This window comes from Spea bombifrons, chromosome 3 (assembly GCF_027358695.1).
Source record: "Spea bombifrons isolate aSpeBom1 chromosome 3, aSpeBom1.2.pri, whole genome shotgun sequence".
In the NCBI taxonomy this organism is placed as follows: domain Eukaryota; kingdom Metazoa; phylum Chordata; class Amphibia; order Anura; family Pelobatidae; genus Spea; species Spea bombifrons.
The window spans coordinates 23584364-23648279 of record NC_071089.1 but is presented as its reverse complement, the minus strand read 5'-3'; the positions used below and the strand labels follow the sequence as shown (position 1 = coordinate 23648279).

The following is a 63916-nucleotide window of genomic DNA, read 5'->3' as shown; positions in this document are numbered from 1 at the left end:
TACTGGATGCACATTAGCTAGAGATACTGGCAAGCAATTCAATTCACTTTCTGTGTTCTTTGCCCCCAATAAAATTTTTCTGACTATCCACAAAAAGCCCTGTTTTTTCCCTATAAAATGTTTTGCATCCCGACTGCAGAGGAGCTATGCTTTACTCTAAGAACTGGAGTGGCTGCCCATCTGTAGCCAGCTCAAAGTGCCAGGGAAGCTGCCTTCATGGCCAATGTCCCTCCACTTTACATGGTTCCTCTTAGAAGCTACTGACTTTTCAGCCTGCTTGTTGGTAATGAAGGGGAACTCCTGCAACTATGTCTATTTAAAAAAAAATAAAGCATTAAGTATGTACGTAGGTTTTCTTAAACCCCCCATATTTACTTAATTTTACTTTAATACTTCAAACCTGTTCATGATTATCTGGTACTCTTCAACTTCTGTCTGGAAGCCTCCTGGAAATCCTACGTTTACAATGATTGAGTTGTATGCCACATACCATGTGACGTAATCAGATATATGAGAATGACACAAATGGTGTCTGACATCCCATTCAGAAGCTATGTAATGTCGAAAGGCTGCAGAATTTTCATTGCATTATTTTTATCAATACACGGGCTCATTAATGGGGATTTGGATGTCAGTGAAGGTCCAGCTGCCAAAAGCAATACAAGAAGCCATGGACAACTTCAAGTAAGCTTTTCAACATACTTCTTCATCTAACACCTACATTAGAAGCATATATAAAGTTAACTTCTTCAGTATAAGAGTGCAAGTTTTCCATGTGTGTCATGGCATAATATAAGCAATGTATCAAATTGACCGGTGGGTGCATGTCACTATGGCTTTACTAATCCCCTGCTCTTAGTTGCTTACTGTCTGATGGGCATGTGACATCAGATGGCTCTTGGTGCCTGAGGTAGGTCAGTAAAGGTGAGCTAAAAAAAGGATGGGGGTAAGAAACAACGGATGATAAAAAAATATGAAACTGATACATGTATGCTTGGGTATAAGTACAAGCTGGTACAATCAGGGCCACCTTTAGAGAGTACAACCATTACAGTTGAACCACTGCACTGGACCACTAATTAGAGGAGGCTGGAGGTGGAGTCCTCAGTAGGGTAAACATGATGTCAGCCAACCAGGAGGGACTTCTCAACTCTCCTGATTAGCTGGGAGTTCAGAAGCCTCTCATGGCTCCCTATAATATTTTTTTTATGTGTATGTGACGGTGTGTGCATTAGTGTATATATCTTTGTCCCCCAAATGGCTTGTCAGTGCCCCCCAAACAGCTTGTGTGCACCAGCTTTGCGCCCAAGTGGCTTGTCTGATCCATCTTTGCACCCAAACGGCTTGTCAGTGACTTCAAATGGCTTGTCTGTTCCATCTTTGCCACCAAAAAAACATGAGTAGAAGAGAAAAGCTTAGTGGTGTGGAGGGAGGTTCATCTGGGGAGGAGGACCCAGACCATTTCTTCTGTATGGGGCCCAAAAACTTCTGATGGCAGCCCTGGGTGCAAACGGTGAATAAAATGGACAAAAAAGGGGGAATACCTTGAATTTGAGGAAGATATACTGAAAAGGGGTATAGGCTGCACCTTAGTGAGGTGGAGTGAAGTAAGAATTAAACAAAATGAATGGGAAAGTGAACTATGGAAGATGATAGCATTGAAAGGTAAAATAGAGGAAGGTATTTCAGGATCTTAAATTTATAGAATGTCTCAAAGATTGTGATATGGGTGTCAGTGCATATGGGTTCCTTCAAGAGTGCAGTTCACTAAAGCGCAAGATTTGTTGGACCTCTACTGAAGAGGACCGGGTTTCAAATCACCCTTTAGGGTTTGCTAAACTCTCTGTTAGGCTTTCTTGGGAGTATCCAGTGTGCAGCCTCCATTTTAATCAATCATTCCTGCAGACCCCCAGATCTGTAAAACCAACCTTGGTGTGCAGCGCTTGTCTAGTGCTTTTCTGCCCTTTCACATGTTTTCATATAACAATAAAAAATATTTACAATTGAATATATGTATGTGCTGTGTAAATGCATTTTTACAATTACCCGGGGTTCAAGAAGACATATATAGCATGCCTAAATAATCATTTAAATTCTTATTTTTCTCTGAGAACTCTTGAAGCAGATGCCTCATCTGTCCTTTCACTAAAGGCATATTTTCTGATTTACCTTTAGAAATCAAGGCAGAATACTTCAAAACAATGAATCGCCGGTGCTGAAAACAAAAAAGAAATGTTCTGGAATGCAATTACAAGAACAATGCATAGAGACCTAATTTCTCATCTGCATTTTGCAAGAAAGAAAAGAAGGTGATAGTGTTATCACATCCATTGTCTGTATAACAACAGATTTCTCAAGTGGCTGGAAACGTATGTGGAGAAACAACAGCAAATCTGTACATCTCTCTATGTCTAGTTTTTTTTTTTTAAAGAAAAATGATTACGTTTGATCTGTGGCACTTCAGTAAAATAGTAGCTAACATTATGCAAATTTGGTCTTAATGTATTAATAGGAATCACTTTGGTATGCACTGCTACCCTTTACTGAACTTCTGACTACAATCCACAGCAGCTGGAAGGCCAGATGTGGTTTGTACATGTAGCTTTACAGACCTGAGTGTTGTGCATATGATCTCTCTCACTATACACTCTACAATCTAAAATTGTGTGGACACCTGCCCATCACACCTATATGTCAGGCATCCCATTCCAAAATCATAACATGGAGTTATTAGCTGCCCATGGTGGCTAAAAGAGCCTCCATTCTTCTCTGAGGGCTTTCTACAGGTTTTGGAGTGTGTCTGGGGACTTTTGTGCCCATTCAGCCAAAAGAGCATTCAGCCAAAAGAGCAAGCTGTGCCATGAAACATTTGGTTGTCTAGATTGTCTGTGTATGCTGTAGCATTACATTACCCTTCAATGGAACTAAGAGGCCCAAACCCCCGATAACAGCTCCAGACCCTTATCCCTCCACCATCAAACTTTGCAGTAGGCACTATTCATCGGGGTAGGTAACATTCTCCTGGCATCCACCAAACCCAGATTTGTCCATCAGACTTCCAGATACTGAAGCATGGTTTATCATTCTAGAGGACAGGTGGTCACTGCTCCAGAGTCTGATGGCAATGTGCTTTACTTCACTCAAACTGAAGCTTGGCATTGTTCATAGTGATCTTCGGCTTGTGTGTAGCTGCTTGACAATGGAAACACATTTTATGAAGCTCCCGATGCACAGTGTTTGTGCTGATGTTGCTTCCAAAGGCATTTTGAAACTTTGCAGTGAACTCTGTTCTGTGAGTGTGAATGGTTTATGGCTTTGTTGTTACTCCTAGATGTTTCTTATTCACAATAAAAGGCCTTAAAGAGGACTATGCCCGATCCACCTGTAAGCAATTGGTGTGGCTGAAACACCTAAGATCAATAATTACGAGGGGTGTCCACATACTGTATTTTGGTCATATAGTGCAAGATGTTATGGAAACATCCATATTTCATTGATTTAGACAAGGGAATTAAAGATATATTATCAGCATGTCTTTGAAGAAGGTATGTATATTGCCATTCAGGAAAAACTAAACTATGCCGAGTCTGGTAATGTAAAGCAAAAGTGTCAGGGCAAGCCAAACCAGGAGACGAAAACATGGTTATTGGAACACGCCGAGTCTGGTACCTCAAAGCATACAAGAAGACTACTGGAAATGCACACAAAGTTACAACAACCAAGTGCAAAGGAAACAAGGTCATCTAGGGTCAAAGGATGCTGGCAGAAGATGAAGGAGATCAGTGTCTTCATTCAGGTACACTGATGGTAAGTACACGCCATGTTGTTTCCATCCATACAGTGAAAGGAGGGAATGGTACCCATAATCAGCAATACCATTTAAAAGTGTGCCTCCAGGTAGACACACGCTCTACTGTAAGTCCCTGATGAAGCTGTCTTGCCGGTGAAACACGCGTCAGACTTTCTCTTTGGAGTTCCTAGCTGACTAGTTAGACATGACTCTCATTTACTCTCCTCCCCCTAGAATGTGATCTTCAAATTGTGAGGTTCTTTATTGCAAACACTAACAGGGAGATAGTTATAGGGAGTGCTATATTATTTATTTATTTACAGTAATGGGGCTGCTGTTATTTGTTTTATGGGCGCTGCAGCCTGTTTATGATGTTCTTTAGTTAGGGTGTTTTTTTTTAGCCCTCTATATTGCTTTGGAGGTTTTTAGAGTATTTTTTTATTAAAGGCTATCTTTTAACCAATTACAATTCCTATAATCATTTTTCTTGAGTATATACTTTTGAAAGGGAACTCCCTCATTTTCCAAGTGGGACTGATAAAGACCCATTTTTTTTCTACTTTTTTGAGAATGTTTACCAACAGTAATCGAGTCCCAGCTTCCAATAGTAGTGATCTGGATGACCAATCTCCCTTCTGTCAGTGACAGCTATCAGAGAAAGAACACACACATTATTAAGAAAAATAAACAGTTTATTCTTATTTTTCATAATTGTTGATTGATTACTACTACTATCACTGATTAATAACACTTTAGGTCACTGATCACTAGTTGATCTCACAACTCTAGGTTAATTTAACGGAATTAAAGTGTCGACACTTTTCTAACTCGTTGTGTGGTACCCGTAATAAAATGCTGTGGACATTTATTTTTTTGTCAGGTATCCTGATACAAATGGGAAAATATTGACCAGGATTTATGTACCACTTTCCAACAGTTCTGTCCAATATCACAACAGGCTGGCTGCACATGTGCATTGTCTACCTTACAGTGAAACATGGTTTGCACACATGCAGTGTCCAGGCCTTACATATGGTGGGACTTAATGTGGTGAACACCTAACATGAACAGAGTGTGATATCAAAAAGGAATGTGGAGGAATCTGCTCTAACTTGTTTTTTTTTTGTTTTATTTTACATTCATTATGTTTTATTTTACATTCATTATGTTTTATGTATGCTGTTTTAAGCCACCTGCTTCTCCATTTTACTGGAAGTTTTTATGTTTTTTTCTATTATTGCAGTGAGAGCGCCCTTTCCATTCTTCCACACTATGTTTTATTTGTGTAGGATAGAAAAATAGTTATTTTATGGCTTTTTGTCAGATTTATTTCAACTTAAAACCACTTTGTGCACTTGATTTGGATTTATGCTAACATACCACACATATGTGGTGTGTATGTGTTCAGTAGACATTGGCAGACAAATCTGTAGGATCTATCCTCAATTGTGCCTGGAACATTGAGAAATCACCCCAAAACCTTCGGTTCTCGAAAGACTCATGGTTGCTGTTGGCCACATAGTAGAATAGGTGCAGTGGCGTACTTGGGGGAGGTCTGCCCCAGGTGCCACTCATCAGAGGTCTGTCACACTGGGACAGACCTCCAGGTAGGGGAGTAACAATTGTGGTCACAGGGGTCACAACCACTCTTGGTGGCCCGGGTGACCCCTGCAACCACTTCTTCACTTGTACTACCCGCAGCTAGCGGTGGGGAGAGTGTAGAGTGACCTTGTCCCTAATGGTTCAGTGAAGGAAGTGAGTCCTCCTTGACAGCCACCTGTTGCACCACCGTGGTCTTCAAGCTGCTAGTTACGTAGAGCAGGGTGTGGTGAACCTTGTGAACTACCCTCAGTGTCCATTCTAGAATGATTATATTCTTTTGGATAGTACATTATTGTTGTATGGATGGAGTAGGTTATGTGCATTGTTAGTTACATGAATTGTAAACATGTTTGGTGAGATTTCAGAGATTGTTTGACAACTGAAATGGATGGAAGAAAGCTGATTTGTGACAGCCTGTTCCAGAATTATAGAGCAGCACAGGAAAAGCCAAAGAACTGGAGTTTTTTTTCCCAGTACCATGTTTTTTTTAGATAAAATAGCCCCTTAACTATTTAATTAAGTATACATAAAGGAAGAAAGGATGATCAATTTCTTGTCAAAACCAGTGGAAAGATGAATAAGCAGAGATAAGTACCTAAACATGAATATCTTCCTGGGTAATATGTTATGCTAGATTGTCTACTCTAATTCAAATATATATGTATAACTCATGTGGATCCCCAGGAAATGGTGTAAATTCCTATTGAAAAACAAATCTTCTTTGGTAAGGATGTCTTGAAGTCATATAAGTCAATAAAGAAGTACTATACAATACCAAATGTACTTTATGAATTATAAATGCTACTGAAAAAATTAAATAGAAGAAAATAATTATTAAGAACTTGTATCTGATATATATAAAATATCATGTGATTTGTGTAGGTACTTTGTAATAATATGCTTTACATATTGCCCATGCATTCATGATCAGTGCATTTATAAAGACTGTGTTTCTATTATAATAAATACTCTATTATGAACTAGTTCATTTACACCATAAAATATGAGTTGTTGGAATTATATCTATATTGACCTCTGATTGACCGTTTCCCACAATAACTCTTTCACATGCCTGAAGTGGGTCCTAGAAAAACAACAAGAACAACAAGTTTCACCTTAACTTTTAAACACCCACAGTCGTTACAATGTAAGTAAATATATGTTCCTTTTTATAACTGTGTGGAAAGTGTAGCAATTAATTGTTGAGGAATAACCGTGAGCTCTATTAGGATTGGCGCGCCCCCTGGCGGATGAAACGTTAATCTCGTCCTCCCTCTATAAACGGCTGGATTTGTTAACCTATTTCTTCTATTGATCATGGGCGAATATAAATCGAAGTCACTCGCATTTCTTATCCTACTGCGACCCCCTGCGACCGGCCGTTTACTCTGCCTCATTTATGCTGCGGTTCTTCAATTCAACGAGCCTTGTTCCTTAGCATAGAAGAAAATGGAAGCCCTTAGATCAAAACAAGGCCAGCTAATCCCAATTCGCAAGCAATCAAGCAAAATTAATGGCGGTATCTGGTAGTCTGGGGGATGAAGGGCGTTAAAGGCTATAGTGTAATAATTATCTACTATAGGAACCTAACAAAAAACAGGGATATACGCAAAAATAATTGGAAAATCATCATTAGCAATTAAATTACCCCATTTCTTAAAAAGGTAGTCGGGCATATAAGAAGTTATGTATGTATGACATTTACCTTTTATAATTAAATTGTACATTTCTGACTTTTTAAATTGCATTCCTCATTGTTAAAATTCACAATATGCTTTTTATATTCACAATATAAAAATAATAATAACTACAACACCAATACAGGATCATAGGAAATAGGATTTTACTAAAATTTGCCCAGGTATTTACATTTAAACGTTTAAATTGTGTGATAGCAATTGTGTATTGTACACATGCACAAGCATTTACACATATACATTGTCATTCTTCACAGTGACATTTTTTTATGACGTGACAAAAATAATTTCCGATCAATATTTACATTCATTTCATAACTCATTACCTTGTGAGACAATAAAACATGTGATGGATCTAAGGATGGCGATAGGAACATAATTTGGGAATAAGTACATGTTGTCCATAGAGCAGTTCGTAGACCTCAAACTGTATTTATTGACGTGTTTTTCTACTTACTATATATATACATATATCTACTTACCATATATGAGCTGATAATCGAGTAATAAATACCATATTGTCAATATCTAGGCAGCATATGGGATAAACTGTTGCCCTCATATGCCAGGAAAATGGCAACATTAAATCGATTTATGCTTAACCACCCCATGATTAACACAATTTAAGGTCGAGTTAGAGGCAGATAATCAATGTACTGACGATTTCACGTTTTTTTGTTTTGTTAGTCCGATGGATAAAATATTTAATTCAAAAAGAGAGGAAAAGTGGTAACTAAAGATTATGTGCAGTGGAAAATTAAACCATTTATCTCAAGGGCATTGCAACTAGAATTTCAACCAAAGAACTCTGCTGACCCCTTGTGGATAAGAAGGGTAATAGCTGTTCCTGTTGAAATAGATTTTTTTTCTTTCCCTTTACTGGTCATCCTGATTCCATCTCGCTATCTTATTAATAATGTTGGCCCAAAACAAAGCTTAAAAAGCAATAAAAGTAGATTGCTTCCTTTCAAAGATAGCGATAGCTGAAGTGCATTCTGGAGATGTGGTTATATTTGGATTTTCACTGGGATACAGAGATGAGTTATAGTCTTACTAAGAGTGTCAGGCTGTGCCTGCTCTTATGAAGCCACAAGTGCATATTTCCTGAAATATTGCATGATACAGTTTCCTATATACATTCACACTCAGCCAGGGGATTCACTACACTTGTCATCATGCAGCTTTTGCACTATACAACTCAATAGCGATCATGTACAATGAGCAATTAAAGTGCAATCACCACAGCAACCAATGGAAAATCCCGGCTAATTTATCTACATTTGTCTCTTTGCGCCAGACATTATACATTTCTTCTAGTGTGTTTTTTTTTAACAAGCATCAAACTGTATTTAATGAAAAAAAAACAAGAAAAAAAATGAAAATTGGCTTGGCTTGAAAAAACTGATATATGAATATGCACACATAATTGCGTTTATCTTTAATTACATGAAAGGCTATATATATATATATATATATATATATATATGTATATATATATCTATATCTATATATATATATATATATATGTCGCTATTTTAACTGCGACGTTTTTATTGCCTGCTTGGAACTCTGGGATCCAAAGAAAAATAAAAAGTAAATAATTTTGAGGCATAGTGAACCAGTCTAATAAAAATTTGTGTTTTAAACTACGTCTAATTTAGTTTTTGGCTCGCTAACCTAAAATTCAACGTCTTAATGTCCTTTTTAATTTTATTTTTCATAAAACCGTTATTAAATGTGTTACTATTTTTAACAATTCTAAATAAATACCTCTATTTTTGGTGCATCAAACAATCACAATTCGCAAGAAGCCTCATAATAACATGAGACATTAATAATAATAATAATAATAATAATAATAGGCATAAAGGTTTATTGTATGCTTTTTTCACACAATATATTTAAGACACCCAACAGTTCAGAATGTTTGGGTGTGCGAAAAATGGTTAATACAATTCTTTATATATATATATATATATATATATATATATATATATATATATATATATATATATATAGTGCAAAAACATAGAAAGAGAACAAAACATGGACATCGAGACAAACTTTGTTCTAACACTCCAAGTAATAATTACACCCCATAAACAAGACTAAGAATATTTATTTTACTTGGTAAATATTGGATTATCTTATTTTGAATGACCCAACCATCTAATAGATCCAAATATCCATCCTAAATTCTGAACTAAGCCTGATCTTCAAAAAAGCCAAGAAGTTGAGTATGAGGCTTAAACAAGCCGTGCTAAGAGTACAGAGTTTCCCTAATCTCCCAGAACAATCTCCTGAAGAAAATAAATTAAAAAAATACAAATACATCAACCTTCTAATGCTCTTCACATATTTCCTTCCCAGTCAAATAAACACAAGGATACAATATATTTTTTTTTCTGGTCAAGTTCACCTCTGGAAAACTGGATATCCAATTTCTCCGACAATGCTTTAAAATAGCATTATTGTCTCAGCATTAAAATGGTAACCTGAAATACCATTTTATTAGGTTAAGCAAGTTACCAATCCACAGATAAGATCTGGCGAATACTTAGCAGACTTGCTTTCTCCGGTTACATACAAGTTGTAATAATAATAAAAATAATAATAATAATAAACACGATAAAAGCACTTCTACTGTCGTTACAATTCGAGATTACACTTCTCACAATCCACTCTGAAAAAAAATTACAAAAATTCTATGCTTTGATATTACTTTGAAGGTTAAAGTAAAACAGAAATGTTGATAACACACCAATATATTGTATCCGACAGGCAGAAGCAGCAGCCTAATAATGTACACATTTTTTCTTTTTTTTATGGTTGTGTTTTTTCATATGTGTAAAACAAGCAGAATCACTTCTTTTCTTGCAGTTTATTGTGGGGTTTTTAACGAATATCCCAACACTGTGTTAATATGTAACAGACTATAGCGATTAGAGGGGCCAGCAGGTGCATCTGCAGTGAGAAAGTAATGGTATAGATGATCCCAAATTTTCATCTTCAGTTCTGCCTTCTCTAAAAAAGGAAGACACGGATAGAATGGGTCAGGTCTTTTTTTTCATTGACTAACATCATTAAAATTCTAGCTGTACAGTTTGCAGCAAAAAAAACCCTCTGCATAACATATCATGTCTGAATAATTCTGTTAGTCTCCAAGGAGCTTTAAAAAAAACCTTAATGAGCGGATCTACAATTATGATGTGACTGCATAAATTGTCATTTTACTATATTTTATGGTTTAGGGTCTATAGAGATGCAGAATCTAATTTCCTGTTGGATGACAGGCAAACTTGTCAGTGGCAGTCACAAAAAGGGGGCCTGTTATCCCATAGTTTTTTTTTTCTTCCACACGAATAAATATAGCACGAATTTTTAATTCGTCTTCCTTTCACAGACAACAATGCTGGTTTTGAATGCTGGACACAATTTGGGTTTTGTGAGGGGGTTTCTATGCCCTCCCTTAGCCCAGCTGTCCATATGGAATCCAGTGTGTACAACTTGGATCACAATGGTGCTAACTGACAGGGAGGACAAAACCCAAGGATACTTCTCCCTGACTCTGGGATGCACTGCCCTGATAAACGAATTCAATAGCAACCAAAAAGAAAAGAAGAAAAAAAATCACTATCTTTCTTTTTGTCCCCCCATGGGTCTCTTTCAGTTCCTCTCTTTAATATGCACGCCTCTTACATCCTCAAATACCACCCTTCCTCATTGTGTTTTTTTGTAATGTCTACTGTATATTGTTCAAAGATAGACTGCACAAACTGCCCCATTAGAGTGTGAAATTTAAGGCCAAGGGGTTAGGGCCACACAAGACTTGACTGGCTTTATTGACTTAGGTACAAGCCCAAAGTGATTATTATTATTGTTACTACACAATTTATTAAAAACAATATATTAAAAAGATTTTGTATTGTATGTAATAATAATAATAATAATAATAATAATAATAATAATAATAATAATAATAATAATAATAATAATATATTTGATGCTGGTTTCAAATTAAAATATTCTTTACGTTTTCTTTTAATTTTATTTTTAAATATTATGAAGTTAAATGAATAAAAGTATTAAGAGGAAAAAAAAGGTTAAGTAGGGAACATGCCCTGGAAGTTTAGATGTATTTTTTATGTTCATGCAATTATTTATTCATTGGCTAAGGGAAGTGTGGTTAATTAGGGCAATTTAAAAAGTACCTACTAATTTTAATGTTATTTGTAACCATAGTTAGGTCAGAATGGCTGTAAGAAATAAAATTAGTAACTGTTTAAAAAATTGTTTAAATATATATTTTATAACAATGTATTTTGCTCCAAATGAATAAGGTAGGGGTGTAGATCATTGTTAAAAAAAATGTTAAAAACTATAAATTTAGACAATAAGTAAAATGATTAGCTATTTTAAGGTTACATCAGGAAATTAAAAGTGAAATTCTTGTAATTAACACCTACTACACGATAATTACTGTCAGACACTATATAACTCGGTGTATTCTAGGTATAAATTCGATTTACTGTTACAATTAAGTTATGAGGGCATTTAACACCGCTGGGGTTGTGGGGCAGATAATCTTGTTAGAATTGTATTCGATTTAGTAGTATGAGCTATAACATGATTTTATATTTGTACTTGGTATATCTATATATTAATATGGCCACAAATAAATAATAAAGGTGAAAACCCTTATATGTATAATATAAATAATATTCCCCATCTGGGAATATGGTCGACCTTAAAAAAACATTTAATAATTTTGACAACAAAAAAAGAAAGGCAACTCGACATCAAGGATGGCACCCAAGCAGTTAAATTATGATAACGGATTCTATAATATGCAGAAAAAATGTTAATGGATTATAGTGCAATATTTTGCATCGACATGAAATATAAGAAAGTGTAATAGATATTACAGTCGGAGACAAAAGTGGTTTAATTATCAAGAAACCAAGCGCTTTATACGTCATTTGGTGAGATATTTATTAATACATAATCAATTTCTCAGGTATATTTCTGGGGGTTGCATCCAATAGGGCTGCAATGACACAAAAACAGCTTCTGTTTGCCTTAGAGAAGAAGTGCTGTTCAGATTGTATGAGACTCAAAAGCTTCCTAGCTGAAGGGGCACTTTACAGTTTAAGTGAGAGGGTTTTATTTCTTATTTTCAGACTCTTTACCTTTTACTGCCTCTCCAGATAGATAAATAAAGTAAGCACATGCAAACAAACATTCAAGGCTAAAATAACATCATTTAAACAGATACACCATAACCCTCTGCTCTTGAGAAAGCAATAATCTGCGCATATGAACCTGTATATATATATATATATATATATATATATATATATATATAAACATTTGGCATTGGGTGCTTTTAAATATGTACATAATCTAGTTTGCCTATCCAAAAAGTCAACCACACGTTATTTTTGAAACACATCATTTTATTAAAATTCTTATAAAAATTGAAAATCTCCCAAGGATGCGCTTTTTTCCCTTTCCTTTCCTTTTTTTAAATTATACATAATAATCAGTTGTATATCTCTATGTAGAATGACTTTTGACAATTGTTTGTGTTCTGCTTTGTGGTTTGGGGAAAATATTTGCATAAAAAACGCCCTGAAGGTTACTGATGCCAACAATAACCACAAATATTTACAAAAAAAATTCTAGTAGCTGTCAGAATTTTTTTTTACATAGCCATAAATAGTTAAAACTTCATTAAAAAAGGAAATAATATTCTCTATTTTAAAGTGTTTACCACTTGCTTTATGTACGACCGACAATATTTCTACAGCACACAAACATAGTTTACAAAACCAAAAATAAGATAAAAATAATAAAAAAAATCCAATAAGCAGAATAGAGTTTTTTTTCTGCTTGGCAAGAAGCAGACAGTGTAAACATTTATCATGAAGTACCAGTAAAATAAAAAGAGTGTCTGAAGATGAATCTGACATCCATTAAAAAGGATGATCAATAATAATATTAATAATAATTATAAGTTTTTTTGTACCCCCACCCACATTTTTTTCCAAGCAGATCAGTCTGTAAATGAAGTTCACCAAGTCCACTGCTGGGTTTGCACCAAATGATGTGCTGTTGGGTACTGGGGGTTACTGGCAGAGCTGTACTGGGCATTGTACTGCATGTGCTGTAAGGACTGGGCACTATAAGCTGAAAATGGGATACCAGCCGGGAATGTAGCAGCTAAGTCCTGAGCTTTGAGCGTGTGGCACGGTTTACCATCCCTGACTAGGACAGGCACTGCCACCCGTCTAGGGGAAGGAAGGGGTGTAACTTCCATACCTTTCTCTGCCCTTGCCCTCTTCATCTTGTACCGGTGGTTCTGGAACCAGATCTTCACCTGGGTGGGTGTGAGTCGGATCAGGCTTGCCAGGTGCTCTCTTTCAGGTGCTGACAGGTACCTCTGCTGCCTAAATCGCCTTTCCAACTCATAAGTCTGAGCCTTGGAAAAAAGCACCCTCCTTTTCCTTTTCTTGCCGGAGTCTGGGTTGCTTGAACTTTCCTTTTCATTGTCCGGAGATTCGTCAGCCGAAGGTTCAGGGGATTTGGGTGATGAGTCCTGCTGGGAATTGCTGGATGCAAACCCATGTACTGCAGAAAGTGTGAGAATGGGAAATCCTTCCATTACACCCTATATAGATGTATATATCCTCTATCTATACATATATTCACATTAAAATAAAGTTACATGCAACTATACATTAACCATCAATCATAATAATTAATTATCATAAATCTATATTTGACCAAGTAAGCCTTATATATATATATATATATATATATATATATATATATATATATTTACATCTATCTATCTATCTGTAAATATATCATTGGTAAATAGATCTCAACCATATCCATTTAAAGGTGTGCAAACTTGTTTATTTTTTAAATGGATTTATTTTCCCCTCCAGATCGTAACACGACATTTTTCTATGACACCGAATGCTTTTCATCATACGAATTGTGTATCGCGACTAGGTTTGTCCAAGATACGTGAATTGATTTTTAAAGAATAATCAACAATTCGTTCATTGATAAACACAGCCTTAGTTTCATGTAGGCATTTTTTTCTTTACTGCCAAAAAGACTGATCTTCAACTGCACACAAAGATCTCTCTGTTTAGAGAATTTGTTAGCCTTTATCTTAGAAAGTGAAGTTAACGCTAATTTTTCAAGGAATCTGTCTCTCTATGGGAACAGTGGTTATATATGGTTAGAAATGGTTATATATGGTCAGGGTGGAATTAATGGTAAATATTGAATTTGGTCTACAGATATAATATTCAAAAATAATTTCAAATCTGTTAATAAATAAAATACCTTAATTATGAAAATCAAGCAACTACCCTGTCTTAAAACCTAAAAAAGGTAGAGTGCAGTAAATAATCACAGGTACTTACACGAGTACTGGATGCTTTCTGTAGTTGCAAGCCAACGAGTGTAAGGGTTGTCACTATTGTCGTAGAAGGGGTTTTTCAAAGGTAGGTTCTTCACTGTTTCTAAGGGGCTTTGCCCTAAAGATTTTTTGGGGGGTTCAGCTCCTTCTGTGTCTTCATCCACACCTTCAGCTATAGACCCCTCTTCATCATTAGTGTCAGGCAGATCTAAAATGTCCTTCACAGAAAACCCAGTCTTTGTATTGGTTAAAGAAGACATGTTATGCTCAGATTACTGCAGCAAACTTGAGATACCAGTATTGTCAATCCTTTTTTTTTTTTGCAACAACAGCAATAAAAAAAAAACCACACAAACAAGAAGAAAATACACAATGAATCGCAGACTGGTTGTGTGCAGCAACTGCTGATGAGTGGAATTGGGAAACCCAAGAGCAGAGAGGATCTTCTCAGATAGTTTGTAAGTCCAGGAAAAATGCCAAAGAGCATTTACTCTGCTTGCTGTCTGCAAAAACTAAGCCATTTCAGGACTGATCAGTCCATATAAGCTTGTTCTCCACACATGAACCTGCAGAGAGGAGGAAAAAGTACATTAAAAGCGAGAAAGCTTTGCCACGTGTGGGCGGGTCTTAGGAGTCAAGTGGATGAAGACAGTGTTTGCAGATGTGAAATTGTGGGTTTTGGGGAGATCCGAGCCTTTACCATTGGTGCTCTAGCGCATGATGAGTGGTATAACGTGTCAATTAATTACAAAGATGGGGGAGGGCCTTTTTACATAGTATTTACATACAAAGCACCTCCAAGTAGCCTGATATCCTCAGCACTTGAAACCACGTTTAAACAAATTGTCCCCTTCTCTTCTCTCTCTCTCTCTCTCTCTCTCTCTTCCTCTGTCTAGTAAAAAAAAAAGAACCAGACTGTTCTCATAACCTTATTCTTTACTGGTTTAAATAATGTTTTGCAGTCAGAATATTAAGTATTTAAACACACAGTTAAAAAAATCCAGAATTCACAGAATGGGATTGCTTTCAAGAAATTGCTCTTTAGCTAAAGAAGATGCTATTCAGATGGCATGAGACCAACTTATGTAAACCTCTTAGGTCAATATTGTGGTTGGGGCTTAAGGATGTGTAGTGTAAATTAAACAAAAAGTAATTGATTCTACTTTGCTTGCAAAATAAATCCCAGTGTGAAAAAATGTATCCATTTCTGTATGGCCTATAAAGCGATTTGTTCTTTCTTTAAGGAAGCAAACACGTTGTTGTTTTAATTTTATTTCCTCTAATAAATTATATCTATTATGCTATCACTCTATTTATAAAAAATAAGTACAAGAATAAGTACAATTTATATCGAAATCCACATTTAATAAGGATAAAGCAAGAAAATTTGGATTTTTCAGCAAATAATATACACCTTTAACTGCTCAGTTTAAAGCATTCTGGTGGTCAGAATGACAATAATTGGAATTGCCAGGACCTTCTAAGCGGTTTAACTGTGGATTAAATCTCATTCTATATATTTGTGTCTTATTGTCTTTTTTTTCAAACCGAATCTTGGTCCTCTCTTTTAGGGGTTCCTGATCATGTTTTCTCAATGTAAATATGTTTTCATGTTGTTTTTTTCTCTCTCTATTATAGGTAAAAGCAGATCCTCATTTTCTGGTATGATCTTTATGGGGTACCCCATGGGGTGAAAAGAAGAGATAGAATTGTTAAAGCATAGATATTTCTAGTTCATGTCAATCAGGTCAGAGAAAGGGTTAGGACCAGATATAGAGGGGTTTATTCTATATCATTCAGTAGGGAGGCTGGATGGGGGGGGGGTGCTGGGGGGTTGTCTATAGGCTTTTACTGACTTTCTCCCACAACTGTACTCCAGAATAAAAAAAAATCCTCTGCGTTATGCAGAAGAAGAAAAGGAAGAAGAAGAAACAATGTATTATTGTAGATCAGTTTATTTGAGCATCGCTCTGTGCCTCCCATCTAGTATGTGATGTGTGTAACAATGCTTCAGGTTTTAGCAGACCCCTAGCTCATCCTGGGTGGTCGGATTCGGGCAAACACAAATACAAACCGATTGCTAAGCTGCGAACAATAGGCGAAATGTAGACAAATGTCCGGGTCCTGTTGGATGCCTTTGTCCAGGCTCAGTTTTTGCATTTATTTCAGTGGTGAAATAATACGTGATTGACGCCCTCTTACAATGTGCTCTAACTGTTTGGGATAAATTCGAGGTTGTTCCTAGTTGTCATGGCATTCATCCTCTTTCAATGGGGCTATCTCTTCATTCGCCCCTCAATCCTGCCACTGCATTAACCTCTTTCCCTATCGGGGGGAAAAAAAACAGGGAAAGGGGGACACTCCAATGCAGGAAAAGAGTTAAACGAATTAACCCTTTTAATCATCTACTTAAAATTAAATGGATGCATTCTTATAAAATAATCAATAAACATGAACGACAAACAGCCATGCAGATCAGAATGGCTCTAGAGAACTAGTTTATATGATCTTAGGTAAGTAGCCTAAAGATATATAAATAAAATAAATAAAATATGATTGTGAATGTCTAATTAATTTCATTTTAGGTATGTTAACGTCTTAGATCTGATTTGTGGTTTACAATAACCGACTGTACCAATAGAGCTATACGTTGGAACACTATTGACAAGGTGATCAAATAACTTGCTGTAAGATCTCATTAGCAGAAGAGGGAAAAGTGTGGAGTTTTTCTTTCCTGCTCTCTCCACTGGTTTTGGCTACCTGATAGGTAAATATTTTCCTGAGACAAGACAAGGTCTTAGGGACCATTAGTCACACTGCACTTAGATGACAAAGCATTATTGAAAAACACACACAGGGACTTCATTCATTTAGACTGTGAGCAACTAACAACATGTAATAGGTAATGTATTTGCCAGTGTGCCAGAATTTAGCAAAGCACTCATGCAGGGTTACAGCATCTAATATAACCTGTGTCCATGAGGCCTTCATAGACATACCTCCTTATGATGTTGTTAATTATTTATTATTATTATTATTAATATTATTATTACTATTTTCACGACTAAGAGGTAAAACAAGTTTGATAAATACACGTGTAAATACAGTACAGGCTGTATATCATATCATGCAGCTTAATGAGCAAATAAATTGGAAAATTAATCCCATTGAATCTCAATTTAACATATTAGGTTTTGTGCAGAGAATACAATAACTAGATGTGAATCCATATGACCTAACCTCCACAGAAAGAGAAGAGTTGTATGAAAGCATACACAAAAGATGCATTTTGGGTAAAGCATTATTAACAAATTATGTCCTTGGCAATACCTGACCTGTCAAATAAGAATGTATGGGGGATGGGATAGTGTATTTTATAAATGGTATCCCTATGGCTCTAAATACTTTTACATTGATCTTGGTGTGATTTGATACCAACAGACTGTTCCTGCTTTATTCAGGTAATTTACCAAAGTAATAGTTTTTGGTCATGGACATATTTGAGCTTTATACGTCATAATATTATAGACAGTTATATGTTTCCTACAGATGCAATCATACCATAAATCTACTGGTATAGTACTGCAGTACATTGACCCCATATTTTATGAGTGATGGGAGTTGCATTTAATTTAATTTGCAAGATCTAATACCCAGATTTCAATCCATATTTTGGTTACATACGTTTCCTAAACTGATTCCCATTGTGTGTCTGTGTAAGGATCTAGTCTAAAACTTGAGTTTAAACCTCTGATGATTTTGAGTTAATTAATTCATTGGTTACATACATATTAGAAAATGTTTACAGCCCTGTGCATCTAATAAGAGAATCGATGGGCATGTGATGCCTCTTGCCTAGCCTATCTCAATGTCAATTGGAATCGAGGGTTAATAATGACACATTACATTAATTATTTATTTGTTTAACCCATGAGTGCCACACCAACTGGAAGTATAAATTGTTTGTGTTATCGACTTCTGTAATTATATATATATATATATACATATATACATACATACTCAACAGCCAAATACAACATAATTGGTAGCACGAGGATAAGGGGTTATTCAAACAACTAAACAAGGAGAAGTAGCTTCAGACGTGATCACGACAAGTGTTTGTACTTTAGGTCAATTGTCTTTGAGTGTTTACCTGTTTACTTTTACAGGTAGCTTAAACTACAGTCGTTAGCCTCTTAGTGTGGACTGAAAAGCTTTTAAAAAGCTCCCACCCATCCAAAACAACCCTACCCCCCTTACACACACAGACAGGGCAGATTTTAAGGATATCCTTACTTAACACAAGTAAATCAATAAATTCGTTTTCCTCCTCATTGTAATTGCCTTATTATGTTGACCCAAATAATTCCTTAATACCTAGTAGCCATTTAGTGACACAGGTTAATATGTTTGTGAGATCTTAAACTAGCTTTTAGCTGCATTTGTAATTGATTTCACTTTGTACTTCTTTACATTCAATATTTTTTTTGTAGAAGTGATAACAGAATTTGCTGTAAGGAATAAGGAAATATATATAATCATCCCAATAGCCCATTTCTCTAATACCCTTTTTTCAAGCACCCCAACACATACAGATACATGTCTCTACCTTAATATGTTTGCACACATGATCTCTATCACTCAGTATTATTTTTACCTGCATTAAATATTTCCAGATAATGACCTGTTGTTTTTACAATTGGATTATATCACTGCTAGGGTATTTCAGGCTATGCTGGATTTTGCCTCCTCCCCTATAAACAGATTATCTCATCCAAAATTCATGACTGCCCTGCATGAAGCTCTCATGCTGAATTTTATTCCCTCTCTCTCTCTTAATGAAAATTATTTGTAACTTTCATTTTGAAAGGATGACACGATCACAAAGCAGCTTCTGGTCTTCATTCCAGAAATAGGAAATTCAGGAATAAATAACATTTTATTTTAAATAAAATGACATTACTGATCAAAAGTTGCAGTTCACAATCTGATTTGTTCAGAAAAAAATAAAAATAAAATTTAATAAGAGAAAAAAAAATATTTTTTTCTATGTTCTGGGGTTTAACATATAGAAGACTGACCTGTAGCCCAACACCGTTCAGATAAAATGCTTCAAGTGGATTAGTGTGCTGTTTGAATAGTTCCAAGGTGCAAGCAATTGTTTTCCATTCACTTCAGATAAACAAAACATATTACACCTTAACGCTCTGTTGAGGATTAGTGAGGCTGACACAAAGGCTTTGTTAGATTCGGTATTCTTTATCTATGATTTGATACTCAGTGGATGGATACACTTGAAATCAATGGGAAAGGAAAATATAGCCCAATTTAGTGGTTTTGTTGTTATATGCTCAGTGTCAGGTATCTGTCTTCTCAGTCCCTTTATTATAATATAACCCGAAACGACAAAAAAATAATATTTTAGCAAAATTGGCATGTCTTGCTGATGGTATGATGGTAGATCCACGAAATCATCTTGAAAAAATAAAATGAAAAATAAAACAATAAAAATCTATCTATCTATCTATCTATCTATCTATCTATCTATCTATCCATCCATCCATCCATCTATCTATCTATCTATCATCTATCTATCTATCTATCTATCTATCTATCTATCTATCTATCTATCTAGAGAGAGAGCATCTCAAATATAAAGCAATTTAACATAAATCCAGTATTTTAACCCATCAATTAAATGTGATTAAAAAATACTACTAAAGTTTAACAAAGTCAAAGTGCCCGAATAAGAGTATATTTTTTAATCGAAAGAGAATGGGGAGCTTAAGAGCCCTCTGAAATGTGGATCAAGCCAACAGCCACACATGTTACATTTTTACCCCTAAGGCTTTGTATTAGACAAGCTATTAATTATTTGTTCCAAAGACTAGAGTCTAAATTGGGTTTGATTCGATTTCACAGCACAGAGTGATAAGAGGTTCTGAAATGGTTGTGGGACACCCCGAGGAAATATCGCCTTATAGAAGAGAAGATTTGTCCTTGTATCAAACAGTTACATTCCTTGATCTAACTGCCTTGAGGCACAGATTAACCCACTCTGCACCATGGATTTGGATTTAAAAGAATAGGTCTATAGATATTTCATGGATAGGGGTAATTGCATGGCAGAACCCTGAACATAACCTCTGTAGATTTATAAAAATATGGTGGTATTTAGCATGTATATATATATATATATATATATATATATATATATATACCGTATATACGAGAGAGAAAATTGGGGCATCTATCTATCTATCTACCTATCTATCTATCCATCTATCTATCTATCTATCTATCTATCTATCTATCTATCTATCTATCTATTATATACAATGGACAATGACCATACGTATGTTACATATAAATACATATATATGTGTGTGTTCAGGGCTACAGCACAGCTTCTGCACACCCTGTGTCTATTATGAGTGTATAATATGGAAATTATGGTATCCCCCAGGCCAATGTTGCAGCTTTATTCTTTCCTGCTTTGAAATGATTAAATATGTCACAATGAGATTAAGCAGCGCTATTTTGCCTGCAGAAATACCATTTTCACAGTAAAACAACCAGTCCATGATAACGCAACAGCTTTTATGGAAATGATTAATTTTTAACATTTTTCTTTTTTTTTTCTTTTATTGCATTCATTGCTGTAAGCAGAATTCTTATCTAAATTTGGTTGACACCAAATATGCCTCTGTGCCAGACAGCTATTGTGAGTGCTAAATGTGAAAGGAGGATTTAAGGATTGACATTAAGCAGTGCATTAATTTGTACAGCGCCATGGCATCTGTCGGTGCTTTATAAATATAAACTGATCTGATAATAAAACAGATATCGTTATAGTTGATTATTCAACTGTCATAGCAATCAGGTCCTTTATGATATAAAGAATCAGCAACTAAGCATACTGTGACAGAAAGCATATAATACAGAGATGGAGCTAGTTTAACATAAGTGATCTTACAGCGATCTCTACTGTTTGAAAAGAGTATTGCCTTGACAATCTATATCAGACTTGATTTTACAGCCTTTGAGTATACCTTAACCCCTTCACTGCCAGAGAGTTGCGCCACCCATTGCAGTGGAAGTTGGCATTGACAGTAGCAACTTTTCCAAAGGATGGATACCTATCTTGTTAAACTACTTCTGTTGGGTTGTTGCAAATTCTACTGTGTATGTTTAAATAGGTAAGCGCTACCAAATTATTACCCCAGACAGAGATAAAAGAACATGCATTGTAGTGAGCTAATCCACAAACTTTCATTCGGGGTAGTGCTACCATAAAAAGATTAAACAGATGCTTAGGGCCCTTTAGAGCATAGTGGGAGACCTGTACAAGAAATGTGTTCCACAGTGCATGTATAATTATTCTTCTTTATTACATGTGTTAAATATGGGGCCCCAATAAATATATATTTTTTTGCTTTGCTTTGAGCTCTTCAATACCCAGAGCTATCCCTGCCATTAACGCTATAAAGAGTTTTGGTTTAGCTTAGCAAGATTATAACCTGTTTTTAGGATTCAAGAAACTGCCTTGTATTGAAAAAGCTTCACCTGCCCTTCCCACCCCTCCAGTGGCAAGAAGGCATTAGAGATGTGTTAGCAAATTGCAGTTGGTGTATACCACCTGTCACCTGTCAAACAGATATAAGATTTCAGTGTAAATCTAAGAAGTTCCAGGACAAATCTATGGCTGATAAAATCTTTTCATTCTATTTTATTTAGTTTATTTTAATTTTCCATGCCAACGAAAGTGCACACTTATGCAAAAAAAAACCCATTCTCAGTTAACCAGTTAATGGTGAAGTAATATAATCCAACACATTTCCTATCCACAGATTTATTCTTTTCCTTCTATTTCTTGGTTTTTTTTTGTCTACAACTGGAATCAAACATTTTGCTGCCTCTTACAAGCCACTCGCAAATAGATGCACCCATTTAATCCTGGCTTTTTTGAGAGACACAACTACTCAAGATGTAAGAGCTCTTTCTTGAAGGAAAAAAGTGCAAAGCAGAGTGTGAAAAACAGCTCACCTGGTGGCAGATGAAAAGTGGAGACCAGGAGACAGCTGGGTATAGGGAGGTATTCCAGCTCCCAAGGGGGAAGAGAAGTGTATGTAAAGATGAAACTTGCTGATATCAGGAGCTGTACACATTCCCTGCTGCACTTTCCTTGACTGATCTCACTGTGTAAATACATTTACACTTCTCTTCAATGGTCCTAGATCGCCCATTCTTTCCCCAACATCCAATCCTTCTTTATGCCCCTATCTGTATAATTGCAATCTCCTCCCTGGGTTCCTCAGAAAGACTTACTATCTTTGCCACCAACCCCCACTCTCTTAAATTGCAGGATCTGTTTGTTTTCCTTCCCTGTGACGTTAGGTAAAATATTGGCCATATGTTCATCTGTAATAAATTGGTTATAAGGGCAAATACCATTTTACTTGCCTTTATCCGGTATCTACCTGTTTTGTACTGCATGCATATGTGTGTATACCTTTTAATGCCTCTGATACACACACACACACACACACACACACACACACATATATATATATATATATATATATAATACATATCTCTACATTACAGAGAGAGGTATATATATATATATATTGGGAAGCTCTTGCTGCTGGTTTTATGCTGATTACTTTGTACATGCTTTTGTACATTTCATCTGTTCTTTGAAAAAATTTAAATATTATATTTTTATGAGCTCATTTATGTCCTTGGAAATGTGAGTGCATAACTTACCTGCAATACTGCTAAGCACCTATTTGCATACGGAGTTATACTATTTTTTGTCAAATATCTCTTTTTCCCTCAATGGACGTGCGCCCCATTTGGATATGTTTTTTAGAATAAGCTCTTTTTTTTGGAAGTGCTAAATATTTATGTAGCCAGGATTTGATAGAGCACATTGTTTTTTTTCTAAGTGACATGGTTTACATTAGATATGACCATAAACCCCCCTGCCTGCCAATTCTTTGGGAGGAAAAGATTGCACTTCATTTTCCAATGACCAGCAGGTATGAAGAGAATTTTAAGCTGGGTAACTTGGGAGCCCAGGAATGGAAAGCCACAAGTGCTTCATGCAACCAAGTTATGTGAAGTCAAGTGCATTGCAAAAGAAGCAGGCACAAAGTCCTCCATATCTGTATTTGTTTGTATGGTGATTGCCATTTACCCAGTAACTATCATGATTCAAGTATTTTACAGTTCATAGCTGACTAATGCAGCCAAATGATAAAGGTGCTGTTTCACATACTCAAGTGGATTAAACACTCTTGTAAGCTTAATGCAGCATTAGGAGCACAATTCCCAGTAGCACTGACTGCCCAAACCTTTCCTATTCAGTATTCATTATTTATGTAAAATGTTGCCTGGGTGTACTTGTCATATGACAGAAAAGCAGACACTACATAGGGTATTGCCATAGACAGCGAAAATGCTTCTTAAAAATGATTTTATGTCATCAAAACTTCACAAAAAATAATGCACTAACATATCTACTAATGTTTAACATAAATGTACTTTATGCTTTGTCCAATGGAACAGCACCTTTAATGTCAGATACACTTACAACATATTATTGAGATACCTCTACAATTATTTCCATGCCAATGAATTGTTATAAACTAATGATGTAGTGCAAAATGTCATTTTGTTTACCCTGAATCATCAGGTGTCTCATTCAAGCTATGATTGTAATATATTGGTAAAATAAAACTCAATAACTTAATTAAACTTATTTGTAAAACAGACTTCTACCAGGCATCACAAAATTATTAAATTGAAATAATTGTACTGTTTATACTGAAATAACTGATTTCAGTGTTTTTAGGACAATTATAGATGGAAAAATCTTCCAAATGCCAGGGCAAGGTGAAATTAAGAAATATTACTTGGGCTTATATATATATATATATATATATATATATATATATATATATATATACATACATACATATATATTGCTAGTCATTTGGTTGTGCTAAACTTTGACAACTTTGAATTGTGAAAGAGCAAACAGGAATCAGAATGCACCATCATAGACAAATAGAGCATGGCAGATATCTCTTGGCAAAGGCCAGCGTACACACCTGTGACTAACAGATGGCTACTTCATGCCATTGTTTGATGCAAACAGAGCAGAAAGTGCTTTACCCTAGAGTAAAAAGATTGATATCTTCAAGTAGAAGCTTACATATTAGATATATTCTGCCATCTATTGTATCTTGTATGTCAGACCATTGTAACAAACGAGGGAGGCAATTAAAAACAGAATATAGAGTGTATACTAGTAAAGAACCTGCCAGTAAGGCAAGTTCTTCACTAGTGACCTTTTAAGATTATTTGGAACACCAACAGTTCTATCAACAATATTAAGTTTTCATCCCAGTGCAAGTACTTAAAATATGACATGTTCAAGGATGCCTCTGTCTTGGTCAAGTAGGTTAATAATTGTTTAAACCAGTCTAGCAAATTTGTTTTTGTTCTGTGTACAGGTAACTTTATCATTTCATTTGCTGTGGTTATATGAGGAAAGTGTAAAATAACAATCTTTTTAGAAAGGCACAAGATGGTGGCCATATGTCCACTATCTAAATACTTGTTCTAAGCAGGTGTTCTAGAGTAGTTTAATTTGGAGACATGAAATTGTGAAGATAACTTACCAAACAGATTTGAGGGAAGAATGATTAGTTGGGTAAGATTTAACCATGGTAAAGTCCCAGTTTTTTGACTGAAGGTGTCTGAGACAATTATGAGTAACACATTAACCCTTATCTGTTTGTTGCAGTCCTTGGCTACTACACGCAGTTGTGGAACATTGAATGGGGAAAACTGATATTTCATGATGCACTTTAACAAATACCAGGTTATCTTACAAATACACCATCAGTAATATGGTTTATTCACTACAGGGAGCATTGTCAGGAGATATGTGTTTTTAACTTCCTCACTTCACTAGGATTCATTATGAAGGGACACTGGCAAATTTCTCCAGCAAGAAGGACTGGGCTGGTCCTGTATAGACATGTGCAAATGGGTCAAAATTATTTTAATTTTTCAGTTTTTTTTTTGGGCCAATTGGTTTTCGGCGACAAATTTTGTTCCCTGCACATTTGCTTCAGCTGAAAATTTGGGGGCATTTTAAATTCAGGAACAAAATGTGTTGTCCGGTGCCCACATTCACTCTTACCCTCTCACACTATCATTCTCCTTCTCTCTTACGCTCTCCAAATGTTTCCCTACCTTCTCTGCCGACCACTAACATCTTTGTCCACATCTCCGCGGACATAACCCCGCAGGAACTTCTGCTAAAGTGGTGGCACTTGTGGTGACATCCCCTCCCAATCCTCCAATCGGGGGAAGAGGACATCACTGAAAGTCATGTCATTTTGCTCATGGAAATATGGCGGTGCTTGTAGTGACGTCCTATCCCTGATCCTCCTTGTCATTGAAAATGAAATATCTGCACCACATAAAATAGTCATTAGGGATAAAATAGAAACATTGAAGAATATACATGTTTTCAGTAGACTAAGGCGCCGGCCAAGTCTTCGTGTTTGTCTTCCAGAATAAAACCCCTTTGTATTCCACAAATATTTGCCCGTTCCCGTGTTCTTTTCGGGCAAACATTCGTGTACATTCTTCGTGTTCATTTTTTTTTTTTGCTGTTTTTTTTTTTTTTATCAGGGGTTAATATGGGGTTAAGCTGCTCTTCATTGGTTGATGCCAGACCAGCCAATAGAGTCACTCTTATGGACCTTTAACTCATGATGTCAAAGCCAATAATTTTCCAAGGCCAATTTGCTGTGAAGTATACCTGGCCTGCGCTTTGCCAGGGGGGACTAAAATCTCCATTCATTTGAGGCCAAGTTGCTCAGGGCAGTTGTCCAAGACTCAGACAACCGCTCTGAGCAACTTGACTTGGAAGGAAAGGGGGATTTCAATCTCTGTGGCAAAAGACAGGGCAATGTACTCCACGGAACAACTTGGCCTGGGAAGATCATTGGTCTCCAGGCTCCAGAAGTTAAAGGTCTGTACGAGCGACTCTACTAGTCGCCAGCAGGGGCCTCCTCTGACATCAACAAATCAAGGGCTGCCCTCCGACTTGTGGTAGTTCAACACATTAAAAAATGGTAATTGGCCAAAGTAAAAAAGTAAGGAAAAACTCGCACAGGTTTCTGGACCCATAAATCACAGCCATAAGCATCAATGTGACCATCTCTTGTTTTTTGGCTACGTCTACCTATGAGTCATTGATATGTACCCTGCTACACACAGTCCCTCCCACTTTAACTCATCAACAAGCTCCAAAATATTCTGTTATGGTGCCAAAATGGCAGCTACACGTAGCAATGAATGGATGAATTCTATAGTTCGGCACTATTGCACTTTGTTTTTGTCAGTTTTATTGAGGATTGCTCTCATTATCGGAAAATCATATGAATGGATTATTATGGATATATATATCCCTGTATTCTGAGGAGTCATGGTTACCTTTACAACACTAGCTTACAAAGTGTTTTACACAGTGGATTTATTATCCTTTCCAGCTAAAGAGATACTTATATATGTAACAATGGACAACTTTGGTAAGTAGGCTTTTAATACCCATTATATCCCTGCACACTCACATTTCTCTATTTCTTTACATTTTTACACTTTACATATTGACCATCAAAGTACAATAGGCAGTGGAAGTTCACCTGTGAAAGAGGTACTCCCAGATACTTGGATAATCACAACTTAGCCGAAGAAGTGCCACTTAACTAAGAACCAACACATACTGTAAGTGTCTGTGAGTGTGATCATCTGTAGTGAGGAAACACATTAACATGCTATTGAAAAACGTTGTTTCTTTGCTTTGTTATTCCACTTGATGTTTGCAAAATAATCTCATTTATTCTTAGAATAATCCATTAACTACAAACTAGTGCCTCATATATTTAAAGGGGACCTGCCACTCATAAATTTGTCAACATCCTAATCCTCTTCAGGTAGACTCCCAATGCTCTGCTGTGATAGTAGCCCTACTGGCGAAGGCAAGACTACCGTTATTATTGTACTGTATCTTGAGTAGTTTATTGATCAGAATACAAGTGTGTACAGGAAGAGTTAAGCATCAGCTCTGGTGTACTTTGAAGCAGGACGTTCTCACATCTAGTAGAATAAAGTAATCATAATCGGAACTGAGCAAAAATGTTTATTGCAAAAGGTAACAAAAGGTAACTATTGAATGCCCAAAATTATTTTACTTTAACCCCCATCCCATAGGTTCATTTTAACCTGGTGGTGTGGATGGGTGACATACATGGGCAATATTCTCCCCAGGTTAATTCAATTACCTCTCACACCACTGCACATGGGGGTAGCAATCATTAGCACTCCATCAGCTAAAAGTGTTATTATACTTACTACTATAAATATATTTTGCTTTTATTGCATATTAGAAGGGCAATGCATTTGCGAATTTGCGAGTAGGCCTTGAATATTGGACAACATTTATCTCTTAGTGATACTTTGATGAAGCTTGTTGCATGATTCCAAAGCAGAAGGCCCAGCTAGAATCTGAAAAGTAATCACATCATCATTATAGTTAACTAAAAGAAGACAGCGCTCAAACAATATATGAATGTAGAAATATATATATTTTATTACAGAAAACATATAGACAAACAAGGATAACAAATGTACAGAGATGTAAATACTGAGATATATATCTCCCAAAAAAGACAGAATAAACAATAAATAAGGAGTTTAAAACTCACTGTTGAGTAAGTTATGCCAGGCATAATATTTCTACATTCATATATTGTTTGAGCGCTGTCTTCTTTTAGTTAACTCTTTGTCATTATAGGTTTTCCCTAACCAAGTGGAACTCCATAACCCTTCAGGACTACCTGCTTTGTTAAAAACATCTACATATTGAGTACTATCTACTATTTTTTCTTCTCACTTATCCCACCGATAGAGATAAGTCTGGTAATTATCACTTGATTTCACATATTTAATTATGTACTACTAGTAGTCCTATTTTTGGAATAGTAGTGGAACAGGAGCACTGTATTTCTAGTTTATTTTTTTTCTACATAATCATTCTAGTTTATTGTTAATCTTTTTCTTTATATGCATCCATTTCCTTACTAACACACTGTAAAGTATATTAATCTTTAATGTGATGTTCGATATGCATTAAGTGGATACAGTCTCTATATATATAATTGCATACATGTAAAAGATTTATATTGCAGATCAAAAAGGTGTAAGCAAAAACACATTTCAAGGTAAAGCAGCTACAGAATTCCGTTCATTGAGCGTAATTATCCAAGAATCAGAAACATAATTCTTTGTGCTTGTACAATGCTTGGAATAAGACACTATAATTAAAAAGTGAAAAGTTAGAAATACTTTACATATAAAACAGTGAGTGACATAGTAAAAGTTCATGGCTTCTTTTTTTAGTGCACTTAGATATTGAATTGGCAACTAGAACATATGTATTATCTTTTTATTTGGCTATTTGTGGATTATATATACAAACAGATCAGTTTCCCATCACCATTAGAGAGTCACTTGGGCAATTACACTTTTCGTCAATAAACCCATTTGTGATGGTCTATTAAATTAATATTTGAAGCATATTTCGATTTGCTGATTTTTACATTTCATGGATATATTTTATCCTAAACCTGATTAGACTAGTTCTGTCCCCATACTTGTAAACCAAAACTGTACCACTGGCTGCAAAACATTGGATACAAACATATCTCCTTTCACTAAAAATTAATCTCCTTTGTTAAGAAATACCAATTTTATAGAGAAAGAAGACCTATCACATTCATACGCATATATTTCGTCTTAATAGTAAATATTAGGCAAGTAGTAGCATTTTTTTTAAAACATTGCAGATATTTCTAACAAGGTCTATAAGACGAGACCCCAGTGAGTGGTTCCAGTTTTATTACAGAGAGGAACTGGTAAGCAAACGGATGTATTATCTTTTGTTGTGATAAACCTGATTGCTGCATTATTGATAAAAAAAATATTGTCTCTTAGAAAAGCGGCACAATTAACAGGAGACAGTGAATGCATAAAAAGAAGGTTTCAATGAACTTACATCCCCTGGAATGCTTTCCTTGAACTGCTAAAGTCTATCAAAAGCCCCACATTCATCTCTGAAGGACGTTGCAATTGTTGTAATAATCTTAAAGAATAAATTCTGTAAAAGTGTGAAAGAGAATAAATCAAGATGTTTTACATGCGACTGCATACGCCACGTATCGTAATTCCTGCCTTTTATTTCATACACAACATCTGTTCTCTCCTGTTCTGAATACATATTGTGAGGCTTGAGATATAATCACTGCTACAAGTAAATTAGTTGAACCAGTTTATTTTGTGGATATCAGTTATATCGGCGTGAGGTTACCCATGTCAAGTGAGTAAGTAATTTCACAATTTCATTCTGATTGTGTTTATAAAAATACACTAAATATGAGTTTTAATGAAATTTGCTGCATTCCTGTATCCCGAGTCCAGGGTTCAAAGAATATTAAATTACATGATGTATAACAAAAAATAAGGACCCTTACCATTTAATTGGATGTCAATGAAATGATAATGATTATCAAAGAGAGACAGTAAATGAGTTATGTCAGTGCCCAATACACACATAATGCATTGTGTTCATTCATACACAAATTAGATTATACTTCATTTACAGCACCAGAATGGTAAGGCAATCTTGTTTTATCTCATAAATAGGTGGTCTAATGGGTTAAAGCATATGAGAGGGATGCTGCATCACATCTCAAACTCCAGAATATGATCTAAAAGTTATAGACTTTTGTTTTAATTAGACTATATAACAATATTATTTGGCTGATCTAGAACCCATAGAACTAACCTAGACAAAAAAACCCTGAAAGAATAACAATATGAGTGAACTATATTTCATTTAGAGTCTAGTTTGCAAACAAAACATTGAAAAATCGTTTTGCATCGTTCATGCTAAAATCATTTTCCACTACCATTCCATTAACCTGAAATGCATGTGGGCCATGAAAATATGACAATCCTTTTGATCAATCAAATTGAAATGTCATTCTGCTCAAATGTTTAAAATTATCCTATAAGGGATATGGACCCCGATCTGTGCTACCCCCATCTCTAGGAGATAGAGGGAGTAATGTAAAACAACATAGACCCATAGACTTGAATGATGTCCACAGACTTTGATCTATCACAGTAGTATATATAAATGCTTGTGTACATCCCACCCAAAGGTTGCTTGAATGGACCTCACCCACCTATCTGGGGGATATATAGGTAGCTGGATAGATAGGCCTATTTAATGATTTATGTATTGCTTTCAATGGGATGGATGGAGGAGATGGGATGCCTCTCCACGGGGTTCCTTTCCGAAGGTTTTTTTGCTGCCCTGCCTTAACCCAGTAGATATGTAGTTTCTTCTCATCACACTGGGAACCAAATGGGAGAGGGCAGATCATGCAGTCTCCTACTTCCATAGGGTAGTTTTGTGCATTTGAACCCTATTCCCCATTCAAGTCTGTGGGGCCCATTGAAGTGAACAGTTGTTGCAATGAATCCTATAAACAATGGGGTATTTATGTATACAGTATCTCACAAAAGTGAGTACATGCCTCATATTTTTGTAAATATTTTATTATATCTTTTCATCAACACTGAAGAAATGACACTCTGCTACAATGTAAAGTAGTGAGTGTACAGCCTGTATAACAGTGTAAATTTGCTGTCCCCTCAAATATAGCTCAACACACAGCCTTTAATGTCTAAACCTTGGCAACAAAATCGGGCCCAAAGTGTCAATATTTTGTGTGCATTCTTTCCAGCACTGCCTTAACCCTCTTGGGCATGGAGTTTAACAGAGCTTCACAGGTTGCCACTGGAGTCTTTTTCCACTCCTCTATGATGACATCATGGAGCTGGTGGATGTTAGAGACCTTGCGCCCCCCCACCTTCCGTTTGAGGATGCCCCACAGATGCTCAATAGAGTTATGATCAATGGCTTAATTAATAATTGTTGAATGGGCACTGAAAAGGTGATGAACTTTTTTTCCTACAGGCTACACCCTTGGAGTGGCAAGGGGTTGCACATACATTTTTACAATCCTCCCTTGTGGCACCTAAAAGGTGCTTGGATTGACCTCATCTCACCTATCTGGAACATCTCATAGAAGGGAACACAATGTATGTTCCTGTTTATGTTCTGGGGACGGTAGGAGGCAAGGTAGGAGGTTAGCCTAAAATTGTATACCATGTGACTGCCTGGAACCCCATTAGGTCTAGGACCAGACCAAGTTTTAGCACATTTGGAGACAAGTAAAAACCATTCGTCCCATCCATCCTGATGTAAAGACGTAGACCTTAATCAGTCCTTGATGTCATCTTGGACACAGGATAGCTTTATGCATTTGCTTTAATTTACTTACTATGTTAGCCTCTACCACTTCTGCTGGGAGGTTGTAACACTTATCTGCCAAAGAAAAGGAAACTTTGCAAATTTAATCATACCAATATTTTTGGCTGCTGTGTTAACCTTGTCTAGCAGAGATATTTGCAGAATATTAAAATTGTATGTTATTAATAATATCAGTATTTTACCGCTAGTCATCTAACATCCATGGTCAGTTGTCAAGACAAAGGCCAGTTATGCTCTAGAAATACTCCTCCACACTACGAATACTGGACCACATATATGCAGACATGGGGAACCCATGGACATCAAACTTTTGTCAAAGTACATTAAAGGAACATAAGCTTACATTTCTGACCTATGTCTGCCAACAAACCATACAGTCAAGACACAAGTAAGCAATTTCCTTTTTAGTACTAAGCCATACACTAGATTTCTGGAGGTATTGTGATATCATTGCCAACTATGCTAGATATAATATTGGTGTTGGCTAGGCACAAGCAAAATCGACTATGATGTAATGGGGGGGGGGCAAAATTCATCCTTGGGGCAGGCTAGCAAAGTGGCCTAGTAATAAAGAAACCAAAAAACTTTTGACAGACAACATACAATATCTAATCTTGCCCCAAACACATTTACAGAAAGAGAATGCAGACAGGATCCAGCCATCATATAAATGCCACCTTTGTTGCTCTAGACACCTTGGTTGCTACATGTGGAGCTGCAAGTATAACACACAAAACACACAAACCAGAGCAGCCCCACCATAAACGTAGTGTTATAAATATCCATTGTATGTTTATAACTGTTCTCTGGTATCACTTATGATGGTGATCTCTGTGAGTTAACCACATTTTGATTTTTGTCCTTTCTACAGTAATATCTACATAAACAAAGACATTTTATGTTATACTTGAAATTATTATAGAAAAAAGCCCACTATGTTTCTGTCAAATATAACCCCGAAACAAATCATTCATTCAAGGTAAATAAGACATCGACAAATGGCAACCTTGCCTGTCCATTGTGAGTTCATGTTTAACTTTCGCTCCAATCAGTATATTGCAAGAGCTCACAATCAGGGCTTCCAGAATCCTTTTTTTGGCATCCAATACCTTATATACGCAATAGCACAATAATAGCATTCCCACGGCACTAAATGTGTAAACAAAATGATCTTCTTGCATACCCAGTTGACTTTAAAGAAATCCAGATCATGGAACATGCCTAATGCAAGCCCCAAGGACCTTGAGTGATATGCTCTTGTCCTTAAGCGGCTATTACTGTTTATCTGCACTTTCTTCAGCTCCATGTGTCACTGTCATCTTTTCTGTCTCATCTAGATTTTAAACTGCAGATGACAGATGGTAGAATGCACCATCTCTATCATTGTAATCCGGAGATACATTTTAATTCGCACTTCTACAAGAAATATAGCTTTTCTGTTAAGGTAATTAAGGGCAGATTTCTATCGCATTTTTTATTCCAGCAAAGCTGTGCATTTTACAACATCCAAAAGAGAATAGAACCCCCCCCCCAAAAACAAAAGCAAAACAAATAAACATCATTCATGCTAAGTAAATTTCATATAGGATTACTAGATTATATCCACTAAAACTTCACAAGATTTGAAAACAGGTAAGATTGTTACCATTGTGTATTTTATGATGGAAGATGCTAGGTTAAATGTATCAATATTTTATTAAAATGAGGGAGAACCAGTATGTATTGTTTTTACATTAAAGGCAATACTTGAAAAAGAAATGTGGCCATTATGGTTCTGAAGACTTCTAGTATGCTATCTAAGGAAAACAAGTCCAACTCTGAAGACCCCCTTTTCTTTTTGCTGGATCAACTATTGCCTTAATTCATTTCCACACCCCCTTTTTTGAAGGGACTGGCAGTTTTGGGGACTAAAACCCGTCTCTTTAGTTACACGTCTGTCTCTGAATTTTAGCATTTTAGCTTGTTTTTCTTTACTTTTACTCAGCGTGACAACAAAATCTGAAACCTTTTTTTGAATTAGCTATTCAACGGTTATTATTTATACAGTTCCAAATGGGATGAGTTTCATGCTTGATCTTAGTATAAAACACTTTCTCTTGCTACAGTTAATATACCTTTTCCATTTGAATGCACTTTAAAAGGTAATAACAATGTATGAGTTAAGAAAGTTTGGATAATTGTTATAGGTAGAAGCACATTGTAGAAGCACATTGTAACATGGACACAAAATAAATTAGGGTTTTTACAAGGCTATCCAGGAGGTTTAGGTCTTGATATTGTGGTCACTATATGCAGATCCTGAAGCAAACATGTCTATCTTCAGCTGAAGCTAGCCCAACAATAATTATAAAGGGATCCTTTTATAATTCCTTTTTTGTGGTGTTTTATTGGGAGGCTGGTAGGAAGTGAAGTTGGACCAATAATAGGTCAATATACCCCATGGGAGGCATTAAGCTCATGCTACTTGTAGGAAGAAGGGGTAAAAAAACTTGCCCCTATTCCCTGTGTTTGTAATGTGGGGGTTTAAAGTTGCAGTAACCATTTTGGAGAGGCATGCCCCACCTGTGTCTTTCAACTTCCCTCCATTCCTGTGCTGTGAGATGGAGGGAATAGTGTTAAAAAAGCAAACATTAAAAATGCATAGGAAAGTCCCACTTTACCCACTATACTTGGGGCCACATTTAGAATCTGTTTTCATTCTTTAGGGTGGTCCCTTTCTCTTGACTGTTTAGGCCTGTAGACCCTGAATAAAAGACACAACACAGTTGGTGTGGGTAGGGCATAGGCCACAGCTTTGTTCATACCCATTCCTTCATTTTGACCAGTGGAATATAAACACCATATTATGACACATACGGCCCACCGCTTATCAAGCATTTTGGGCCCGGTAGATGGTTGCAGTACCACGTGCACCTAGAGTTTTAGTTCATCCGATGCTATGGGGCAAACTCCTGGATCACAAACGCATAACAACACAGCTGCTGTGAGAATTAAACATAAACACAAACAGGAAAAAACAACCTGATCCATAAAACTAACCAATACTGGGGGAGGAAGGGGGCGGCACAAATTCCCCCTTTGTTTTAACCTCTTTGATCCCCTTAACCTTTTAACCTCAATGTTGCTTACCCAGTGAGAAAAGAGGATACTGACGAGCCTTTAGGCCTAGGCCAGCAGTCATGTCACTTTTCCTCACTCATCCAGGAGGCCCTTGGACTAAAAAAAAGATGAAGGTGGATGACATTTTAAAAATAAGTGTTATTTTTTCCCTTCACAGAACGCATCCTTAAAGTGATTTTTACTGACCACCCTCCAGGCACCCAAAGAGAGGATGGGGTTAGGTATGAATTGTTGTTACATTTTTACGGGGCAGGGATGGTTGGAGGGATTTAACGGGATCTGTGCCTCTCCAAAGAGTTTTTGCTGATTCAACCTGTCATGAAATAAACACTCCAGTAGATCTTCTGTTAACTGCTTTATTCATGAAACATCTAGCATAACTCACAGGCAGTGTCTGTCATGGCTGCTGTCAGTTACTCTCCCTCTGGAGTCAGTTACCAATGTGACTCCTCCCACTCATTGTAACTTTATTAGCAGGCCTGCTCCCATGACATCTTCCTCCTTAAAGAAATAAGAACAAACACCAGCAATACATAACAATATAAAAGGTACCATCAGCAGGGAGGTAGGTAATATGCATATATTTTAAACTAAACAACAACATATTCCTGACTTGGGCATCGGGGTAGACTACCCTAGCCCCCAGTAACATAGGGATTATTCTGCCCATTCTTCATGTTACTGTACTAACTAAACATTATACAGTTTGTGTCCCTGTAACGGATTGGAGGTTTCACCACTCTGCCGCTGGAAGTTGTCTTGAAGTTATTGGAGGCAGCAGAGACCTGGGAACCTCCTGGAACAACTGTATTACGCTCTGGTTGCGAAACTGGGCATGGTCCACTATCTGCCAGTGGAGTATCAGTGCAGTGTTCCCCAGGTTGTTCTCCGCAGTCTAAATCTGGAATAGCTTGGAGATGCCTGCGGTTCCTGCGCACAGCACCTGTGTTGGTCTGTACTACATAGGAACGTGGGTCTTGAGAGTGACATATAACAGTAGCAGGGGTCTTCCAGCTTGTCTCCTGGTCTAGCTTCACCCTAACACTCTGGCCAGGGGACAATTTAGACAGAGGGCGTGCTGAATGTCTTCTGTTGTAGAAGAATTGATAAGACGTCTTCATCTTTTCGTCTCTCTCCTTCACTGCCCATGGAAGGTCATCACTTGCCGGTACACTGAGATTCCACTGAGGGACAGTGGTACGCATGTGGCGGCCCAACATGAGGTGAGCTGGACTTGTACCGGTTGCCTGCAGCGGTGTGGCCCTATAAGCCATGAGGGCTAGGTACGGATCCTGCTGTTTCAGAATATGCTTAGCCGTCTGGACGGCCCTCTCAGCAGCCCCATTGGACTGCGGGTAGTGTGGGCTAGACGTGGTGTGCCGAAAATCATATTCCTCACTGAACTTTTTGAACTCATCAGAGGCAAACTGCATGCCATTATCACTCACAAACTCCAGTGGAATGCCCCATCTAGCAAACATGCTTTTGAGATGGGAGATGACACTTCGGCTAGTCATTGCAGTGAGAGGTGCTATTTCAATGTATCTTGAGTAGTAGTCTACCACAATCAGGTATCTCCTACCCCTCATCTCACATAGGTCAGCAGCAATCCTTTGCCAGGGGCCCCCAGGCAGTGGGGATGTTACCAGGGGCTCCTTCCTCTGAGTAGGCCGATTATCACGACAGAAAGCACACCTTAAGATCAGTTCTGCTATATCCACATTGATGCCAGGCCACCAAACTGATAGCGCAGCCCTTTCTCTGCACTTTGTGATGCCCTGGTGGCCATGGTGTAGCTGTTGTAGCACCTCGCGCCTTAAGCTTGTTGGGATGACAATCCTATCCTGGAAAAGAATAAGGCCATCCACCTCAGAGAGGTGAGCCCTCTCAGTATAATACCTGCTTAGGGACACACAGGCGGATCGGCAGCTTGGCCAACCCTCCCGAATGAACCGGATAACATCCTGGAGATCAGCATCCTGCAAGGTTTCTTGTTTGATTTTTTCTAGTCTTGCTTCTGAAACTGGACGTGAAGACATAACAGAGTCCACAAACATTTGGACCTCATAGTCAGAGTCAGAGAAGTCACTGTCTTCTAAGGGAAGTCTTGACAGAGTATCAGCTACCACCATCCTCTTCCCAGGAACATGTATGGCTTTGACATTGAACCTCAGAAGGCGCATTAGTAGCCGTTGGCAGCGAATTGGGGCCTTATCCAGATCAAATGAGTTAACCAGGGGCTTATGATCTGTTTCCAGGCTGAAGAAATCCAGGCCCACTAGATATCGTTGAAATCTCTCGCAGGCCCACACACCCGCCAGACACTCTTTCTCAATTTGGGCATACCGCTTTTCAGTATCTGTTAGGGTCCGTGAACAGAAGGCCACTGGACACAATTCCCCATCATGTTCCTGTAGCAGTGCGGCGCCAAGCCCATAACAACTTGCATCTGCACTCACCACTGTTGTCCTGGTAGACTCATAGAATTTTAATACTGGTGCTGACACCAACATCTTCTTCACCTGAGCCAAAGCCTTCTCTTGGGGCTCACCCCAGTACCAGGCAACATCATTTTTTAACAGTTCGGTCACCGGGTGCAAAACTGTTGATAGATCTGGCAAGAATTTGCCCAGAAAATTAATAAGACCCAGAATCTGCCTAAGTTCTTGCACTGTCGCAGGGCTTTTCATTTCTGTGACGGCATGTACTTTGCTTTCATCGGGCCTTATGCCCTGACTGCTTACAAGATGTCCAAAATAGCGCAATTCAGATTGTTTAAAGCAACATTTATCTTTGTTCAGCTTAAGTCCAGACTGTCTGATAGTCTGTAGCACTTTTTCCAAACGGTGATCATGTTCCTCTGCTGTAGAGCCATAGACCAGAATATCATCCATGACAACTACTGCGCCTTCATGGTCCCTCAAGAGAGCACTCATCTCTCGCTGGAAGATCTCTGGAGCCGAGGAGATGCCAAAAGGGAGGCGGCGGAAGCAGAACCGCCCGACAGGGGTGATAAAAGTAGTTAATTTCTGGCTACCTGGATCTAAGGGGATCTGCCAAAATCCACTAGAGGCATCTAGTGTGGAAAAGAATCGTGCCCCCGCCAGCTTAGGTGCAATATCCTCAAGTGTAGGCAAGACATACCGTTCTCTTTTTACTGCCGCATTCAGACGTTTTAAATCCACGCAAATTCTGATTTTTCCATTTTTCTTTGTTACCGGCACCATGGGTGCACACCAGTCGGTTGCTTCCGTCACCACCTCAATTATCCCTAGAGCCTGCATACGCTTCAGTTCAGCCTCTACCTTGGGCAAAATAGGAAATGGTATCCTGCGAGGAGTAGACAAACTGTAAGGAACAGCATCGGGTCTCAGTTGAATCCGTACCGGTTCACAGTTTAATAGTCCTATGTCTCCAAACATGTCACTCTGTATTTCATTAATTCTAGAGACAAGGCCTAATCTACAAGCCACTGTGCGGCTAAGGAGGTTGTTACCACACCGACCTCTTATGACATAGATCCAGAAGGTGAAGTGCCTTGATTTATACACACTGCGTGCGAGGAATCTGCCCACACAGTCTACACGCCCTCCTGGGCTGCGGACACATGCTCTGCTAGCTTCCAAGATGGGGCATTGTGGTAATGATTTAAAGCTTTTCTCAGACATAACAGAGATATCTGCCCCTGTGTCAATCTTGAATTTGATGCATGCCCCCATCACAGGGAGTTCCACACTCCAACAGTCATCGGTGTCCAGCCACTGTGATACTGATCCAAGGAATAGTTCATCTGTACATTCAGATTCACATCCAACTTCAATTTCCTTTACCATCTCTGTTTTACATGTAACTTCAAAATGACCCATGCGATTGCATTTTCTACATCTCTTATTCTTAGCAGGGCAGGGGGTTTTCGGTCCATGAATGCGGTTACAGCGAGAGCAGCGTGATTTCAGCCCTTCTGCAGTCTGCAGCCTACTGCCCGTACTATGCTTCTCTCTAATAGAACGTGTGGTAGTCTGCATTTCATTCACCATGCATTCAGACCTCATGGTCACATTCTGTGCTTTTACCATCTCGCTTTGGCGTGCCATTCTGATAGCCACATCTAGTGTCAGTTCAGGCTCCAGCTGCAACTTCTGCGACACATCAGCATCAGCTACACCAATAACAATTCGGTCACGGATGTGTTCCTCCTTAGCAGGACCAAATTCACAGTACTCTGCCATTTCAAATAAACTGCGTACAAAGGACTCCACAGACTCTCCTGCTAGCTGACTGCGTTTATAGAAACAGGCCCTTTCATGGATTACATTTCTCCGTGGGACAAAATGGGCACTCAGTTTGTCCATGACAATATCAAAGTTATATTCTTCCCCTTCCTGGAAAATGAATGCATTATATATGGGCTCTACATCCTTCCCCATGGCATACAAGAGTGAGTTAACCTGTACCTCTCCACTCTCCTTATCCAATTTTGAAGCGATGCGAAACCGGGAGAACCTCTGACGCCATGCTGGCCATGCTGCAGGCTGAGAGAAATCAAAGGGTTCAGGAGGCTGAAACTTGGACATGTTGGCAAACTTGCAGACTGTTAATGTAGGGTAAACAGCACTTCTGACACCATGTCATGAAATAAACACTCCAGTAGATCTTCTGTTAACTGCTTTATTCATGAAACATCTAGCATAACTCACAGGCAGTGTCTGTCATGGCTGCTGTCAGTTACTCTCCCTCTGGAGTCAGTTACCAATGTGACTCCTCCCACTCATTGTAACTTTATTAGCAGGCCTGCTCCCATGACACAACCCCTATTCCATATGGCAGGGGGTGGCAGGTGAAATGTACAAGTTGGAACTTGTAAGGACAGTTTTTTTGCCAACTCGTACGCACTTGCTATTTAGTGAATAGATCTCCTTATCGCTGATCACATCACAAAGTCTATGTTACCATTGCAAAACAATACTTACTGCGGTCATCTCTAGTGTTATTTAGAATATATTATACACAATACTATATTATAGATCATGGTTTAAATGGTATCAATATACTCTTCGAATGATATTCTCAATATTCGTCACGGGGGTTGGGGGGAGTACATGCATAGTGTTATCAGAGCGTATAAGCTACATGAGAACCATGAAAACATGTAACCTCTAGCTTTTGAGGACAATGGTGCTTGGCATTGAATTTTCTATATACCAGCAAATTTCCTCTTCATTGTTATGACCTAATTTAAAACTTTATTACAAATTTAAATAAATAAAGCCATATAGAGAAAGTTACCAGTGGCGAAGCAAATTAAAACGGCAGCATATGACTGTGTAGATATATTATATGTAAACATTTTGCCTGGACAGAAGGAGCCAGATGATATTATTTATTTTACTCTGGCTCCTGCACGCTTCACCAGTTCCTGGTTTGCTGACTCTCCTGGTTGCTGGGCGACCAACTAACAAAGAACACAGGAAATCAGAAAAAAAAATCCAGTAGAAATTGAGATGTTGAGATAAGTTTAAACATGGACGTGCCAATCACTCAAAAAAGTCTCTCAAACTGAATAGCTAAAGCAAATTTTAATTATCCCAATCAAATTTAATGCTGGTAAAGATGAGGTTTACAGTAAACTACTGGAATTAATGTTTTATAGTTTTAGGTAGAGTTTATTATGATTGCACAATTCCCAGTCATGTTCAACACTCGGATGTGGCTTTATTAAAGCAAATAAAGCCATAATTAGGGCAGTCTAAACCAAACAGTGACAACAGGTCACTAAAGGAAGTCGTTCAGAATATTGGAGAACAGCCCTTGACAAATAGTTCACACAGAAACTTTCAAGTAAGGCTTGAGGACAGAATGTCGGGGTATTAACCCATGGAACCCCCACAGGGAATCTGGTTTACTAAATTGCAAGAATCAAGTTTTAAATAATCCATAGATCACACATTCTTATAACAACTTTGTACCACTTAAGGCTGCAAAATTATATTATTATTGTTATTATTATTATTATTATAGCACCAGCAATTTACCAGTACTTACCAGTAGAATACTCACCCAAGCCTAATGTAGCAGCATGGCTATGCAGTCATTATATGAACACAGTTACGTGATGGTTTTTTGATGTTATTTCATGATAGGCCCATGGAAGGTCCCAGTTCCTGCGATTCACAGATGCAATGTACCCAGTCTTGTATCTTGGTTATTCTATGCTTATTAGCCATTGACAATTTCCAAAATAATTACTCGATATATTGCTATAGGTCAAATATATCTGGTTTGTTTTCTTTGTTTTTCTTTTTGTATGTATTAAGAAATATTACATGTTTTGTATTTTAGAGAATTGTCTTCATTGTGAATTTGTGTTTTCAATGTTTTTTTTTTATATGTGCCATATGCTGTTGTGACTTTAAGTATGAAGACTTGCCAATGTAAACCATTATTATATTAAGCAATTATTATATTACTGGCAATTGGCTACAGCTGCATGTGGAATCACCAGTTGGTATTCTTCAAACATTGAGTACACAATTCAAAAGCCTGACACAGTGAAAAGTATTAAGCCTCTTGTGCCTATGGTCCACCTGTCTGGTCAGGGGGTCGTTACACTTTGATAATTACTGCCACTGTATATGTGTCAGTAATTATGCAAAGCTATTTCTGTGCCCTGTGCCACTTGAATAGATATTTCTGCTTTCTGTAACTCCTTCTTTACTGGGGCTTTTTTGCATGTTTACATTGTTTTTTAACCATGATTCTCCTTTTTAATTGTACCCACACACAAATCATATATTTTTTTTTCAGATAGAGATTTATTTTGATACCATTTTAAGATGTACAGACCAACATTTTATATGAATAATACATTAAAATATTGAAAATAGCCTTGCAACCCCCCCCGAGCTTAAGTACTCTCATGCAACAAACCATTGGTAAAGGGGACCTCCTCACACTAGGGAAAATGCTTATAGTAAATCTGCAGTCCTTCGGGGCTTGGAGAGGGTGAGCAAGTTCCTGCTAGTTGGTTGCTTATACTGTATATATATATATATATATATAAATGTGCATATATATATATCCCAGCAGTGACGTGTGGTAGAAGTAGCATCATGATTCGGAGCAGTTTTGCAGCCTCAGGGCCTGGGCAGCATGCCATTACCGAAGGGACAATGAATTCCCAAGCTGAAGCTCAGTAGAAGTTGAGTGATGCAGCAGGGCAATAATCGTAAACATCGACGTAAATCTACTACAGGATGGCCTAAAAAATGGCTTCAAAAAGAGAAAGAAAACTCCCCTTTTGGAATGTCCCAGTCATAGACCAGACCTTTACCCATTAAAGATGCTGTGGAATGACCTCAAGAAAGCCACTCACACCAGACATCCTAGAATATGGCTGAGCTTAAGCAGTTCTGTAAGAAAGAATAGTCTGAAAATCTTCATGGACGTTGTGCAGGTCTGATCCGCAGCTACCAGAAGCGTTTGTTTGAAGTTATTCTTGCCAGAGGAGCTTCGACCAGTTATTAAATCCAACGGTTCACTTACTTTTTCCACCAGCACAGTTTAATGAGTGTGTTCAATAAAGACATGAAAGATTATTATTGTTTGTGTTTTATTAAGCATATTATGTTTGTCTATACTTGTGACTTTAATGTAGATCAGATCAAATGTTACGAACAATTAATGCAGGAATCATTTTACAATAAAATGTATAAACTGCGTCATATCAAATGTGCCTATTTTTAAATGCATATAATAAACATAATTTTTAGGTAGAAAAGTCAGTGTCAGCCTATTCATTTTCAAATCATACTTATTTCTATTCATGCAGGTATGGTTTACTATTAAAAAGTATGTATACTTATTGATGCAGGTGGCACATTTCTATGTAAGGAATCCTTGTAAGAAAACAATAGTGCTCATGTTTAAAAATTACCTTAATAAATTTGGTGAATTATGATTGCATTAGTATATTAATCATTATTATTTATTGTTTTATATAGCGCCATCAAATTCTGTAGCGCTGTACAATGGGTAGACAGGACATAACAAGTAGTATATAACATAACAATTTGACTTACAGAGACAACAGGCGAGGAGGGACTTGCTCAAACGAGTTTACAATCTAATACGTTTTCAGTCTTTATAAGGTAAATCAGAAGAACCATTAATTAATTATTGACACCCTGGATAATGAATGGATTCATTACCTTCAATAGCCAGGAGTCCTTCTGATTTAAAGGGGCAGTCTGACCAGGACTTTGATTGCATACCTGGTCAACATTTCAGGCATCCAAATTGGTACACCTTCTTTAGGGTGTGTAGAAAGAGACAGGGTGGGATAAAACGGGTGGGAGGGGAGGTCGGCCTCTTGTCCTTATTAAAGAATAGCCACCTTGACAGACCTCCATTGATTTTTGCCTCCTTGGGCTGGTGAAGGGAGATCGGGGCATCTCTTTAACCGAGCATTGTTCCCCCCCAAAAGCGGTATTGCGTGGCAGCTGTCATGGATGGTGGGACAGTGCCCAAAAGTTAGGTACTGTTGGAAATATGTGATTGATATGAGATTTGATAGAAATAGGGATTTCTCCTGCAGTAAGTTGGTTCTGGGCATTGCATCCGTTGCACTGTATTATCATTATTAATATTATTATTGACATAAAATTTGACCTTTTGGGCCATCTAGTCTGGCTATCCTGATGTAGACCTTGACCTTGGTCTTATCTTAGATTCAGGATAGCTTTAAGCCTATCCCATGCATGTTTGAATTCCCTTGCTTGATTGGGCTCTACCACTTCTGGGGAGAGGTTGTTCTATTCATCATCCACCCACTTGGTAAAAGTAAAAATGTACATATTCCATATTTCCCGCAAAAAGTGCTGTTTTTCAGGACCACAGTGAGAAAGAACGGTTGTTGATAGATAGAATTACTATACTTGCGCCATTCTGTATTGACCATACTCCAAAATTTTCTGTTTTAGATGGTAATTTGAGTGCTCTAATGGTAACAACACACAACGAAAGAACTGATATATCAAGTTTAAATACAGCTAAGTATAGTGAGTGATTTTTAGTAGTTTGAAGATAGATGTCTCAGTTTGGCATTACCGTTACAACATTCCCGGTTTAATTCCTAATGTACTATGTTAATTCGGATTATTAAACAATATGGGCATGTAATATTTTTGATGATGCAAATGTATGTGAACATAGTGAATAGATAGTAAAATGTATTATAATTTATCAAACATCAATCTATCAAAATGCTGAATAAATATTTAATAGTACAATAAAAAAGCATTTTCTCAACACGAAAATCACCTTGTATTACAGCAAAAGAGTGGATAGCATAATCCTTCTGTTTAGGATTTTGCTTTATTTTTTTTCACCTTGACATCTCATGAGAATTTGGTGAAATTTTTCACATTTATGTGATTTGATTTCACTTGTCAAATCACTATGAGTATCCCATTATTAACTGTTCCAAAGGGCCTTATTGTGCTTTATCAAAGAATTGTATCTCCAAGCAATTCATCTGTAGTTATTCTACGTGGAGGAAATCTTTCATATTAAGCTCCTTTCATCATATGATGGCAACTCTTGAATACATCATTATTCAGTGATGGGTTATAAATTATAATCATTAGCCAATTTTCTTTATATAATCTGGTTTATAAACTGTTCCTTTTTATCATCACTTGATTGTAGACAGTAAATGCAGCTGCCTATTCGGATATTCAATGATAGCCGTAATGGAAATGTTAAGTTATAAAAGGCTCCCTGAGAGACAAACACATTTGAAAGAAGCATGCGCTATTATTGTACGTGAAATTAAATTTATAGTCTTGTATTTACAGAACTGAGTAAACATTGATAAAACTTTGAATAAGCCAAAGTTTTATGTATTATAACACTGTATTGTTTATTAAATCAGGGCATATATATATATATATATATATATATTCCAAAATTATCTTATTTATAGCTTCTTAATTCGCAATCTTTGGATATCTAAATTGAATGATTTAATAGATTAAGTAGAATGCTTTAGGGGGATTTCAGAATCAATCATGAGTTGACTCATGAGTTAATACATATTCAACACATTATGGGATAAATCATTGATTAGAAAGTGATAAATGTCTTATTATCAATGACCTTCACTGCTTTTTTGGGTATAATATTTGGAACTGTGTCCCACTATAAAGTAAAAGCTATTCACATTCTAAAACAGCTGTTCAAGGACTGTACGAAGAAGCAAAAATCCAACCGGCATATTCAGCATTGCCAAACTGCAATTGTACTGGCAGAAACTTGGATATGATCAACCCCTTTAAATCCCAGTGTGGGGTGGTGGTGGGGTAATAAATAATACCTTTGGGGGTATAAACACACTCCTGTACAACCAGCAGCCATTTTAGAATCTGCTCCCACCAGGCATAGATTGAATTACTTTTTGTTTACCATCTTCATGCCACTTTATTCTTTACATGAGCCTTGCTAATACGTTTGTTATAATTTAACCAACCTACCCCTCTGCATACAGGGTTGAGAAAGATGGGGGCAATTGTTGCTCCCACTCTTAGTTATTAAGTGCAACCATTGTTTTTTGTTTTTGTTTTACAAATTTTGTAAGTTGCAGGTAAGGACGTGTCATTCAACACATGTGGTGTTTTGCAATTCTGCAAAATGTATTGCTGAGTATGCTTTGTGTTAGCATGCACTGTATGTTGCCACTCAGGATGAGTGAAACCTTAACTTGACTGACCATTCCAAATAACAATTACCCATGAGTTTTTAATATTCATGTATACATCCCCACCCTCAGATCACCTTAGGCTGCAGTAATACCTAATGAGACTGTTTTGTATTACTTAATACTACAACATCAAATGTTTAAACAATGGCACAAACCCTGCATTTGAAAGTTTATTTGAAAAAAACTATAATGCATATGAAAACACACAGTTCCTAATATCACTTTGGCACATAACATCATGTAATGGGCTGGGACCACTGGCGGAACTAGGTAGTCTCAGCTGCAACTGGGCCCATGACTCTAGGAGGCCCGGTGCAACCACTGGGATCCCTTGTTCTTGTCTACTCATACTGATCCAAAATTGTTTAGAAAGGGCCCTTCTGACCAGGACTGTGCCCCGCAGTGAAGCCGAGGCTGCTAGCATCAGTGTGTGAACAGCCACAGAGAAAGCTGCAGCAGTGGTTAGCGGGGGTGGGAGGGAGATGGGATGTATGTATATGTGTATATGTATGTATGTGAGCATGGATGTGTAATTGTATGTGCGTGAGCATAGATGTGTAATTGTGTGTGTGTAAGCATGGATGTGTAATTGTGTGTGTGTGAGAGCATGGATGTGTACTTGTGTGTGTGAGCATGGATGTGTAATTTTGTGTGTGTGTGAGCATGGATGTGTAATTGTGGGTGTGTGTGAGCATGGATGTGTAATTGTGGGTGTGTAAGAGCATGGATGTGTACTTGTGTGTGTGAGCATGGATGTATAATTGTGTGTGTGAGCATGGATGTGTAATTGTGTGTGTGTGAGAGCATGGATGTGCACTTGTGTGTGTGAGCATGGATGTGTAATTGTGTGTGTGTGTGAGCATGGATGTGTAATTGTGGGTGTGTAAGAGCATGGATGTGTACTTGTGTGTGAGAGCATGGATGTGTAATTTTGTGTGTGTGTGAGCATGGATGTGTAATTGTGGGTGTGTGTGAGCATGGATGTGTAATTGTGGGTGTGTAAGAGCATGGATGTGTACTTGTGTGTGAGAGCATGGATGTGTAATTTTGTGTGTTTGAGCATGGATGTGTAATTGTGTGTGTGTGTGAGCATGGATGTGTAATTGTGGGTGTGTGTGAGCATGGATGTGTAATTGTGTGTGTGTGCGTGAGCATGGATGTGTAATTGTGGGTGTGTGTAAGTGAGCATAAGTAAGTGTGTATAATTTGTGTAAGTGTGTTTACATATGCGTGCCAGAGTGTATGCTGGAAGAGGGCGGCATGGGGCAAAGAAGGCACAGACAAGTCATTTTGGGGCTAAGGGATGGGACACACCAGCTGTTGAAGTTGAGGGAGTCTGGGCAATTTTCATACCAATTTTCGGGCCCGGTGGTAAAATAAAATTACTTTGACAGTCGGTAATACACATAGCAAATAAAGTTGCAGCTCTCTGGAAGCAATTAGAGCTGTGTAAGAGGGAGAGTGAGAGATGGGAAACATCACAGAGTGAATGTATATATATATATATATATATAATGGTATATTGTTATATCATTTGTTTGTATATTGTGTGTATATATAAGTGTAAGTTTTTAGATTGTGTGTGCATGTATGTGTAAGTGCATGGTGTTAGAGTGGCTATGTGTATGTATGCATGACTACGTTTATGGTGTTGGAGGGGTTGTGTATTGATGCATGTATGTGTAAGTATTTTATGTTAGAGTGTGTATGTATGTACATGTAAGTGTATAGTGTTAGAGTGGCTGTGTGTGTATACAGGTGTAATTGTGTATGTAGTAAGAGTGTGTGTGTATGGATGTATGTGTAAATGGGTATATGAATATGTATGTATTTGTATGCTGTTAGGGTGGCTGTATGTATGTATGTGTTAGTGTAGATCTGTCTCTGGTCATCATCATACCTCCAACATCCTAATTAATTCCAATACCCAAACACAATCATTATCGCCGAACATCCATATTCATACCCCCATCATCATATTCTTTCCCACCATCATTTCTATCTCCTACTATTATCACCCCATATTGCATCATAATCACTCCCTCCATCTTTATGCCCCTAACATAACTTCTCATCATCTCTGTATCTACACTTTATTTCCCCATCATCTTAATGCCCTTCCCTTAAGGCCCAGCCCCTGGGGAGACTGCCTACCGGAAGATCTCCCAGTATCCCAGCAGGCCAGCCTGGCCCCGTTGAATAACCTTGAATCATTTTTTAAAAATATAATATTTTAAAAAGAGTGTGAAATTCAACCCCATTCATCTTTTTAGAAACTAATATTTTTTTATATATTTATAATATTTAATTTCCAGTAACTATAGGTGATGCCTATGGTTCATTTACAGTAATTTCCCTTTTCGTTACGAAGCAGGTACAGATTTATATCCACACAGGTGTTTTTATCTTTAAAGAAAATAACACTTAAACTGGTTTAACACTGAGATAGAGGAAGAGTGCCATCTATTGGACATTTGACAAAACTACCAAATAAACACCAACACATCTTGTAATTGTAACTTTTTTGCAGAACGTGAAAAATGTGAAACCAAGTGTCAAAAAGTGAGAATAAAGAAAGAAAAAAGAGTTACTTTCCTTTCTTGAGATCGGGTTTATAGCTGCAACCCTATGAACACTCTCCACGGAATGTTGAAAAAGGGAATACAAATTTTGACTTCTGTCTAGGGGCGCTTTTAAACCCGCGATCACGAATAGCTCATATAAAAATATAAAAAAGGAAAAAGAAAAAGAAAAAAATATAGTGTGATACAGTAAAAAAATGAAACTCCGGCACAAAGCTTCAATGAATGCACTCACAATGTGGATAGATCTTTAGCGCGTATATCAAAACCACTCCTCGGTATATGTGTTGAGTCCTTGGCTCCACGTGTATGTAAGACAAGAAATATCTGATAGGGTAATACCTTTACAATCAATATGTGTGCTATGAGGTAATGCACTCACATTTAGTTGAAAGATATCAAGCTCATCTGGTTTGCTGTCCTGGAGATCGGGGATTTGCAGGACAGACGAATATTTACCAGTATATTCAATATTTTATAATGATACACTAGGATCTGATGAGATGGTTTCATATGAGCCTTTTTGATATTTATATTTATTTAATTTTCCAGGCAGTTTAACACAAACATAGAATACATCGGTAAGGTATTGCAATAACGGTTCTTTCTTGCCGACAAAGAAATATATAATCTTAAATACGTTTAAACAATTATTCCAAGCAAAACAAGTTGTCCAATCCTCATTCGTTGCTATATTTAATATTACGATAAATTATATATTTATTTAAGGACTTTATAAACGAACAGGCGCTATATTCCTGGCCCCACCGAATGGAAGAAAAAAAAAAAAACAACAAAAGAATAAATTACAGGATATTTGGCATAAGCTATAAATATAGCAGCCAAATATCAATGACAGATACCACATATATCATTCATACGTCAGTCATACTTAGGAGGAGATGAGAAACAGATGGGGGCTAGCTATTAATCAAGAGTTAGGTCATAATAAATTGTCCGCCCAGGGGTACAGCGGATGGTAAAGAAGAGAATAGATAAATAAATAGATAAATAGATAAGTAAGTAAGTTATATAAATATATATAGAAAAAGAGATAAAGATCTTAATCCTCAATTACGATCTCTAACATTCTGGGAGTCGATATCACAAAGTTGTTTCCAGGGTCGCCAGATGTTGTCAAATTTGACAAGTTTATTAATTTTGTTGTAATATCCTCTTTCCATTAGGTACTGATGGTTAATTTGGTTGATAACTAATCTCCAGTTAAATAAACCTGGTTGTCTCCAGTGCCTAGCTATACATATCTTTGCGGCCATAAGGACATGTATGATTAAGATTCTATAATTTAAACAAAAATTCTCAAGTCCCAAGTGGAAGAGGAACACCTGTGAGTCTAATTGTTCCAGACTGTGAAAAAGTGATCCAAGTAGTTGCAAGAGATTTTTTCTTAAATTTAACAATTGCGGGCACTCCCACCAGATATGAACAAAGGTGCCCGTATGGGAAAAGCAACGCCAGCATCTATTTGAATGTACAGTACTGATTTTATTAAGTCTAGTTGGGACCAGGTACCATCTGTAAGTTATCTTAATATAAATCTCTATTAGGCTTATTGAGTGGACGAACTTTTTTGTTTGGACAAAGGCCTGACGCCATTGGTCCAAGGAGAACTCAATACCTAGGTCATTTTCCCACTTCAGGATCGGTGGATCTTTCTCATCTTTTTGCAATGATAGTAGAAGTATAGATGAACTTGAGATTTGTTTCTTATTTTTATGTTTTGTTAACCAATGTTCTAATTCGGGGTTTCTATCAATCCCTACCTGGTCAATAAGATTCTTCACCCTCAAAAAAGAAAATAGTTCAGATGATGGTAGGGTAAAGGAATTACATAACTGAGGAAAGGGTATAATAGTGCTTTGGTCTAACAAATTGCCAATACAGGAGATGCCGCATCCTTGCCATCTGGACAAGTCTATATCTCTAATAAAAAATCGAATAGCCTCAATAGGGGTGGAGGGCATAAGAGTTCTCTTTATTCCCATAGTTCGTTTTAGTTTAGAAAGTGTTTTAAGTGTATCATGAATTATGGGATTCGAGACTTTTATATCTTTCAATCTAATTGTATCCGCCCAGAAGAGAGAGTATAATTCACCAAGTCCAATGTCTAATTCCTCTATATATAGCCATTTTGGGAAATTATTAGATTTTTTGTCCCAAGCCAAATAATGGGTCAGCATTGTAGCTTCATGGAGTTTATTGATACTAGGATAAGATATTCCCCCTCTATTTGATTTTTTAGTTAAGATGTTATATGTAATTCTTGGTCTTTTATACTGCCAAATAAATTGATCCATAGTTTGCTGGATCTGCTTCAAAATAGGGGGGTGAACTCTTAAGGGGATTGTTCTGAAAAAATAAAGAATTTTGGGGATTAAATATCCGTTTATTAGGTGAATTCGGCCCATCCAAGAGATTTCTAAATTTTTCCACCTTAGGAGCTGTGCTTTTATTTTGTCAATTAGTTTTTTGTAGTTGAAATTGATAAGCAAGGGGAGCTCATTTGTAATATTAATTCCGAGGTAGTCTAAAACATTAGAATTCCAGTCAAGTGGACACAAGGACCCAAGCTCAGTTCTTTCATCTTGCGTAAAGCAGGTCGTAATAACCTGCGTTTTACCAAGGTTAATTTTATAATTAGAAATTGAGCTATATTTATCTATCACCTTAAAAAGTGCGGGAAGAGAAGAAGTTAAATTCGTCATTGAAAGGATTACATCATCTGCGTAGAGAGAGATCTTAAATGACTCTGAGTTAATTTGTATACCAAATATATCGGGCGATTGTCTCAATAACTCCGCAAAAGGCTCTATAGTAAGAATATAAAGTAACGGGGCTAATGGGCATCCTTGGCGAGTTCCATTTTTTATAGGGAACCAATCTGAGTCCAATAGATGGCCGACCACCTTGGCAGTTGGATTAGTATAAAGGTTCATAACATAATTTTTAAATGTTCCCTCAAAACCATAATTTGTTAGCACGGCATCTAAGTATCTCCAATTCACCCGATCGAACGCCTTTTCCGCGTCAAGCGCCAAAAAAGCTGATTTGATTCGAAGGGAGTTGGCCTTATGTAAGAGGTTTAAAATCTTACGGGTATTGTCCATGGGACTCCTGCCTTCCACAAATCCTGTCTGATCCTTATTAATAATGTTTGGTACCACTTGTTTTAGTCTCTGCGCTAATATTTTAGAGTAAATCTTAATATCTAAGTTAATTAAGGAGATAGGTCTATAGTTAAGTGTAGAGCTTGGGTCCTTGCCTTCCTTGAGTATTGGAATTATCGCCGCTTGGAAAAGTTCTACTGGTGGTTGCACCGTTAGCGAAAATGTGGAAAATACTCGCAATAGTAGCGGGGCAATCGTTTGCTGAAGCGATGTATAAAAAAGGGAAGAAAATCCATCCGGGCCGGGAGCTTTTCCTAATTTCATTTCCTTTATTGATCTCTTAATTTCTACTAATGAGATAGGTTGATTTAGAAGTTGTAATTGTGGGGCCGAGATCTTTGAAAGATTTAATTTCTGTAAGAATGTAGTTATTTCCGAGTCCGAGTATGGAGACTCGGGAAGGTTATATAGAGTTTTATAATAATTGGCAAAAGCATTGGATATATCTTTAGGGGTAAGGAAGTGCTTATTTCCAACTATAATCTTTTTAATAGTTTCAGCTTTATGTTTGGCTTTAAGTTTATTAGATAATATTTTTCCTACCCTATTACTAGAATAATACCATTTCTGGCGAAGTTGTAAAAGCATCCAATTGATTTTTTCCTGTTCTTTAGTTACGATTTCCTTTCTAATAGCTTTTATCTGGTGGAGCATAGGAAGGTCCCTGTTATTTTTATTAATTCTCTCTAGCTCAGCTAATTTTATATGTAATTCAGTCAATGTAGAGCCCCTGCGTTTCCTCTCTCTAGTGCCTATTTTTATCAATACTCCCCTCATGTATGCCTTGAATGCGCACCAAAGGATAGGGTCGGATACTTCTCCGTTGTCGTTGACCTGGCAAAATTGCTTAGCCTCCTGTGACAATTCGTCTAAAATTAATGTGTTTCTCAATAGGGATTCATTTAATCTCCATTTGTTTCTTGTTGTATAATCGGGATTATTAGCAATCTCTAGAAAGACCGGTGCATGGTCCGACCAAGTAATATTTCCTATCTTGGAATCTTTCACCATTTTCAGAGAGTTTGGTTTTGTCAAGAAAAAATCAATTCGCGAGTACGTTTGGTGCATATTTGAAAAAAAGGTATAGTCTCTCTCTAGTGGGTGAATAGTGCGCCAGCAATCAAACAGAGAATTTCTTAACAAAAAATCTTGGATCCCATAAAATGAGTTTTTAGGATGACTGCGATCTAACTTAGGATCTTGAACAGAGTTGAAATCCCCACCAAATAGGAGAGTGCCCGTCTGAAGAGAGTCAATTTTAGTAATAAGTTTATCCAAAAAACGGACAGAAATCCTATTTGGGGCATATACATTAACTAATGTAAACTTAATATCATTAATTTTAACTATTAATATCAAGAAGCGTCCATTAGGGTCGGCTTCCTCATATATGAGATCTATTTTAAGTTTATTAGAAAAGATTATAGCCACTCCCCTTTTCTTCTTTTGGCCTTCCATATTAGCTGAATAAACATGGGGGTAATTTTTACATTTCCATAAGGAGATATGCGACTTTATCCAGTGGGTTTCTTGAATGAAAGCAAGATCAATATTATTATCTTGCAATGATTTAAGTAAGGCACTTCTTTTTTGTGGAGAATTTAGTCCCTGGACGTTTAAGGTAAAGACCCTAATGGTCATGAAAGTAATATATTGCCCCCAGTGTTTCTCCTCTCCTTCTTTCATTCATCCACTTAACAGAACAGTCATAAAATACAAACATCATCTCTAGAGTTCAAGCAAACTGATTATGTTGCTAACCCTAAAAGTTCCTGTTTCCACCACAGGAGTTATGTAGGGAGGGAGGGGGAGAGGAGGTATAGTTAAGAAAAAGAAGAAGAAAAAAAAAAAAAAAAAAAAAAAAAAAAAAAAAAAAGGGATCGCACTGTCACTGTATAGTCGAGTGCAAACCTAATAATCAGGTTGCATCTTAACCGCACCCCTCAGTATAGCATAATGTATACACGGCTCCATGCACCTTATGGTTACTTAATTAACACTTTTGAGAAAAAAAAATATAATCGTGGTTGTCTTGTCAAAATGAGCCTAGAAGCCTGTGTCTAGACATTTCTAAACTTAATTTAGTAATAGATAATTAATACCAATAAATATTAAAATGACCACATATTAATAACAAAAAAACAAAAAACACAAAAAAAAAAAAAAAAAAATTCAAGGAGTAGCGTATCGACCCTACTTAGCATGACATCAGTTATACCAATATTTAAAATAAGAGAAGGTCAAATAAAATAATAAATAGAAAGAAGTAAACTCAGTACCTGAAATCGCACTGTATAGTCAAGTCCAGGCCAGTAATCAAGTTGCATCATAACCACACCTCACTATATACAATATAACATAATGTATACACAGCTCCATGCGCCTTATAGTTAATTAATTAACACTTTTAAAGAAAAAAATATAAACGTAATTATCTTGTCAAAATGTGCCTATGAGGCTGTGTCTAAAAGATTCTAAACTTAATTTAATAATAAATAATAACATCAATGTCAAAAAATGACCATATATTGATAAGAAAAAGATTCAGGATATAGCGTATCGACCCAGCTTAGCATGACCACCATTGTGCCAGCATTTGGAATAAAAAAAAAAAAAAAAAAAAGGAGATCAAATAAGGTAACCGAGACTTAATAAATATACATATGATCTCCGCAATTCCTATTATCTCTAGTGCAAAAAAAAAAAAAAAGGAAACGCACTATGTAGTCAAAACTGGGCCCCTGATAATCAAATTGCATCATAAACGCACCCCACAATATAACGTTCTGTATACACAGGTCCATAGACCTTATGGTGCTTTTAGGGAAAAATATAATCACACTTGTCCTATCAGGATGTAACTAAAAGCTGTATCTGAGCGGGTCAAAACTTAATTTGTAATAAGTAGTTAATGCAATCAATTTCAAATTATCCATGTATAATACGGTTCAAGATATAGCATATAATCATCCTTTCTTAGCATAACATCAGATGTGGCTATATTTGAGGTAAGCAAAAATCGCATGAAATAATCAGCACTTAATAGATATACATAGACTCTCTCAGTTCCCATTGTCTCTAGTACAGTAGGGGAAAAAAAAAAAAAAAAAAAAAAGAGAAAGTAGATTTGTTCTGCAAAAAAGTGAGGTAAAAATCTAAATTGTGAAGTGTATAGATTGTAAAAATCAATTAAGAAGGCTTAATAAGGAGAAAAGATAAGTGCCATGATCGGTAAATACCTTGAAATTAAACATGTGTTTAAGAATATGTGTATTGTAATACGAGATCGTGTTCAAATTTCACGATTTATGTGATATAGAATTACAAGAAAGTGCAAGTGTAAATTTGTAGAAGTTGTGTGTCACTCCCCTGTGTGGGAGAGTATATAAAAAAAAAAAAAAAAAAAAAAAAAAAAAAAGGAAAAAAAAAAAGCCACGGTGAGTAAATACATTTCAAATTAAACATGTGTTAAAAGTGTATGTAGTGCAAATTCGTGTTCAAATTTCCCAATCTTGTGTTGCAAGTGTAAAGTAATGAAAATTATGTGTACCTCCCCTGTGCGGGAGAGAATATATAAGAAGAAGAAAGGAAAAAAAAAAAAAAAAAAAAAAAAAAAAAAAAAAACTAAGAGAAAAATAAAAAGGAAAATTAATATATTCATCTTTCTATTAAGCCCCATTGGAGCATCTTGTCTCTGAGAGAGGACTGGTCCTTTAGTTGATATTCTTTATCTTCATAATAAATAATTAATGCTGTTGGAAAGCCCCATCTGTAGCGAATTGATTTTTTCCTAAGGATTTGTGTAAGGTCTTGAAAAGATTTCCTGGCCATTCTTGTAGCTTGAGAGAGGTCTTGAAATACTTGGATTTCTTTGAATTGATCCATTCTTGGTTTGTCTTTTCTAATTTCCTGCATAATACGATTTTTAAGATAAAAGCTAGAGAACCTCACAATAACATCTGCTGAGTAAGAAGTGTCTTGGGTTCTAGGTTTACGCAACCTGTGAAATCGTTCAAATGGGTAAGGGCCCAGTTCATCTGATGAAATAAAAGTCAAAAAGAATGTTTGTAAAAAATGTTCCAAGGTCTGATTCTGTACTGCATCCGGAATTCCTCTTAATCTCATATTTTTTCTACGGGATCTATCTTCCAGGTCTGAGATTTTTGCTTCGAGATCTTTGACTTTACTTGTAAGGACAGCATTTATGTTGTGTAAAGATTTATTATCATCTTGCAAGCTTGTAATAATTTTATCATGTTTTACTAGGACTTCAGCAGTTTGAGAGACCTCAGTTCTAATCTGAGCGAGGTTGTCTACTAAGTCCTGTTTGATTTTCTTATAGAATCCCTCCATCAGGTCTCTGATAAAATCTTGTGAGATCTCCTGCTGAGTCGTGAACTGTGTCTCCTTAGAGGGAGAGATAGATAGAGCTGACTGTACTGGCTCGATATTCCTTACAGATACTGACTCGTTTAATTCTCCTGATATTGATTTTCTGTGATCCATGGGCTGTGGGAGTGATTTAGGAGAGCAAAAAATATTCATTGGTTTGCTCCTTTCCAATTTCTCTTTTTCTCTATCTTTGTCCTTTTTCGGAGGCATTTTCTTGCTATAAACCCTTCACACAAAAGGAAAAAAAAAAAAAAAAAAAAAAAAAAAAAAAAAAATATGTGTATGGTACGATATGTAGGCTGCAGTTTAAATAAGACTGCAAATGGTAAGTTCTCTCACGTCCACAAGTTCTGTGAGGGCCTCCCAAGGATACAGAAGACTTTAATTTATATTAGGTTGTTGAAATAAGTTAGAGAAAAAATATAAGAGGAAAAAAGCTCACCACAAGATATCACATCAAGTCTGGTCTTCTGTTAGAAGGAAAAAAAAAAAAAAAAAAAGCTTGTTCTGTCCTCCTGGTATTTTATTTCCCTCACATTCCTGAGGGAAGCTAAACAAAGCCGGTGATTTACGGGCGGTTTTAGCCGGGATTCCCGGCACAATACGTAAGCCGCAGACCGCTCAGGCTTCGTATTTCAGAAGCCTTCAACGGACGAGTATAGCAGCTCACGCTACAGCCGCTCGTGATCCCGAATCAACGGTCAACGATACCGGAGGAAGGTCAGAAACTTCAGAAGCTTCAGGGACGCGGGAGGGCTGTTAGTGCTGCAGCCGGCGTCCTCCTCCCCCCACCTCCCTACTCACACCCGGAGCGCGCGAACGTCCATACGTCACGTCATCACGTAAGGCATTTCTCGGCCCTTGAACATTTTTTTCCATATGAGCCTTTTTGAGGTCAGAGAATCGGAACATATTCCTCATATTGTGGAATAAAAAGGCTATTATAGACATTTCCAAAGAATGTATCTATAATGTTTTAACTAATCCAGGGGTTGGCATGTGGGTTTAGCTTTCCAGGTCACAAACTTCCTTAAACCTTAAGTAGGGCCAACCACTTCACCTGCAAGAAGGTGTGAGTTAGTATTGCATCTATTTTAACGTTAAATGCACATTGGTGTTGATTTTCCATGGACTCTTTTATTTAACTGCATGCAGTTAATTGCAGGGCTTCTCCCTCATTTAACTCCTCATCCAGCTGCCTCTACTGAAAACACAAAGCATTACTCAGTACACTTTTTAAGCACAGAGTTCACTCTGATATCAGTGGGAGTAGCAGCAGCAGCCAAAACGGCCACCTAGACTGTAATTTCCTGCGGGAACAGGGCCTTGTCGTCATCTGTATCATTTTATTTGTACAGCGCTGCGGAATCTGTCGGCGCTTTATAAATAAAGTATAATAATAATAATAATAAAGTGATTTGTGAAAATTCTGAGTTTGAAAACTGAAATGTGCAATTTTGACCCCCCCAACATGTGAAAACCATAACATACTCATGCATATATAATATTGCTGTACTTTGTGGCTGCTGCTAAAGACACATTAAGATTATTTTGTTCTTTTGTGCAAGAAAACTATGGTAAAATTGCAAAGTGGATGCAAAAAAATATTTTTTTTTTATACCAGCTGCAATATACCCCCAATTAGATTCCATATGCCATGAGTTGAAATATGGGACCTCTACTATGGGCGTGAGCATGAGTGAGTGAATGAGTGTGAGAGTATGAGAGCATTAATGAGGGTGAGTGATATCAAATTTAATTTTTAATTGAAAAAGCCCTCATCAATTTCATCAGAACTGAAAGGATAAAGTTGTCCGAATTATTGGTCCATGTCTAATAGGCATAAAGCTATCCTGAGTATGGGACCAGACCAAGGACTGATTGAAGATTGAGTCTTTACATCAGGAAGAATGGGCAGTCTGGATGGTCGGAATGGTTCTTATCTATGTTAATGGGAAATAACAGTTAAATAAAGACATAGCATAAGCGGTAAAAATGCTTTGGTCCTTAAGGTGTTAATGATCAGTAAAATCTCTGGCTGCCTAAATGTTTAAGTGCACATGCACAGGCTCCATAATAGATTATAACACAAAAGAATCCCAAAACACCTCTTACATATAATCTCATCATATCAATTCCATGGTGTGTATTAGGATCATATCCTTAAACTAGGGAAACTCATAAATTGTACACTTAGAAGAAAAAAGAGTTCACATATGGAGGTCATATTTACAAAATGGGTAAGCACTGTAGCACTTTATAGTAATATCCAATAGTTATGATCGGATTGTCCATGCATATATGTGAGATTAACGCACGATATAAGTTGCAATGCAACAATATGTTGTAATGGATACAGGTTATGGTGTTGTTCTGTTCACTCCATAGTGGGTAATTGATGTGCAACACCCTATTCTTATTTATATTATTGCCATAATGCATACAGGCCACTTTATATATGCAATTTAGTACCTTCACATGCTTGGATTTGTTTCTAGGAGACTTTCTTGTCCAATATTTTGAGTGCTGTATGTGTTTTTATACTTTAGTATAATAAAGAAATATATTTTATATCTGAAGGGCTTGTTTTGAACTCTTTTTTCTTCTAAGTGTACAGGCTCCATAATAGAGTAGTGCTTATCTCAATTAGAAATCCCTGTTGTTTGCTATGACAAACGCAACATGATAGCTTAAGTTAATTTGCATATACTCATTCATATTTCCACTCATTCATATTTCCACTCATTCATATTTCCATGCAGGTATTTCAATTTGCTTGTGACCCCTAAGTTAACTGATGGAATAGCCATACCTGGGAACTCTCCAGGTATAACTCTAAGTCTCAGGGGTTTTGCCCCAATCTCAGGCTCTCAAGATGTTGGGGCAGATTCTCAGGGTCATATAGTCTAGAAATGGTTCTTTCCTATTCTACACTGATCATTTATAAGACTCCCACTTGGTGTTTTTGCCACCAGTATGTTATCGTTTATATATCTGCTTGAATACATTTCACTGAATAAAGTATTTCTTTAAATAATGACAAGTCAAGGTTTTCATGAGGGCAAGTATTAGAGGTCTATTTGGTTAACATGTTTGGCAAATTACTACGTAGAGTTTTCACAGTGGGCTTTTGTTTCTTCCATCAAGATGCCCGAAATATTGACTTCCATCAGGAATAGTATGAGGACTATACTGTTGCTAAGCCATAATCCTAACCACGCACTGTATGCAATACAGTGACAATACACGTGCATTTCACCGAGGGGAAATGAGTTCCATCACGTCTGAAATATCTTATTGTAAATATTTTCTTCTGGATTTAAATATAACCAACATTAAGCATGGACAACCCCTTGCTATTAACCAAATACCCCACCATGCAAGGGCACTACCCCATCACATCAGTGTTACTTCCCATCACATTGCACAATAAAACATGCCGTGGTTGTGCGGCTTAGTGAGGCATTTTAGTATTTTAGAAATCAAGAAATAGAAAAAAAGAATGTATAGTTATTTGTTTAACATGTTAGACATGGATTAGCAGACAGTTCCATATGTACATGTGACCCAGGGAATACAAATGAATTGTGAAAAGTTTGTTGGGTCTACTTGATGATTTCTGTCTAAGGAAACACAGGATCATACTGACAACAGTAATAAAATGGTCACACATATTTAATATGTCAGGGGAGTGAAGACATGCCTTCCACAATGCAGAGAAAAATCAGTAGGTGGCACAAGAATGTAAGACTTATGAGAAAAGGAAATTGGCAAAATAAATAATGTCTTCTCTTGTACACAAGAAACAAACTAAATACACAAAATGACTAGAACATTCACGCGATCCTTGCATTCAACTCAAAGAGAGAATGAATGAGGGTATAAGAGAATAGGAATGAGAGTGTGAGAGAGAATGGGTCATAGTGTGAGAGAGCATTAGTGAGAGGGAAAGAACCAACAAGCAGGATCATGTAAAGCAGCAAAAGCTACTTTATTTCCTATAGATAAACTTTGTAATACTACTATATCACTTCCTATATCACTTGTAATTGATAAGTTTTCATACTATGAAAATTAGAGTCCCACAAAATTTCATGTGGCTCTAAGCACCACCCAGAAAAATGAGTTGCATGCGCATTGATAAGCCGAAGGCAGCACTAAGCCTGTGTCCAGCCACATACTTGATCTATCAAAATGTAACCAAATCCAACATACTAATCAATTAAAATTAGTAAATAACGGAGTACAAACAGTTTTTGTGCTGGGGATATGCTTTGCTTTGTTGTTTGTATGAGGAATAGAATATGCTGCTGAAAGTAGCATCATTTAAAAAATTAGTTATAATTAATTAGAATTATACCGTATATTCCGGCGTATAAGACGACTGGGCGTATAAGACGACCCCCAACTTTTACAGTCCAAATATAGAGTTTGGACTATACTCGCCGTATAAGACTACCCCTCTACCCAGCGTACAACAACCACCCAATCACGGCAAGCGATGTACCTTACCGGTGATTTGCTGGTTGATTTGCTGACATATACATACATGCACTGCCCTTACACACACACACACACATATATAATATATATATCTATATATATATCTACACATATGCCTGTCCATACATACACATTTATACACTGCCCTCACCTCACACCCCTGCCTTTACACACACATGTATATGTATATGTATATGTATATGTATACACACGTATGTGTATATATATATATATATACAGTGGCGGAGCTACCGGGGTCGCAGGGGTCGCGACTGCGACCGGGCCCCGGTGGCAGGGGGGCCCAAGCCAAGGGGCCGCCCGAAATCGGGCCCCGGCGGCAAGGGGCCCCAAGGTCTATGAGTTATAGACGGCCGTAGAGGCCGCATAGGCCCAGTCAGGACCGGACTGACTGGGCCTATGCGGCCTCTACGGCCGTCTATAACTCAGGGCAAAAGGGGCACTTGCCCCTTAACCCTGCAGCAGCTGCTACCGGGCCCGGGCAACCCCCACGATTAATTCCGCGGGGGGCCGCTACTTACTGGCAGACGAGGATGCCGGGGGACGCAGGAATCCAACAGTCACGTGACGTACGTGACGTACGTCACATGACCCTGCTGCGCATCTGCTTCCCCCTATGCACTGAACAAGTTGGTCTGCGAGCGCCGAGCGGCACATACTTTTTACATTTTCGGTTGTTCAGGTAAGGGGAGGCTGCATGAAGGAGTATTTGAGATTGAGTGAGAGAATTAATGAATATCTGTGAAGGAGTGAATGAATGTTTGTGAATGAGTATATGTAAATGAGTATCTGAAAGAGGGAATTAATGAGTATCAATGTATGAATATCTGAATGATTGAATGGATTATCTGTGAATTAGTGAGTAAATATTTGTGAATTAATATATATGTGTGTGTGTGTGTGTGAGAGATAGCATGGATGTGTAAGGGGGGGCAAAGATACCACAGTCAGGCTGTTTTGGTGGAAAGATGCCACAGGAGGGCTGTTTTGGGGCCAAAAATGCCACAGGAGGGCTGTTATGGTGGCAAAGATGCCACAGGCGGGCTGTTATGGGGCCAAAGATCCCACAGGCGGGCTGTTATGGGGCCAAAGATGCCACAGGAGGGCTGTTATGGTGGCAAAGATGCCACAGGAGGGCTGTTATGGTGGCAAAGATGCCACAGGCGGGCTGTTATGGGGCCAAAGATGCCACAGGCGGGCTGTTATGGGGCCAAAAATGCCACAGGCGGGCTGTTATGGGGCCAAAGATGCCACAGGCGGGCTGTTATGGGGCCGAAGATGCCACAGGCGGGCTGTTTTGGTGGCAAAGATGCCACAGACGGGCTGTTTTGGTGGCAAAGATGCCACAGGAGGGCTGTTATGGGGCCAAAGATGCCAAAGGCGGGCTGTTATGGGGCCAAAGATGCCACAGGAGGGCTGTTACGGTGGCAAAGATGCCACAGGAGGGCTGTTATGGTGGCAAAGATGCCACAGGTGGGCTGTTATGGGGCCAAAGATGCCACAGGCGGGCTGTTATGGGGCCAAAGATGCCACAGGCGGGCTGTTTTGGTGGCAAAGATGCCACAGGCGGGCTGTTTTGGTGGCAAAGATGCCACAGGCGGGCTGTTTTGGGGCCAAAGATGCCACAGGAGTGCTGTTTTGGGGCCAAAGATGCCACAGGAGGGCTGTTTTGGGGCCAAAGATGCCACAGGAGGGCTGTTATGGTGGCAAAGATGCCACAGGCGGGCTGTTATGGGGCCAAAGATGCCACAGGCGGGCTGTTATGGGGCCAAAGATGCCACAGGCGGGCTGTTATGGTGGCAAAGATGCCACAGGAGGGCTGTTATGGTGGCAAAGATGCCACAGGAGGGCTGTTATGGTGGCAAAGATGCCACAGGCGGGCAGTTATGGGGCCAAAGATGCCACAGGCGGGCTGTTATGGGGCCAAAGATGCCACAGGAGGGCTGTTATGGTGGCAAAGATGCCACAGGAGGGCTGTTATGGGGCCAAAGATGCCACAGGCGGGCTGTTATGGGGCCAAAGATGCCACAGGCGGGGTGTTTTGGTGGCAAAGATGCCACAGGCGGGCTGTTTTGGTGGCAAAAATGCCACAGTCAGGCTGTTTTGGAGGAAAGATTATTTATGTATTCAAAGAAAAAGGGGCACATGTACAAAAAGGGCCCTATGTACATGCGCCCCTTTTTCTTTGATTATGCCCTTTGAACATGCGCCCCTTTTTCTTTGATTTTTTTACAGAAATGATTCAATATGTAAATTGAATTTGTTGAAAAAAAATTGTTGGGTAAAAATCATGTTTTTTTGGGGGGGTGGGGGGCCCTTAACAGATTCTCGCACCCGGGCCCTGAGGGGTCTAGTTACGCCCCTGTATATATATATATATATATATATATATATACACACACACCAGTATATATATATTTCTCCCCCCTTTGTCCCTTTCTCCCCATCTCTTACCTTATCTTCTTTCTTCCATCCAGTTGTGGGAGCCCGAGGTCTGGCACTTCAGACCTCGGCTTCCCTGCTCTCTAATCACTACGCGCCGGCTATTGATGCCGGGCGCCGGGACATGACGTCATCCCTGCGCTCGGCATCAATAGCCGGCGCCAAGTGATTAGAGAGCAGGGAAGCCGAGGTCTCAAGTGCCAGACCTCGGGCTTCCCTGCTCCCTCATCACTACGCGCCGGCAATTGATGCCGGGCACCGGGACATGACGGCATCCCTGCGCTCGGCCTCAATAGCCGGCGCGTAGTGATTAGAGAGATTGGTGGCTTCGTGGGAACCTCCGGCTTGGTAAGTACCCGGCGTATAAGACGACCCCCCACTTTTAAGAAGATTTTTTGGGGTTAAAAAGTCATCTTATACGCCGGAATATACAGTAATTACAATTGGTCTATATCACATCTATATTAATCTTTATAATTAGCATTATAAATAATTAGTCTGGCTGCCCATTGGTGGTACCAGTTGTGGGGATTTTCTATGAGGGAAAAATGTTAATTAACCGACATCCAGAAATTTGGGGCAACATCCAGTAACTGGAAAGTAATTTTATTGAGATTTTAGGTAATGTGTATATATTTTAAACATCAATTAATGTGATATATGGGGGTCATTTTATAAATGTTAATGGTTTTTGCTAATTTACAGAAGGTTTCTTTAACACTATTTGGAAAGTCCCATCTATACATCTTTTTTGTTTTTATCCAATATTTACCCTTATATTGAGCAATTAGCCAATCTAGTCTGCCCTTTTTAAAACACTTATTTATTCTTTAGGATAGAGTTTCCTTAAAAACAGTGACTGTAAATCTATCATCTATCTCTCTATCTTTACAAATACAC

The 63916-nt window shown here is 37.6% G+C and overlaps 1 protein-coding gene across 3 annotated transcripts; it reads right to left on the bottom strand.

The window, feature by feature from the left end:
- Positions 1-9735: 9735 nt before the first annotated feature.
- Positions 9736-22691, bottom strand: NKX2-2 (NK2 homeobox 2). 3 transcript variants are annotated; one of them, XM_053461132.1, is made up of 3 exons: positions 14532-15180; positions 13411-13719; positions 9736-10113 (listed from the first exon to the last, which is right to left on the bottom strand). In XM_053461132.1, exons 1-3 carry the CDS (start codon positions 14785-14787, stop codon positions 9971-9973), a joined length of 708 nt encoding a protein of 235 aa, XP_053317107.1. In that variant the 5' UTR covers positions 14788-15180; the 3' UTR covers positions 9736-9970. The 3 variants fall into 3 exon arrangements, with proteins under 3 accessions (XP_053317107.1, XP_053317106.1, XP_053317105.1); XM_053461131.1 differs by lacking the exon at positions 9736-10113 and adding an exon at positions 22574-22691 and having other exon boundaries at positions 12525-13719; positions 14532-15093; XM_053461130.1 differs by lacking the exon at positions 9736-10113 and having other exon boundaries at positions 12525-13719.
- Between the last annotated feature and the right edge of the window lie 41225 nt (positions 22692-63916).

Bases quoted from the DNA above. Each gene is read 5' to 3' on its own strand.
- NKX2-2 (XM_053461131.1), bottom strand. From the start codon at position 14,787: ATGTCTTCTTTAACCAATACAAAGACTGGGTTTTCTGTGAAGGACATT. The intron at 13,720-14,531 runs GTAAGTACCTGT...CACTTTCTGCAG, and splicing joins AGAAAGCATCCAGTACTCGT to TACATGGGTTTGCATCCAGC.